This window comes from Clinocottus analis, unplaced genomic scaffold (genome assembly GCF_023055335.1).
Source record: "Clinocottus analis isolate CAN_PGR_092001 unplaced genomic scaffold, fCliAna1.0.p SCAF_25, whole genome shotgun sequence".
Lineage (NCBI taxonomy): Eukaryota > Metazoa > Chordata > Actinopteri > Perciformes > Cottidae > Clinocottus > Clinocottus analis.
The window spans coordinates 3,197,422-3,254,029 of record NW_027175987.1 but is presented as its reverse complement, the minus strand read 5'-3'; the positions used below and the strand labels follow the sequence as shown (position 1 = coordinate 3,254,029).

At 40.4% G+C, this 56,608-nt stretch overlaps 2 protein-coding genes across 4 annotated transcripts; one reads left to right on the top strand and one right to left on the bottom strand.

Moving 5' to 3' along the window:
• Positions 1-7,675: 7,675 nt before the first annotated feature.
• Positions 7,676-20,761, bottom strand: LOC137794442 (guanine nucleotide-binding protein subunit alpha-14-like). 2 transcript variants are annotated; one of them, XM_068591195.1, is made up of 8 exons: positions 20,434-20,761; positions 19,930-20,102; positions 17,616-17,800; positions 16,836-16,990; positions 14,916-15,044; positions 13,810-13,939; positions 12,881-13,034; positions 7,676-9,802 (listed from the first exon to the last, which is right to left on the bottom strand). In XM_068591195.1, exons 2-8 carry the CDS (start codon positions 20,078-20,080, stop codon positions 9,597-9,599), a joined length of 1,110 nt encoding a protein of 369 aa, XP_068447296.1. In that variant the 5' UTR covers positions 20,081-20,102; positions 20,434-20,761; the 3' UTR covers positions 7,676-9,596. The 2 variants fall into 2 exon arrangements, with proteins under 2 accessions (XP_068447296.1, XP_068447295.1); XM_068591194.1 differs by having other exon boundaries at positions 19,930-20,091.
• Positions 20,762-27,806: 7,045 nt separating this feature from the next.
• LOC137794408 (guanine nucleotide-binding protein G(q) subunit alpha-like) lies at positions 27,807-52,378 on the top strand. 2 transcript variants are annotated; one of them, XM_068591127.1, is made up of 7 exons: positions 27,807-29,104; positions 41,936-42,120; positions 42,774-42,928; positions 43,502-43,630; positions 46,828-46,957; positions 50,532-50,685; positions 51,133-52,378. In XM_068591127.1, the coding sequence occupies exons 1-7, from the start codon at positions 28,969-28,971 to the stop codon at positions 51,321-51,323; spliced, it is 1,080 nt and encodes a 359-aa protein (XP_068447228.1). In that variant the 5' UTR covers positions 27,807-28,968; the 3' UTR covers positions 51,324-52,378. The 2 variants fall into 2 exon arrangements, with proteins under 2 accessions (XP_068447228.1, XP_068447227.1); XM_068591126.1 differs by lacking the exon at positions 43,502-43,630 and adding an exon at positions 44,158-44,286 and having other exon boundaries at positions 27,810-29,104.
• Positions 52,379-56,608: the final 4,230 nt, after the last annotated feature.

The following is a 56,608-nucleotide window of genomic DNA, read 5'->3' as shown; positions in this document are numbered from 1 at the left end:
TCACTCCTTCCTCATGCTTTGACTGACTTAACGGCACTCTCACAACGTGGCAATCTGGTCCAAAAAAACTCGCACTGCTGTATACTTCACACCGTGAAGCTGCCGAGTACAAACAAAGCTTTGTAATTGCCATTTTGCACATATTCCAGCCTCCTGTCAACCCTTTCCCGGTAAAGATACTTTCATCACAAGCACAATGGTTTGTCTGATTCTCCTGCCCTGAGAAATGTGTTTGTTGTTCTCAGATCCGCCTCTCTAGGTCTCTTCCTCAATCATGAAAGCAGAGAGACTGAGAAAGCGGAGTAGGCCGAGAAGGTAGAAGGCAGAAAGGGATAAAGACAAACAGAAAGATGGGTGAATTAAAAAATCAAAGGGAGATAAACAGATGCAGATGGACTAAAAGGAGAACAAGTGGATAAGGGCAGGCGGGAGAGCCAGAAAAAAAAACCCCAAAGGGCCAGAAAAATAAATGATTGATGTGAAATTCTGCTCTTGTGCCGCCTGAGCCCAATTTCATTGCCATTATGCTACATAATCACTATAATGATGCATCATTTAGTGCGTTGTAGTCCTGCTCTGACTGGTGAAGTCGCACCAGTCTGGAGCTCCGTTCTTCCATACTTCCCCACTTCCTCCTGCTGCTGTGGACCCAGACAAAGGCCAAGAACAAAGGCCGCGTGTGGGCGCAGCTTATTATCCGGAAGGCTAACGTGCAGCTAAGATTAGGAGCCCGCCCTCTGGGCCGGAAAGACCAGGTGACACATCGATGATGGCGTAATTTATGTACCGTGTTCATAAGGAGGTCTTCATACAATACATGGGACTTGTGCTTTCTGGTTCAATACAGCAACTTCTTTTAAAGTCATGAGGACAAACTGATCTCCTGACTGAATATGCACGTTCACGTTTATTGTTTATGGGATTGGTTGTTATCACGTTGCTGTTAATGGTATTATTTTACCTCTAGAGTCTTACTAGCGTAGCATTCCTCACTGATATTAACGATGACAAGAGAAACACTATTTCAGTAGTATTTATAATGTTTGTAAAGTTCAATTCAAAGAGATGAGGGGAGAAAAAAGGAGCCAAATTCAAGCAATAACACTTGTTCAACACTCTGGGAAGCTGTTTCTCATTAAACGTTTAAACCTTCACACATTATCCACGTGGTGGACATCTTGGTGTCTTGAATCATCTCCTTTAATTTCTGCTGCATGGCTGTGTCTTGGCACAGTGCAATAATGTGATGCCAGGGAAAATTGTTACCCGAGGATCCGAAGTTTGTGGCACTCTCTTTCTGTCTCCCAGGTGGTAGAATAGGCTCATAGAAACATCATCCACATGCGACCATCTGTCTCTGTATTTCTCATTACTCACCTCTTGGAAGGAAACACAGAACTCTCGCTAACTCCCCGCAGCTTCCAGGGTAAATGAGCAGTCGCACACTGGAGGCGGCAAAGTGGACGAGTAATCGACTTTCTGACTTGTTGGTAAGCTGTGCAGTGCAGACGTAACAGGAATCAGGAATCGTGTGACCACTAGACCAAACCCCAGCAAAAAAAACCATGGTTTTTAAAAAGCTTAATCAACTGCTGGATAAAACCATCAGCTAAAATCCCCATGGCAGTGGCTTAAAGGATTACATAAGCCCTCAAAATGACCATTTGTAGATCAATAACTCACTCTGTGTCATCTTGGATTTGTAAAAATAACTTTTTTCCTGCCGCGCTTCCACGATGAAAGAATCCAAAAACATTGAAAGCCTTTGATAAATTTGATTAAATGGAGGCTGCATTTAGTAAACTATTTTAAAACACCCGATCACAATCTCTCACACAACTCAAGCAGTGTAAACCTCATCTGGTCGTATCATATGATCACAACTGTCCAAAACTGCTTTTTGAGTTGAACCTCACCATTTAGAAAATTGCCACAAAGTCCCATGCTTGCTCAATGCAGGCTACGTCCCCAATGTCCATTTATTGTATTAGATTTGTAGAAAAAGAAGATTGTACAACAAGGCGAGGACTATGTCGTTTTTTTGTTTTTTTATAGCAATACAAAAATAATTGATTGCAGCCAGAGTAAAATGTTATCGTCTGCCCAACACTTCTCCTCCCGCTTAAAGTCTATTATTTGTTCTATTTATGTAAATGCAGGTAAAACATGCGTCTAAGGAGCCAGACGTAGCTGTACATTAAATGCACATTAAAGTGCTTCACTGGAGAAGTGTCAGGCTTTCTCCTCAGCGTGTAATTGTGCAAGACGGACAGCCGAAGCCACTGCTGGAGAGTTCTCTCAGAGAGCTGGTGATCTGCCTTTTCTACATGCACCGCTGAGTGCCATAATTACTTCTCTCACATTTCAGGAGCCTGTGCAGCACTCTCACGTGGAGAGGTTTCAACAGTGCTCAACCAGTCAATTGCACATGCACGTCACGCAGGGGAATTACAGAGGAACATGTAGACCCGTTTAAAAAAAAAAAAAAGAAATGTTCTGGTACAAATATAAGTTCCTGTTTGGGCCTAAAAGGACACGTTAGTTTTCTTATTCAGATAAAGTAGATTGTTGTTGGTATTACTGCCCCTAATACATTGGACGGCAAAAGTTGAAATAGTTTTTCAACAGGTTTAAATCAAATTACGTTGGCCAAACATTATTTAAACGTTTTTGTACAGTTTTATATAGAAACATACCGTTATGGAAACAAAACCGAGCCCTAGGGTCCCCTAAAATGGGGACCCTTGTATATCAGGTCACAAGGTACAAATCAAGAAAAAAAAACATTGTATAGATCCACCAAAAAACGTTAGATATCAAATGAAACATAAAAATCAGGGCTACGATAATATGTGAGCTCCATACAACCTGTAAACACAACTTAAACACAAATTAGAATTGAGGGTTCGGGCTTATGAAGCCAAACTGAAGTCGTGGTTTTCACACTACATTATTGGCACACGACAATGTTAAATGGGCTGTGCTTGTAAAGCACCAGACGTAGTAACAGTTATTAAAGGCTGAGTACATGAAAGCTAAACATGAGGATTCTTGAAGACATTAGAGCTACAAAGCTTTTGTTTTTTTTTACTGGAGAACATTTAGTGATCAAACACCGGCTTCTTGTTCTCAGAAGTTTCTGTGAACTTTTATTGAAAACCGCTTGTGAATCCTCTCCTCTTTGCACCGCCCTCCTCCAACATCACTCCGGACAAACTAGGTTACACCTTGCAGAGTAATACAACCGCAATTTTTCAAAAATATTTTCCAGACCATAACTGCAGCTGGAAACCAGACCAGACAATGTATTCCCCTCGGGGAAGAGGAGCGGGCCACCAAAACAAAACCTCTCCATTTAATCGAGCCAAGCTGCTGACCTGATGTGGAGCTCATATCTCCACGCCGTCTCCCCCAGCTACAAATATATGTGTTTGTACTTTTCCATTTGGTTTGGTGTCAGCGGTCAGGGACGATAACGGGGTAAACAGTATATAGCTTGCTGAGTGTCTGGCCAACTGGGAAAAAAATAACTTTTTAGGAACTTTGCTAGTAAACTTTGCTACTATGTATTTGAGTAACAGGAGTGGAGGTGAAGGAGACTTAAAATACATCTGTGTGTGTGTGTGTGTGCGTGTGTGTGTGTGTGTGTGTGTGTGTGTGTGTGTGTGCGTGTGCGTGTGCGCGCGTACCCTGCTGTAACATTGAACCCCAAGGGAGATAAGAGCAGATGATCGGCAGTCTCTCTCTTCCTTAAGCTTTGTGCTCCATTAGATGAAATGATTAGAGTGGCACCACGCAGAGTAAAAGAAAAGAGAAAAAAAAACACAATAACTTCTTGTGATTACTTCCTTGTCTTTTATATAAATTGGACATATTTGAGTGTGTTGTTGGTAACAGCTGATGGTTGAGTGATAGCAATCAAATCACTTTTTGTCACTTGAAGATGTTAAATGGAGTGAAATAGCGAGCAGCACCGTGGTGACGACTTCCTTCCTTTCCTCGCAAACCTTTTTCTGTATAAACTTGCTTCTCTCACTGTATTCTTGTTTGTAGGCACATTTTACATGATCAGATGACCTGTTGTGCAATAAAACACTCTTTATTGCAATTAGTAATGAGAAAAATAGTGTTTTTATTTTATTCGTAATTCACAGAGAATTACATGATAAATGCACCAGCCTCAGAGATCCAACCTTGTGGGATTTCAGCTTCAATTAAAATGTGAGTTATTACCCTTTAGTCCCTCCAAATTATAAATGAAATGAAGGTGGTTTCCCGACAGCTTTCGGAGGTACAAGTTTGTATAATGCAGCATATTATGCATGTTAAGTAACTCCAGCACATAAAACTCTGTGAGCCTGCTCCTCCGCCCCGAGCCGCTGTTAGACTCTGGGATGTCGTACACGGTGCTCTCTGACAGCGATGTGATGTGTTCATGCTGCGTCGGCGCCGTGGGACCCGAGCAGCCTCCAGTGCTTAATGACCTGTCTGTGTGGAGGGGGATTTAGAGACACATACAAAAGTAAAGCCACAACAGGGGAGCCGCAACTGTGATTCATCTTTATTTTAATTGGGAACGTTTTGTGTTACTCCCTCCTCCACTTTAATAAAGCAAAAGCCCGACAGCAGTTTCTAAAAAACTCATCAATACACAAGGTGCAGTACGAGCCAGGTGTTGCTGAGCAGAGAACACTTCAGAAGAGATATTGTCCTCTTTTTTCCTCTCCTTTTTTCTCTTTTTGTCTCTTTCACCATCACCAACATCTTTGCCATCATGTTTTTTCTCATCACCAATATCGTTTATGATGATATCCCCAACAATAACCACAAGCAATAATCCCATAAAGCGGCTGGTTATACAACGTGAATGGAAGTAAAGAGCCACATTACTTTAGATTTTATTACTAAATAAAAAAAACTCATTTTGATTGTGCTTTTGTTGAATGCTGTTCAGAACGAACAGACTCTCAGAGACTTCTTGTCAAAGCAGGTCAAGGATCTTCCTCTTACCCCCCTCTGAGTCGAGCAATGTTCTTGAAACAGCACACGGCGAGGCCACAAAGGGCCAGCTGCTGTTGCAAATTCTGGAGCTGTTTTGGGAAACCGAGTGGTGATTTCAAGCCGGCAAATTGATTCATTCGTTCTGCTGATGAGCACCTTTCCTTCAAAATTTCTGCTCATCTGCTGTAATGGCTTCGGAAAAGACCTTTAGAAAGACACATCTCTGCCGCTGTGAAAAGGTGCAGGGTGGGTACAGTGATGCAATCCAATTCAACATCACAAACTACAGCTTCAACAATCACCACGCAGTCAAATAATCAGCACCTCTCTAAACATTCACAGGCTCACTTTGCTGCAAGCCTTTGTACCGGGTCTCATTGTGTTCTCCAGGTGTTTAGATTAGTGGGTAAAAATAGCTGCCATAATCTTGACAGGTAATTGTTGTGATTGCGGCCACGCTAGAATCTGTGTGTACATCTGTATATATGTGCAGCGTATGTTTGATAAGTGCACAGCAGGCGTGTATCTGCTTTGAGGGACATTGTAGGAAATGGAACAGCTTTGACAGGCTCTTATCAGCAACAGACAGTCCACAGCAACAAACCAGGCAGGAAAATAGGTTTTAAAAAAGCCCACCGGCGAACTCTGCCTCTGCACAGGAGATCACACAAGCTGCTGGACTTCTCACCAGTCAGCACCCAGGGGAGCTGAGCAAATGTAAGCCGGGAATAAGGCGGGATGGGCTAAGATGGGAACAGTAAGAGCGGTGGTCGCTGACGGAGTTCGTAGGTCCTTGTTTGAGATTTACATAAACAGATCCCTAATTATCAGCAATGGCCACCAAAAGCCTGGCCTCCCACCTGTTGTCAAAGCCCCTCATCGTTGCCAGCGCAGCCAATATTTAGGAGACTGGCGCAGAGTCCCAGAGGAATCAATCATTTCAAATGTCAGCCAGGCAAAATTGGGCCTGGCCCCAAACTGGAGCTTATGTGCAGAATATTCAAGTCCCCAGTGATGACTCTTCCAGGTGAAAACCAAACTTTTTCTTGCCCTGAATTTGAATGAGCTGTTGGAACCAACGTAACCTCGTACAACAGTTCGGAAGGAAAATGATTCCTCATTTTTGTGCTTTTTCTTACGAATGTCCAGCAACCTCCTCCCTACGTGTCATTGTGTTGGTTTGCGATTACTTGGATTATGATGGAACGTACGCTGCATTGTGTGAATGAATTCAACGCACAATGGACTAACCTCCCGTTTAAACACCAAAGGGCTGTATGGGGGTCGTAAAACACACATAGGTCATGCACTCGGCTGTTATCGCTTGCGGCCCGCAGGTTAAGAGTGACGAGTCAGCAGTCAGTCAGATAATTACTTGCTTTGTATTGGCACAGTTACAAGGGAGTCTTTGCATGGTTACACTGCAATAATCCCAGTTTCTGCACGAACATAAATCATCTTGCACATACATGTCCTCATGATTTGGTCTTCTGCCACCACATGTTTATGTGTTGCATCAGAGACTCCAAGTGGTGTAGAATGTTATTGCATTTGATGTCTTATATTTGTCCCTCCTCTCTTGTTGTAGTTAGTTTCTTTTATTGTTTTTGACTCTACTTAGAGGACATGCTGTAGTTACTTCTGACTTTCACTGTTTGGTAGCCTTTGAAGGTGTAAGTCTGGAAGTATTTCTGTATGTATGTAAATATCTACTCCAATATAACCTCTGTGTATTTTCAGGGTTAGTGGAACATTTTAATTGTATATTAATAGATGCTTATCGTCCATCAACATCATTGTTAAAATTAGCTCTTTTTTTTCGTGCATGATGGCTGTATCCTGAATAGTTGTATATTCACGTCTGTATATGGACAGTTATGTTATATTTCCACAGTTTCACAAAGAAAATACAGATTCCTGAGTCAGCAGCTTTATTTCATGGATGTACTGTTTTCTATCCACTAACCAAATATATTGGAGTAGAGGTAACCATTAAATATACCAAGGCACCTTCACTGCACACAAAGCTGTTAGACTGAGCCAGAAGGACTGCCACTGTCTGGGAGGATTACGTACACACACACACAGACACACACACACACACACGTCTCTACTTTTTTGCACACACACACACTTGAGAATGTCAAATCGTCTGGATGAGAATGATAGTCACCAGGGCCACGGTATCACACTCTCACACTCCTGTGGTGCAGTGCTGACAGCTAGTGTGTGTGTGTGTGTGTGTGTTCATTGTCAGGGGATTTGCGCTTGAAGAAAACTGACTGAATTTAGTTTACTAAAGAAATTTGTCCCTTGCTAATGGGGAAGTACTTTACTCCTGCCAGCAGGGTAGAGGATTAAGACAGTTTATGTAAACTATCATCTGACTGTGTAACTACCCTCAACTGTTAAATCTACAGTGTCAGACTCCAAACATGGTGAAAGCTTTTCCTTTCATAGGATGTGACACCTGTGTTTGAAATGAATACGGTGTGAAAAAAAAAAGTCCAACGTGTGTTAATCCCGGGTGTTTTATTTGCAAGCTGCGAGTCACAGCGAGCGTGTGATTGCTGCCTGCGAGACCGCATTAGTCTTGGTGACAGAGAACACACATCACACACAGGCAAGGAGACACACTCTGTCCATGTCTGCCAGAGGAGACAAACCAAGGGAGTGTGTTTCAAAAGTTTGTTTTTAATATTAACTAGAAAACAAAAGAATTGCCAGCTTCCTCCACCTGAGTCTACACCAAAAAAGATTCACTGTCACCCTATGAGAGGAGGTTTCCCAACGCCAAAAAGTAGTTCTCTAGACAATCACAGTGTGTGCTGTTGGTAAACAGCATTAAAAAAAAATACAGCAGTCAAAACTCAATCAAAGGTAGTCATCATAAATGTACAGTCAAATTGTGTAGCAGTGTTGAGATCAAAACAACATTATATACAATTAACAAAAGAGCAGCCGAAACCACAAATCAGACACATTGGGAGCTAGCGTTAGCCTCCCATCAAGGTTAGCTATTTTTATGAATTCCATTGTCCATTCAACACCTAATGATGCACACGGGGGGGCTGAAAAGGGGGAGATGTATTTCCGCCTCTAATCAAAATGATAAAATTCTCGACACACTGATACAAATAGGATGCTCAGTGAGTTCAGACTGCCACCTCATGTTAATATTATTTACCCTTTACCCGGCAGATCGCCTGTTGGATTATTTTTTTTCTTCCTTTTCTTCCACCCTTGTTGATTTGAACTCATCTTGTGAATCGAGTTGTTTTCTCAAACGGGTCTCAGTTCATTCACTCGTGACCTTTTAAAACTTGCCAGCCTCCATCTGTGATTTGTGCTGAGGTTTATCGATTTTACTGTTGTGCATTATTGCCTTGAGGGGGTGCATAGTCTGCTGTTGGCTTAATTGCTTTATGGAAACTAAATGTTGAAATGTACAAAACATTTCAGGTACTATGACCATTTATATATTTGACATTCAAAAAAATAACTAATATTCTGGGCACTTGACGACAGTGGGAACGAGACACTTTGGAGTTTTAACCTATTAGCAAAGAGTTGTGTTTAAGCTATTTACTCTTCTAACAGTTAATAAATGCAAATTAATTCATTTGAACATTTCATTTGAAAAAAAGATTGTTTTTCCACATTTTCTACAACTATGTCAACTTGTCTTTTGTCCACATCTCATTCGGTGTGCAACACCGTTAAACAAAAGCAGAATAACCTACTGGAGGAGAACATAGAGGATGTTATCTCATCAGGTATGGGCGCCAAAGACGATAGTCACGCTATCTCCCCAAACACAATAATTGAAGAAGACGGCGCCTGAACAGATGGCAATACTGCCGGCGTGAGATAACCGTAGTCAATAAGGATTTTGGCTCTCAGACGAAGACTCCGTGGTGACGTTGATCGCAGAGAGAAAATCCCCCAGTTCAGGATGTCTGATAATAAATGGCGCAGTAGATTGTAACTCACGCATTGCCATTTGTATTACATAATAGAAACTGTGTTTGCCTTTACAGTTTGTGTTTGAACCCCAGTGTAGCCGGTGGACACAAATACAATGTGAGTGCCAGGTTGACGTATCCAAGCACGTCCATCTCCACTTGTAGAAGTCATTACTCCATTAATGGCAGCACAGTACTTCATAGCATCTCTGCTTCGTCTTACGATTCAATTCAGTCACTGTCACGACCAGACACTCAAAATGGGGGGAGGGGGGGTACTGGTTCGTTGCGCCCTGATCAGAAGTCACTCAAGTCTAGCTGTGTCTCCAAATCTCTCTTCATGTTTTCTACTTGAGAGGAAGACGAGGAGAGATTGGGGTTGTGAAGGTGAGAGATGAATACAAACTTGGCTTTTTTTTTTGCACCACCTTCCTTCTTCATTAAGACTTGATGAAGGAGAAGAGGAGCAGGAAGAGGAGGAGGAGGGGTGGATAGAAGCATGGAGGATGGACGATGCTCAGATTTTTTGCCTTTAGAAAAGAAAATTGTAGAAAAAGAAGGGACATTTTGGCCTTCGCTTCACCAGTGGAAGTAAAAAAGTGCAGGCAGAGTCAAGAACCCCCGTTTTCCTCAGATGACTCCGTAGTCCCTGAGAGACTTGAGCAGAACCGTGTCCTTGATGTCGCTGAACACCCTGCGGATGTTGTTGGTGTCTGTGGCGCAGGTGAAGTGCGGGTACAGAGTCTTCCACTCGTCCTTGTTGTCGCGGTTGACGGCCTGCTGCTCGTACAGCTTGCAGATGTAGTTCTTGGCGTCCTCGGGGTCACGTCTCCTTCCTGTAAACGGATATGAGAAGGACAGTAAAAGATGAATTTACTTTTGGTATCAGTGAAATCGCCAAAAGATGAACTATTATAGACTGAAAAAGACATACCAAATTATTCTTTGTTCTATTTTTTTCTATTTTTCTTATGTGATAATAAATCAATCATTTCAGGAGGGGTGTGGTTGGACTGTTGAGAGTCAAAAGAAACTATTTGAAGATGTCCTTAGTGTTTGAGGAGACTGTAACAGACTCTTTCTTTCTTCATGATTTTCTGACAAACTTTGATTACTCAATAGTAAAACCAGCTGTTCATAGCAGCCTGATTAAATTCATTAAACTGATTGATGACTAGCTTCGGTACATTCAGTAACTACATTTAAAAAAAAAAAGTTTTCTGAATAATGAAAGTACAATCAGAGTAACTATAGGATATTTGCACATCTCGTACTTCATTAATCCTGCGTGATTATCACATGAAACGGTATAATTACAACATTTTCTTGTAATGCAACAGTATTATTAAACACAATTAAGTGAGACTATACTAAGGAAACATAATCCTCATTTATTCTCTCAATTCTGAACAATCTTGAGACAAAAGAAAAAAGCTAATCAAAAAGTTTATATTATGTATGTATATATATTATATTTTCCCGGTCTGAGTCATTTTGTTGGATGAAGAGCAGTTCCAGCTCACAAGTGCAAATTGAATGACAAGATGATTAAAGGCAGTTTCCATCACCACGGTAATGAAAATGAATTACTGTGGCTGGCGGTCATTTTAGTGAGTTTTCCTGTTTATTATTTCTGTAACTATAGTCATTACTTGATAACTACCTCTGTTTTCTCATCAGGGTGATGATGTACTAGCAGAAGCTGAAGCACGGGAAAAAAAAGCCTGTGTGATAAAAACATTGGAGCGTCACATCACCGTTACAGCGAGGCAACAAGAGGAACAGAGGGATCCCATTTATTAGGGGACAAACTAACACAAATTTTACATTATTGGTCAAGTCCATTATTCTTTCAATTAATCTCTTTAATGTAAAATGTGTAATGTAAAGAATAGTGCAAATAAAAAGTTCCCATGGCTCATAGTGATGTCGTCCAAGTGTCTTTTTTGTTTAACTTATGACAACAACATTATTTTTGATAGTAAACAGGACATTTTGGAGATTTTGAACCAACAGTGGGATAAAACAAGTTATAATTATCTTTGGCTGTAGGAAATGCTTGCAAGTGATCAATTGATCAATCAAAGACATAGATGATAGACAATCAAATGAAAAAGAATCATTGTTTGCACCCCTAAATCAAACAAAGAGCTGGAAGCAGGGACTGTGATAGTTCTTGCTCGATAAATGCCTTCTGCCTCACCAGACTAATTATTTATTGACTGATCAATTCAGCGCCCGAGCTTCTCACTAACTCACTAGCTACTTCAGCAACAGCAGCCTTGCCATGTCGTTACAGCAGCGGCTGGAAAGGCCCGCAGTCTCCACACAACGCGGCAAACGGCAGCCAACGGTGGGAACAGTTGTTGTTTACGTTAAAGTGACATCAAGTAGCTTGACCCGGTATGAGTCACTATTTTAACACTGAGGATGAAACACAGTGGTCGTACTGCGTACACACACACAGACACACACAGACACACACACACACACACACACACACACACACACACACACACACACACACACACTGAGTGTCGATCAAACACAATCACTTGAAGTCCCTAATTCCCACCTTGCACACACATTTAGACCCAGGGTTTTGCGGGCGTGGGGAGGGGGGTGAGGGGCTTGTGTGAAGCTCAGTATCAGTCTGGGTTGCCATGGGTAACAGGGAGAGAGGGAGGGTGGAGGGGAGGTGGGCGACTGTTGGGGCACACCAGCAGAGCTACAGGCTGCAACCACATCATTAAGCACACCAAGTACCTGGAAGTGACTAATTTGTCGTGTTTGTGTGCGCACATGTGTGTGCGTGTGTGTGTGTGTGTGTGTGTGCGCGTGCAAAGAGAAAGAAAGAAAGAACGCTTGCTAAAAAAGATGTAATGATAGCAGGCTGTGCTGACACCAGGACGGTGATGGAGGGTTCAGAGACGGTGACACGCTGCGGCTGAAATCGCTCGGCAAATTACTTTTTCTTTTTTTCTTTTTTTAAAGACACATTATTCCAAGTAGATGCAGCAGGATGTGAGGAGGTAGCTGGAGGCCCGAAGCAAATTGGTCAGAGGAGGAAAACAACATTGCAACCCTCTTATATATAGGTCTTAAAATTAATGTTCTACTATTGTTCTACATCCCGGTCTGAATTTACTTTTTATAAAACGCGTCACTATCTATCTCCATCTGGACTATTATGCCACCCTACATACTTCTTCAGGATTTCAATTTTAGATTTCGACTTAAATTCAATTCTTCACTTTGCTGCGATGGGGAAGTGAAAATTCAACCAGACGTGGATGGAGAATATTATGTTTAATACGTGGTTAAAGTCAGAGGGGAGCCTGCATGAAACCCAACGCTGCCTTTTGTATGAAGACGTTACAATTAGTGACACTAGAAAACTATGATTTGGTACCACAAGAGAGAATATCCAGTAACCACAATAAGTAAAATAACACCACATTGGGTGCCTTACCGCTCAGATTTGATTTTTTTCTTCAACTCAAGTTATTCGGTACGTTAAAACAAATCGCTTCTCCTTGAAATCAATCACAAAAATCAGCTCACGACTTCTGAAACTCTGTCTGAACATAGCCTTCATGGCAATTTACAATTTGATCTGCTTTTTGGGCTTGAAGAAAAGTTAAGGGATCACCAAATTACATTTCATCTCGAGGGTGAGCTGAATGTCTGGACCAAATGTCATGGCAATTCATCAAATAGTTGTTGAGACATTCCACACAACCGAAAGTCAGTCTCATGGTGGCACAAGAGGAAGAATCATTAGGATTCATCCTTGAGGGGAACCACGAACGTCTTTACAAAATGTCAGTATGTAATATTTCAGTCTGGAAAGTGGTGGCCATTAGTACCATATTACCTTAAAAAACAAACACACACGGGTATCCTCAGCTTACCTGTGAAGCTTGGAAAGTATTTCTGCAGGTCAGATGTCTGGACTTTGTCTGCCAAGATGTCAGTCTTGTTGAGGAAGAGGATAATGGAGGTGTTGAAGAACCAAGGAGAATGGATGGTGGTGTAGAACAAAGCCAGACTCTCATGCATACGGTTCTGAAAGCCGATATGGAAGGGGGTGGGAGGGTTAATGAATTTGTTGGCAGACTAAAAAGTGGCAGCAACAGATAAACGGCTTAGTGACAAGATGGGAGGGAGGGAGGAAGGAAGGAAGGGACAGAAGGGACCAAGGGCTGGAAAGGCTAAGGAGAGAGGGAGAGAGGTTTTCTAGCGCAAGAGTGAAACCTGCTGGTGGATGGATGAAATGACTGCAGAGACAAAATGTTTGGATGAGACACAGAGAATATGGATGGATGTACTACTTTACTGCAATCCAGAGGGAAATACATGACGTTATATCGAATTCATACAACAGCTCTAGTCACTAGTTGACTTTAACATTCTCCAATCAGTTGGTGAAATATGATACGACAACCAAACTGCTTAGAAAGCGGCTAGAAGTGTCTTTATCTCGACCAAGTACATTGTTAAATGTCTGTACGTGTTAATGCTGTAGAAATAATAATCCAATAATATAGGTCTGCGACTAACAATTATTTGAATTATCAATAAGTGTGTTGAAATTAAAGGATATTTAATTATCAAAAGATTGCTGATTAATTTGTTGTTTTCTATCACTCAACTACAACTATCAATTGTTGCAGCTCCACAATAACATACTGTATACATAAAAGCATTTGGGTCTCCTCTGCATAATGATGAATGAAAGACTTTGACTTATAAAGGATCTTAGTGCTGATAGATGAGGTTGTTTCTGTTATTTTGTCCACCTTCTGCTGTGGCAGATAGAGAGATGTCTCAGTGCTCTTACAATGGTCTCTCTCTCCTCCAGGACCTGGTCGTACTCGCTCAGGGAGGCCAGGAAGATGAGCGAGGTGACGTTTTCAAAACAGTGGATCCACTTCCGACGCTCCGACTTCTGACCGCCCACGTCCACAATCCTGTCAGGGAGCAAAGGACAAGTTGTCAGGAAGAGTACAGTTTGAACCCTACGACAACAAATCTAACCTGGCAATCATCAGTGCTACTGCTGTTAAAAATAACACATATGCAGAGTATTTAGACTGACACAGTTTCTTTGTTTTGGTTCTGGACTTTACATGTGAAACAAAGCTATGATTACGAAGTTAAAGTGGCAATAGACAATTTAATAGACAGTTTAATTGCTTCCCTATCAGCCTCATTTTCTCGATGCAATTCTGTTTTCTATTTTAAGGCACAAAGGAACCATTGCACATCCAAAATAGGAAGAGGATAGCACTTTTACCTCGGTAGCTATCGATAGCTTTGGCCAGTAACCAAAGAGTATCAATGTGAGCAGACATGGCCTGTGTTGGTTACTCGGTTGTGAACAATAATACCACAACGGTGGGGCGGAGGGAAGTTTGAATTGCTGTGATTTCTAAACTGTTCACCGGATTAGGACGGAAACGCACTCCAATCAACCTCAGTGTTGTTGCTTCATGTGCCGACGAAACCCTGAAATGTCCTGGAATTGTTGTTTCACATTTTGATATGTTTGCTAACTCATACTCGCCCACCAAGTCAAAGCCTTTCTTCAGTTTGGTTGTTTTGGCTTCCGCGCTATACCTCACGATTTAAGAGCAGGTGTCATTTCATTTGGGAACACGATGTTCCTCCAAAGTTAACTTTGAGCTTTGTCTGCTCGGCTGTACTCAAATCCCTGTCTGGCTTTATAAAGAAACATGTTATAAATAAACCCAGAGAGTGACACCTCACTTCCCGGTAGGGGCTTTGTACAGCCTCAGTCAGAAATGTGATCCGGTTGCGTCCGAACAGGCGCGAGCAGACAAAGCTCCTTCTTCTTCTTTCTTTTTTTTTTCCTCCAGCGTGCAATGAATAGTGTCGGTATTAGATTTGTCTGTGTGACCGGATTGTAATCTGAAGACTGGCCACCTTAGTGTGATGGTCTTGATGGCGAAGGAGTAGTCGTGGATGCCCGTGGTGGGGAATCGAACTCGCAGCACGTCCTGTTCTGAGGGGATGTAGTCTGGGGCGGAGATGCGGTCCAGGTTATTCATGTAGCTGGAGGGGAGAAGAAGAAAAAGAAGGTTTTACAACTCATGAGTCAGTTTGACACAGCAGGAGCCGCTAGTAAAACACATTGTCTCTGTTTACACCGAATCAGGCCTCGACCGTGTTAAACAAACAGAAGTGACACAAGATGTACGATGTATATATGTATTTTAAAAAAAAATTAAACTGCGATTAAAAATTGAAGATGGGGGGGGGAGTGAGTCCATATCACCCTGTGTACAGACGAAGGCTTTATTGTCGGTGTTGATACAAGCTGTCATTAGCTACTGCCTGTCTCTTATCACACACACACCGTGATGATCGAGCCACTGGGTAAACACAGAACAGGGCAGCAATAGAAAAGAGAAAACAGGGGCAGGCCGAGCCTTTGTTCTGGGACACATCAGATACTTTGAGCGTGAGACTCATATCTACTGTGTGTTAAATCTTTTCACGTTGATTCAAAAGACTCCATGCTGGGACTTATTCAGTGTTTCCTAATCAGTTTGCTTCCTCAAATACTCTTTGATCAACTGGTGGTTTTGAACACGGCTGAAAAATAAAATGTCTGGCTGCGGTGCAGTGTGTAAAGAACTAGCCCCCTCTAGTGGTCAAACTGCCAAACAACCATGCACGTTCTCGGTGCTTCGATGACAAACAAGGAACGTTGGGCTGAAACTAAACGAGGGACTCCTTTTGAGATAATAATACGATTGTTTGCTTGAAATCACAAAACATGAAAGAAAACTACGACTGAGAATATTAAAGAACATGAAAATATGGAAACTAACTAACTAAATACACGCCGCTTCTCCTGTCCTCCTTAAACTCAACAGTTAGAAAAGCATAAACTCAACTTTTCTCGACAGACAGTTTTTCTTTAGCCGTGTGTCTACTTGTGAGTTTTGGTACAAAGGTCAGATGTGGCATAAACAAACAATATAACAATATGTCGCCGCACGTTCTTTTCTTATACATCAGTTAAGACCGAAACTGTGACGTTGTCACCGCAGTTGTGTTAATAGTATTTAACCGTTTAGTCTGTTCTGATTGTTTTATTTTCACCCCTATGACATCAGAGTGAAAGCACGTGTACATGTTGCTGTCTGTGACTCATTTCTGAACTAATCTAGTCACGCAGAAAGTTTTAGTCACTATTGACAACAACTACTTCAGTCATTGTTTTGGAAAATAGATATATCACTTATTTCACACTAACTATATATATATTTATATGTATATTTAAATATATCCATCCATCCATTATCTTAACCGCTTATCCTCATTAGGGTCGCGGGGACCCTAATTTAAATATATATATATATATATATATATATATATATATATATGTATATATATATATATATATATATATATGTATATATATATATATATATATATATATATATGTATATATATATATATATATATATATATATATATATATATATATATATATATATATATATATACATATGTGTTTTATCCTTTTGGTCAGCCAAAACTTAAAATGTCTGTTTATAAAAAATAACTGACAGGAAGGTCTAGTCATAATGATATAATAATATATTGAAATCAACAGAAGTCTTTAATCCTAGATGCGTCTCTAGTAAAGTATACAGTAAAAACATGTACCACAGTAGATCAGTTCCATTTGGCCATTACGTTGTGTTTTGAACTTCCTTCACAGCAATGTGATCTTGTCTATCATAGACTCTTGCATTGTGACATCACATGTGGCAACTTGCTGTGACAGTGTTCGATCATGTGATACGCTCTGATGAACCTTGAGCTACTCACTACTCTGTGGAGTCCAGGAGCTGGTACTGGCAGCGTCGGCTGTAACACACCCGGATGCCCGAATCTGCCCAGAGGCGGCGGACTGCGTCCACGTAGCCTCGCTCCAGCTGGCTGATCTGCGCTGTGTTGATGTCTTGCAGCCACTTGGCGTAGATCTGAAGGACAGCGAAAGAGATCGGCACATACAAGTTTGTGTGGTGATGTTTCTTTGTAACGTTTCACAAAACTCCTCAGTGTTCATGGTGATACCGCCCGCTTCTTTTTATAGATGACAACACGTTGAGTGTGTGTTTCTGTGCCGCTGTGTTTTGATGTGGGCACAATCCCACGACTCCAGTGAGGGCACTTGCCCTGATGGCCACACACCTGTGCTGGTGTGTGTGTGTGTGTTCATGTGTGTTGAGGTAAGAGCTGAGTAGCGGTATCTTTAAAGGTATCAACTGGTACAAGGAGGTATTAAAACTCCTCCAGTCTAAAAATACATGCAATCAATCGTTCTTGTCCTCAGATCCACAGAAAAATACTTTGTATATGGTTTTGCTCACAGTCAATCGCCGCAACTCTTCTTCAATTAAATGTGACATGTGATTGGTCCACTACAGCAGCAACTACAACTCCATACAGCCTGTCGGCCTGACTGCATACAAATTGGAACTCAGAGATGTCTGGGCCTTGTCTAGCAGCTAGCAGCTAGACTCTAACGGCGCAAACAACAGCAACAGTGGAAACAGAGCTTCAGCCAGCGGGGGAACCAGAGGGTGGGCGGCCCCCGTCTCGTACCTCGTTCTCGGGGTTGAAGTAGGGGATTTTGAGAGCAGTCATGGCTCCTGTCATGGCCTTCATGGCTGTGAGAATGTTCTGGAAGATGCATTTGGAAAAGGTCCTCCTCTCCTCCTCTGAGAAGCCTCGTCCGTGGATGATCCTCATCTGTCGGATGAAGGTGGTTTTCCCGCTCTCACCAGTACCTGATGGAATAATAATGACACAAAATGATTATTACAATTCTGTCATCGGGGCAGCTCAAAGGTCAGCGCTATTGGCTCCCTGTGTGTTTATTCATGCTCTGCCTGTGTCTTTATGGCTTCCTCCATGTTTTCCAATTTAAGTAAATAAATGTGCGACTTTAGGAAAGAACGGTAGCAGTAAAAATCTAAGTTGTCACAAGCTGAATTTGAACAAGACAATACTGTGTGTTACTACAGTCGTCATTTCTCAGCTACCTCTGCAGTGAAGGGATGAAAAGATAACAGGCGGTAAACCACAACACGCTGTTGAACCGGACGTCACCCTAACAGATGCACATTTTCTACTCGTTTTTAATTGTCAGCCTCAGGGTTAAATAGTGTCTTCGATCAAAAATAAACTTTATTTATTAGATTATTGTATTGACATCTTTTCAGCGTTCTTTTTTTGTACCCACATTTCTGTATCTTACAACACGGAGAGGCCGACAGGCTGCAGAGCAACAGTGATTTATTGCTGTTTTGAGTGTTCTCTGAGGACATGTATCAATCAACCATCTGCAAGAGGAAACTGAGACTCTTCTTATTCCACGACACACTCTTTTGAAGAATAGCATTTAAACCTCCAACTGAACTGTTTTGAAAAAACATCATTTTATTGACCGACCTGTTCCCGTACACAAATGTTTGCTTACTGTCATCCTACACCGTGATGCGGGAAATAAGACTGGGCCATGATTCAATGTTATTGTTCACTGTCTCTGCGCATCATGGCAGGGTTTCCCCTTGGGCATTTACTGGAGGTGGTTAACCCCCTCCGTCCTCACCCACCTTCACAATGAAACATAAAACAAAAGACTGCAGGAAACCAGCTGTACAATCGTCAAATGAAGATGTTGTGCTTTAATGAGTCGATTAGTCAATTGGAGGAAACCAATGAACACTTAAATTATTGATTCATCCTCAGTCATTCATCAGGAAAACAAAAAAGCTAAATATTCATGATAATTTGCTCTCTTTTCTGTGTTTTATTGCATTGTGAATTGACTAACTGGACTTTGGGGTATTTTGGTTGAACAAAATTATTAAAATAATGAGCGGATTAATTAATTATAAGTCTAGGCAAAAGATTGCAGCTCTGCTTAACTGTAAAACATAATTATATTTAATGTAATAAAAATTACCTAAACTTTTAACATGTGATTGGGATACTTTTGTTCCATAATAATAAATCAATAATTAGATTATTAGCATATATATTTGGCCATTATTGCCCAAAAATACGTCTCTATGGATATACTTATTTTATTATATCTGCCAATGCAAGTAAGTGAAAAAAAAACCTCTTTCGGTATCTCCTGTGTTAATGACTTTAAAAAAAAAACAAAGAAAGAAATGCAGCAATACAACTTTTTCAGTTTCGATACCGAGTGGACTAAAGTTTTTAAATTCCAGTATTCAATGTACAAAGTATACAAACATAGAATCTCATTGAATACAACGGCTCCATTGTCACCGATACGTGATCCAGCTATTTGAGTCATTATTGGCCCGACATCTGATATTGGTATGTATATCGGTGCGTCCCTATGTGTACCTGTACCCGTGTACCTATCTGACTCTATTGGAACATTAAGCAAGGAGCTAAGTTGTCACTAAAACTGTAATGTGTCCTTGGAACCTTTGTGGCATGTCCACCCCTCTCTTTCTGTCTTGTTCTTTCTTTCTCTTTCTTTCTTTCTTTCTTTCTTTCTCTCTCTCTCTCTCTCAACCCCATTTCTACACTCTCCATCCAAAAGTCAACCAACCAGCTGTAAAGGCTTGTACATTTCAGTGGTTTCACGTACAACCGATCCCAATCTGGACCACTTTACATACTCTCACAGTGACACATGCATCACATAGTTTTCTCACTTGGACAGAGGCTACCAAACAGGCCCAGCAGTTTTAATTTGCATGGCGGGCGTTCCTTCATTGTGGCCTCTGTGTCAGTTCATATTGTATTTGGCTAATTAATCCATTTGTCTCCACATATATTTGTTGTTAATGTTTGTTGTTTTGCTTTCATAGTTCTCATATACTGCAACTACTAACATACAAGATGAACAAAGGTGCTGTGTGCGATCACTGACCCAGCAGGAGGATTTTAATTTCCCTTCTCTCCTTCTTCTTCTGCTGCTTGAGGATCCTCTTGATCTCTTTGTCCACAGCCATGTTGGTCTTCTCCTCCTCGGACAGACAGCACACACACCTGCGGTGGCACCAGTACCAGCAGCCCGCCATGGTCAAACCCACTGAAATGAAACTGTCAATGAATAATCAGCTTTATGTAATGAGCCGATAAGGACCGATCATAAACCCGTCGCCCAGTTGCCCGGTGTCCGTTTGATGTCTTTGAATTTTTACTTTCTTGGTGATTCGTTAGACCTGTAAGGATTTTTATTCTAACACACACTCACCCCGGAAATCTCACTTTGACACTGCTGAAAGTGATCAAGTCAGCGTTATATAAAGCCATGTTTGACAAATCCACCTGGTTGAGTGTGTTTTTAATCAGCTTCTGCCGCTGCTGTAAATCAAGTTGGTTCAAGAGAGAGTTTTCAAAGTTACAAACAGAAAACAATGAAGCTTCTAACCTCCAAATCAGTCCGTCACACTCCCTGAAGTCGAGCGGGTTGACACTGATTGTTCCTCGCGGTCCATTTCCCACCGTGTCCCCCAAGTCCACGTCCACCTGCGGCTAACGGCTACTGTCGCTGAGGCGCGCGAGCGGCGTCATTGGCCCGCTGCCACAGCCGATAAAACAACTCTTTCTTTTCTTTTTTTATGGTGCTTTTTCAGCCCACACGAAACAACCTGCCGCTCGGGAAAGTCCACCGCGCCTACAGAGGAATGTGCAGTCTCTCTGGTCCGCTGGAAAACACTCTGTAACAGGAATGCGCTGTGGGAGACGACGCGGCAAAAGAGCGGCAAACAGCCGCGGCAGCGCCGGAAGTCACGCGATCGCGCCTATAAAATAAGAGCACGGGGTGGCTAGTTAGTGTACGTAGTTCTTAGACAACAATGCACAAAAGAAACATATATATATATATACATATACATATACATATATACATATATATACATATATATATACATATATATATATATACATATATACATATATATATATATATACATATATATATACATATACATATATATATATATATATATACATATATATATATATATATGTTTCTAAGAACTATGTTGTCTAAGAACTATGTGCATATATATATGTAAATGTTCCTTTTGTGCATTGTTGTCTAAGAACTAAGAATTATGTGCATATATATATATATATATATATATATATATATATATATATATATATATATATATATATATATATATATATATATATATATGAAATTATATAGTTGAAAGCCTCATGTAAAATAGGGATTTGTCCTAAGAAATTACATTTACCCAAGCATATAATACAATGTCATAATTTTTGTCTGTGGATTTCTATCGCATGCAAGTCATTACTCTTTTTGCAAAATGCATCCTTTAACATCAAAGGAAACAATGTACTCTTTACTCCAGTACAACAGCAACAAATGTGCGACAACAAGCTTTAAAAGTTGAATCCATTGTCCGTAGTGCAGCAGTATAGTTATTCCCTGACAGTGTGATTCATTGTTGATACTGACCACTCCTGTGGTATATTGTTCCAAAACAAATACCGATAAGTTAGTCCTGAGTCTGTCATGACGTGAATGGATGTGACAAAATACACAATGCTGTTAGAACAGCCGAAACCGCTAAATGTGTTGACAGCAAATGTAATTTGCTTATGTCTACAACAACTGAGTTCCCGGTTCATGCAGTCTTTTTGAAATTTTTGGCACTGACATAAAAAGTCAAGTTCATGATAACACGCTCAATCACATACATTTCTTTGGTTTGTGGCACATTCTGGCACAACATTTCTGACATCAAAATCTATTAATGTGTCATCAAATAATCCTTGAAACCTTCCGCATGTAGTCGGAATCTGTGTTTCAGGTTATTAACGAAGAGTTTATCTTAAAAAAAAATAATTAAAAGTCAAAAGTTATTTTCATTTTTGTTATGGTTGGTTTAGTTTTTTTGCTTGTTGTCTATAATTCTGTTGCTGTATGTCTTTTATCAAGTATATATATTTCAAATAAAGTGATGGTCTCTGTAGAACTGTCCAACTTTGGTGTTTTGCGCCAAAGTGTTTTGCCGGGTCAAACAGCCTTAATTTGAAAAGCCTGTACCGGAAGTTGTGCTTGTTTAACTGCGTTTAGTTTGACAGCAGAATGGATGAGTGCGCTGCGCTGCGGATAAAGTTTCGCCTGCTGCAGACGCTCCCCTGCTTCATGTTTCAGCCGAGGGAGCTTGAGTGAAATCACGGAAAGTTTCACCGAGAGTTATTATTTATTACATAAGCTGAAAGTTTTAACTTAACATTGCGGATTTGAGCTCATAACATTTCGATATTATGCATTATTATGTTTGGGGCTCAGTGTACAAGTTGATATTAATTACAAATAATCAACAATAAAATATACAAAATACTAACTTCTAAAGCATTTAGTCTTTACGTCCTATAAATACATATATAATAATATATTAGGACACTCACAGCATATAAGTATACAAAGCAAGTCACTATAGACTGTGTGCTTGTGGGAATCACATGGTGTGTCAGAGCAGGTTATTAATCACCCTGCAGGTGTTTTTGGGTGCACAGTTGAAGAGTACAACAGGTATTTTGTCGCTCCTCCTTGGCTGCTATTTGGGTGTCAATCTTTTGTCTCAGCCAGCAGAACCGGTTGGTCCAGGCTCTCATGGTCTCAGATATTGAGAACACCTGAGCTCTGCATTGCCATGGGAACAAGGTGAGGTGTAAGACCAAAAGGGAGGCGTGTGTGGACTGAAGTTTGTGTGTGTTTGTGTGTGTGTGTGTGTGTGTGTGTGTGTGTGTGTGTGTGTGTGTGTGTGTTATATCATCTACGTGTATTATAGTGTATGAAATACATGTGATGAACTTCCTTCTTAAGACTTGTTATTCCTGTAATTCATGAGCGTTTGATAGATTAATTAGTTTAACGACAAGAACTTGCATGACTGTATAAAGCACTAAGCACAGAATATATAACATATTCTGAGTGTTTATGAGGATACATGTTTGTAATTGATTCTTTGAAAGTCAGTTTGCATGGATAATATATAATTTATTCATGTGAATTATAGTAAATCAAGTGTATTTGTTTTTTCATGAAAGAACATATGTTATTTTTTAATTATTACAGTGTAATAGCTCGTAGTCATAGTAATGTGTTAACATCTGTGAACACAAGCTTCAACAAATGTTTGTGTGTGTTTGTGTGTGTGTGTGTGTGTGTGTGTGAGAGAGAGAGAGAGAGAAAGAGAGAGAGAGAGAGAGAGAGAGAGAGAGAGAGAGAGAGAGAGAGAGAGACAGAGAGAGACAGAGAGAGAGAGAGAGAGAGAGAGAGAGAGAGAGAGAGAGAGAGAGAGAGAGAGAGAGAGAGAGAGAGAAAGAAAGAGAAAGAGAGAAAGAGAGAGAGAGAGAGAGAGAGAGAGAGAGAGAGAATCCGGGGTGTGGACTGACTAACAGGAAAAGTTGCCCCGTCCTTCCAATTACAGGAAGTTATGTTTCTCTCATGATGGCAGCGTTGATTACTCTGACTCTCTAAGAGTGACACAACACTTTATATGATGAGTCGCCATACAGGTGTCTTATCAGCACCGTCACAGTTAGCAGGAAGAAGGAGCGCGAGGAAGAGGAGACTTTGTCCTCTGCCGCTGGCTGCTGTGGGAAACGGGCAACGATCAATTATTAATCTGACACCGTGTCGCGCTGCAGATGATGGAGCACCGGCGTCTGTTTGACTTCGCTTTTGCATTCAAAGTGTTGCTCAGCAAGAGGCGTTGTTGAGGGGAATGCATGAATGCAAGAACATCTTTTTGACTTCTAAACAATTTAGATTGAATTAAAGGGCACTTTTTGTTCGTTCCACCATAGAGTCAATGCTCTTTCATTGTTCCCTATAAAAGGTTCACAACCTTTGTGGGCTTGGGACCTCTTTAAAGTACAACAGCATTATGTTATGCTTATACATCTGGACAGTTATGTAAAAAAAAAAGAGCATATTTAGCAAAACATTCCCACTTATTATCTTGCGACCCCTCAGATATGTCTTGCGACCCCTTGGTGGGCTCCCAGCCCCCATGGTTGCGAACCAATGCTCCACGGCAGTATTTCTTTGAATCATTTGTCTCAGAGCTGAGTCCATTTTATTTGGCATTAGATTAGGAATACTTTGACATGATGTAAGGAGATAGCTTAATTCAAGAAAAACAAACTTGAACCGATGAATTAAAAGGAGAAGAAGAAGAGAACGAGACCCAATAAAAAGGATGTGCCGAAAAAGATAACACTGCTTTACGAAATATAGAAGTGTTTGTGAGATAAATGTCAGGTGGTTCACAGTGAGTGGATATGATCTCTTCTGAAGGTTTGAGCTGCAGCCCTGTGAGATAAGCGAAGGTCAGGCTGTAATCTCATGAGTCATGACTGAGGATCTTCCTGATCGTACCAAGAACGACTTTGTTGATCTGATGCCGTTCGTTCTTTTAGTTTATTATCTTTGGCAAATTGAGCTTGGGGAGTTTAGACCATGAATTGTAATTCACATTATAAACTTCATCTATTTTTTTGCATCATTATTTAAATGTATACGGGTAGTTCATGGTATTGCTAGTGTGTTCTCCACCTCATGCAAGAAATTGTCTGTGAATGAAGATTTGAATGTGATTTGAGCCTTGATGCATTCATTTGGATGTTCCTTCTCCTCAAGTAAGGTCCAGATGTTCAGGCGAGACACTTCTTGGTGGGACAAATGAAAGGAAGAAGTCAAAACACACACAGCATTTATTTTCATGGGAGGACTTTTTGTTACATTTTTGCCAGATTTCTTTGTGGTTTATTCAACCTCAGTCTTGCGACGACATCACATGTCCACAAGATGTCACGTTGCTCAACACTTCTGTCTGCCAGCTCATTCACACTCACAGGTGTCAGCTAGGCCGAGGAGGAAATACTTATGCCAGAGAACGCTGAAATGTGGACAGGATGAATAATAAATCATTAACTGGCCAAGAAGAGGACATTTTTGTTCAATGGATTCATGAACGTAAAGTTCAGTCACAAGACATTTTCACACCTCCATTCACTTTTTAAAAAACATTTAGTTCACAACTCTACTGCAGTGGCGGAAAGTCACTCACAATGTTGACTCATGTACTGTATTGAGGCACAACTTTGAGGTTCTCCTGTTTTACTTGATTATTTCCATTTTCTGCTACTTTTTACTTTTTCATCAACGTTTGAGAGGGAAACTTGTTTTTTTTTTTTTACTCCACTGCTTTGACATGAACAGTATACTCATAACTGTGAAGATTGTATACACAACACTGCAGCGCTACAGATTAAATACCCCGACAGCATAAAAGGTATAAATACAAAATCATTTTACATGAAAAAGACAGAAATGTAAATTAGTTTCAAAATATGCAAATAAAAAAGGGAGCTCGAAACAGAAAGTATTACATCCAAAGATCACATAGGCCTCTGCTCGAAAGGGTGTATCTCTGCAACCACTACAGCTATTTTAATAATTTTGATGTTATAATAAAAGGTACACATGTGAGATTTTGTTCAGATGTGTAAATATCAGTCTATATCTTACTGGTTAAGAGTAAATAAAGATTACACACAGCAGACATGATAAGGTTTCAGGTCCCATAGAAAAAAATAAGTTTCAGAATGATTATTTCTTTGAGAGGATGCAGCTGTCAAACCTCTCCCACATCATAGCACAATATGTTAACATTCTCTTGGTTTTGAATTGGTTAAAACATATTTGCTTAAAACCAAAGTACAATAGAAGCTAAAAGAGGAAACAGGTACTAGATGGCGAGTACTAGAAAAACCAGATATTACTATGTGCAAGCTGGCTTTAAAAACAAGCTGCCCTTCTTACGAATTACAGGGAAAAACTATTTTTACAGAGGGGACTTAGTATCATTTTACCTTTAAGTTGAAATGGAGCTTCACTCTCACCGGCTACAACATAACAAATGTTGTTTATTCAATAATAATACAAACAACAATTACAATCAACAATGTTTACATTTGTGGTGTCAACTCCAGGATTTAGTAAATAGGATGACCACATGTGAGAATCTTATTTGTTTTCCGTGACAATAATATTTACCCAAGTTTTGGTAGTGAGTGAGGGAAATGCAAAAGTAATTCAGAAACTAAATTCCCCCTGTAACCCTTGGGGAGTCCCACAGGGTGGAGTGTAGTATGAAGGTGGCAACTATTTTGGTTGGCGTTCACAAGGCACACACATTTTTTTCACTGCATCTGGGGTTTTGTCTCAGTTAAGATAAATCCAGAAAAGCACAACTGAGCAAGAAACCTTAAGGATCAACCTGCTGGGAGGCCAAAAATTTGGGATTAGGGCATCTGGGGAGGCCAATCGAATTCCAGGGATGGCACTGTTACATCGACCTATATGCTGTATGATAATTAACATAACACTCTGTGGCACCAGTCTGCAAAAGGAGTTGTTTTACTTTTAAACTTATTATACTTTGACTCCATTACATTTCAGAGGTAAATAGTATATGTTTTAATGCATTACTGTACATTTATTTGACATATTTTGTACCTTACAGATTACAATTTTACAGACAAGCTTATAAAATGCAATATATTGTATAAGATATTTTTAAAGTTATCTAATCACTAATAACGACCCATCAATACTTCCTCCCTCAGCCACCGTGTCGTCCTCTGTCTCGGGACCTCACAGCAGTTCAGGAATAACTTTCCCCCTCCCCCATAAAAAACGTTTCATGCTTGTATATCTTTATTACAAAGTAAATATGTGGCTTTCTGTTTATTCATAGGTTTTTCGGGGAATCCATGAGACACTTGGCGTATCAGGAAAAGGCTTTTCAAATATTGACACTATCTGTGACCTTACCTGTCTGGTTTGCTGACAAAGTGTTCTTTTTGGCAGAAAGGCAGAGTTAATAATGAGATAGAATTAAGCCTTTTGAATTTCAATTTGAACATGCATCAAGCTGTGTGTTGTAGACAAGGGTGGAAGAAATACAATTTCTTTTGTAGCTGTTGAAGAGGCTGGTTTATCCCATATATATAAAGTTAGGTATAGTGCAGTATTGCAAATAAGCCAAAAATGTTGGAAACCAGTGGTCTACTTTTGAGCAATATATAAAGTTGTCAGAATTTGCCTGCGACGTATAATGAAGATTATATAGCATAAAATAGGTATATCCAAGTAAACAAATACTTTAAAATAGCAGACTACTACACAATTTAACTTATGAATCTTTGCATATTCATTGGACAAATTTGCACTAAACTACCACCTGCACAGCTCTTTGATTTTAATTCAGATATATTGTACATATTTTAATACAGTAGTTTGTTGGAATTTTTCTCATTCCATTTGATAGTTCTTTTTTTCACTATTTGGTTTTATTTTGAATACAATTCCTTGTTACAATATAAATGTTATGCGCCAAAAACAGATGAATTTTTATGTGAAATCTTATTAGTGAACCGGATTTTTATTTTGATTGAGCAAACACTTGCAGACAGACGTTTGCAGAAGGGAACTTGTGAAACTCTGAAAAGGCCACAGTAAAGATCAACATCTGTCACGGTCAGTATGAGCACACGAGTTGGTGGAGGCGCTGGTCTTTGACAGGAGATGGGCGTTGCCCGTCCAGCCAAATGTCTGTTGCTTTCGCTGACACGCCTCCGAAGGAAGACTTCCTCTCAAGCAAACTTAGGAAGTTAACCATCCAGCAAAGACCCGCCTCAAACGCCCACAAGCTCCGTTCTCATTTGACGTGCCGCTGTCAATCAATTATATCCCGAGCGACGTCAGCAGCAGCGCCACACCGGGGTTGAGGAGTGGGTGACGAAGAGCAATCACCACCACCAGGAAAAAATACCAGGAGCGATAAAATGCACGGACTACATGGGTCCATTTGACAGTCAAATAGACGGTTGGGTGTTTTGAAGGTTCGTTCCTGGCGACGCCTTTTCGGGGAAACACTATTTTATTACAATAAAGGTGCTCTGTCTACACGAGCGTTCTGGTTTTTAACCAGTTGGGTGCTTTTTCTAGGGATGGCTATCTGAGCTAACCTAGCTAGCTAACAATTAGCCTGCCCGTTTAGCCCCGCTGGTCAGTTGGCGTCTCCAACGGATCTCAGCGCGGTTCTGAAGCGGTACCATTCGATCGCATCGCTCCCAACGGTTATCGTCCCGTCGACTGGCTCGTGGCAGCAAGTGAGCCTAACCGTTTGTTCAGTAGATGGACAGTTTTGACGTTTTGCGCTCGTCGTCACTGCGCGGGCGTACAGTGTTGGTTTCGGGGCGGCTAGCCTTGTACTCGGCCAGGCAACCAGCGGAGGAATTGTACAAATGTGGCAGCCAGTACTGTCCCACTGTCTCTGGGACCGAAGTTGGTAGTTTGGAATAAAACCAAAACGGATTTCTTTTTTTCTTTTTTTTTTACTTGCAGTCTTAGTTAACGCGCTCCGCGGAGAAGCGATTTAACGTTTTGGGACGCTGACAATCCATCAAGTTGTCACGTTAGCTTGGTGACAACGTTAGCAGCGTTTAGCCCTACGAGCTAGTGGACGTTGCCCAAACTAATTTCGGCTCTTTTGTTCTGTCTAGAAAGTGCATCAAATAAAAATGGTTAATTGCACATTCGGTTGTCATCTCGTATGTTTGCGGACGTGTTGCGTTGCAAAAATGTGTGTGATCGTCAGTCAGTGTCTGTAGCTCGAGGATTTACAAAAGACTTTGACGTAGCTGTCAAATATTTGACACTTGACAGCAGTTTTGCGATCAGCAAGACGGCCAGATCCTACACCGAGGCATTCACGCTCCATTATCAGCGTCTGGATATATAACTTGTTGAAATCGGACTGTTGCTCATTTATTTGATACTGGTGTGTGAGAAAGAGAGGTGTAGCCCGTCGCGCCTTGTCAGACGGGCTTTTCAGCTCATGCGGTGATGACTTTAGACTCCATGATGGCTTGTTGCCTGAGTGAAGAGGCGAAGGAGTCCAAACGAATCAATTCAGAGATCGAGAAACAACTCCGGCGAGACAAGAGGGACGCGAGACGGGAGCTGAAGCTGCTTCTACTGGGTAAGCTTGCGTGCACGGGTTTCACAGACCGCTTCACATTAGCTAGCTCAGCCAGGCATTTACACTTCATTGCTACTTATGAGAGAGACGCACGCACCAGATAGGACCAAAAGTATTGATTTTGATTGTATTGTACAGGATTTAATGCATGCAAAACTCTGCAACCACAATTGCTCAAGCCACATGCCCGTGGTCGCCACAACATTTTTATGTGATGTGATATGCAAATACAAATTCAGATTGTCTCACCCTTTACCATTGTAACGGTAGCTCGTAGAGGAGGGGCTAAGAACAGCTATTGACACAGGAAGCGTGATGATATGAAGTGTGTATACAGTATGTATGTGTTTTATAAATGTATAAATGACATTTCCACCGACATGCTCTCTGTACTGTGTTCATAGCTACCATATTGGGTCTGCTTATACCTCCACAGTTTAATTAAAAGCCTTTTGACATTGTCAGGTTCATGACAACCTTATAAGCAAGACACGTTAGAGGACTCCTTGCAAGCATCCAGAGGCAGGAGACTCTCTTAAATTCATGTATTCTGACCCCCATGAGATGGTTGTTCTGGCTTCTTTTTCACTTTGTTGTGACTTTGCTGCAACACACAAATGGACACACTATCATGTCAGAAAATGGGTTGTAACATTTAAAGTCTCTTTCTGTAAATTAACTCTATTTAATGTCACATAAATATACATGGGCATCCTCCCAAGTATACATGTTTGTTTAGGTAAGTTTAGCTTTTTACAACAAGCTGTCAACAGTTCCCTCTTCTTCCTGTAGTTGCCTTTCCCATTTCCCATAGTTTTACCTGCCTGTTAAACATGGCTTGAGTACAGATTAAGAGTTTGTTTTAATTAAGTCTACTACAAGGGGGACCGAATTCTCTTGGTGTCTGGTTCAGAAAAGGCCTTCGCTGAGGTGTCCCACTCGGGGAAATACTTGTTCTCCAAAGAGTAAGCTCTGCCATCCACAGACTAATTTTTATCTTCAAAAAGGAGTAGCAGAGCTGTTGTGCGTTTTTTAATGTAATGTTATATTGACAGAGAAAGCTGAGTTTAGCTTTTGCTACAAATGGCATCACTATAACTTGCTGAAGTATTTATTATAATGCTTTGAGTACACTTCAGTAACTTGTTTTCACAAGTGACTGAATTCACACTTTCTGGCTTTTTAAGATGCAACAATGTCCATTGAAAGGGATAGCAGTGTTTACATGTGGCTGCTGTGGGACCAATAAAGGATAATCTTATTTTAAGAAAAAACAATTCATGTTTATGAGTCTTATCAATGTCAGAACCTCAAGGGAGCTGTATATGTGAAATGCATAACAATTACAAGTTGTTGTATCTATGCTAACATAAGATGTTCTTATTTTATTAGCAAGTAGAGTAATGAATGCCTAATAGGCTTAGAATATGTCCATAATATCTTTTCAGAAATATCCATTTAGAAGCACACTTTCCACAGACACATTGTTAAATAGATGGCCGGATGTTGAATAGGTATACATCCACCCTATTCTTTAAGATGTAGCTGTAATCTTTACTTTTCTGAAAAAGAAATGTGATAAAGAGCAAGCTTCAACTGGGGCAGCTGGCAGTGGCACGTCCTGTGGCAAGCTCAGCCATGACTTTGTGGAGGTGTCACGACAATTGCGGGTTTCAAGACTTTATTTTTTGTAATTTTGCAATGTGCAACAATATATTGAGGTCCTTGACAATATAACTCTTGGTAGTTATAATTGGTTTAGTTATCAAAGGCCAAATTGTAATATTGTGGCAAATCGTTTTCATTAAACCAAGCTAATATAGGCTTATGTAATGGCATGGCATTATTTAACACTTTCAGGACAAGTATTATAGATTATGAGTTTTTTTGTATTGCCATTTAGCAAATATGTTGTTGTAATTTTAAGCGCGTTTTTTTTGGTCATATTTTATAATTTTTTGTGTCTTGACTACATTTTTTGTAGAATTATATTCTGTGTTTTACCTGTGAGTCAAATTCAAGTTGTGCACAAGTTATTTAATAGTTGTTAACCATTACCACGCAGCTTCAGGTGCATTAACGCCACTGTCGGGACTGGAGTTTGGGAAAACCAGACGATCATATTTGTATTCTTGGTATCTCAGACACGTATGTGCTGCTTCGGGTAAACAAAGGCGTTTTTAAACTGTGAGTGTAAAGAGTATGGTGCTTTTGATTAGAGGATTGTTAAATACTGCTAGAGCCTGAGTGAGAGAGCTAAAACTGATTTTCGGGTTTAAATCTGGCTGTTGAATAAGTCAGAGTGGAGTACAAATGTTTGAAATATAAAAGTGTTGTTGACGGAGTGACATATTTGTCCTTTTCCTGCTCATAGATGAGATGCTGGGACGGTAACTCACTCAAAGATTGATGTGAAAGTCACCCCCTTTTCCATCCTCCCAACACAAATCTTTTTTTTCCGTTGACAATGCTAAAGTACAATTTGCAGGAGTCATTTTTGTTTCAGCTTGTGGTCGGAGTCTGTCAAATTATTGAAAAGGATCTAAGCACTATTTAGCCGCGACATTGTGAGTTATAGTGCACTCTGGTTGTCTCACTTCATTTGGAACCTATTATGAACCTCTTTGATCCTTTTTATAGACCTTCACGCAAAGTGTAGCTTTTTATTATGTTTTTGGCTGCATATAGCGTCTTGAGTCTTTTCTCTTCAATGGCTTGTGACTGCTTAAATTCACTGTTTGACAAATTGGGGGAAAAAAATAACAAACTTTACAAAGAAAGTTTTGGTGATTTGCTCAGTAACATTGCAGCTGTTTATTTAACTTGGTATAGCTTGATGTGGTGTGGCATACTTTTTTGTGACCTTTTAAGGAGCATTGCTGTTGTTTTTTTTCAAGTTTTTTTTAGGTTTTTTTTTTTTCTTTTTTCCTAAGCATAGACAACTATTCTAGCTTTTTATCAGCACTGAGCTGGCTTTCCTCAACAGTGTGGTTAGCTGGTGCCTGCTAGAAATGCAGGCAGAGGAGGAGCCAGGGTCAGAGGAGTGCTCTGCTGCCTGCTGGAGCTAATGAAAGTCACAAGTAATTATGTGTGTGCAGCCGGAGCCCAGGGAGCTGAAGTAAAGACACCAGTTTGTGAGCTGTGGGAATGACCGTGTCAAACTGCTGATGTTCATTTTCACATAGATATCTTCACTACTTATTTTATGACAAGAAACCTAACTCATAACATAAAAGTATCTTGTTTTAACGAAGAAAAAAAGCACATTTGGTCATCGTGGTGGTGTGCAAATTAACTCGAGACAGTTGCTTCTTCAATGTGGATTCACTGTTGACTGAAGTCATATGAATATAAAACCTGTAAAACGTGTACTAATGCACTACACAAATGCTAAGTTGTTTTTTTTCTATGTTAGTGTGTTCATGTTCTTTGACCCTGTTACAAAGTGTTCAACTTGGGAGTATTTGACTTAAAATTGCACCATAATTTTCACAGCCTTTCAATAAAATACCTTTTTGAATTCCCTTTTATGTCGATGAAGTTGTCACTTGCATTCAGTCCAAATAATCAAAAGAATTGTTTTCAAAATCATTTACACCAAGACAGCTGCACCCCGTCAAACCCCATTGTGTACGTATTGACAGTACAACATAAAAAAAGTTTAATATTAATGGATCAATCCTGCTGCGGCTGAAAATGACATTATTCAGTGAGACTAAACCAAAACCGTGAAGTTGCTGCCATTTAAATACAAAACAATGAGCTAAAAGATGCTACGGAGCTTAGGAGAGCTGGTCAGGTGATAATTATCTGTGAGCTCATCACTTTGAATGACCCATGTCACATATGTAATCCATTGCTCACAATGCTAAAATTTGATGATAGCTTCTTCAGTTATTCAAAATTCAAGCTGAAGGTTCAGCATACCCATTCATAGGTTTTGGGGTGTTTTTGATTATTCAGGTACATAGCAAAACAGTTTTCATGTAATAAGCAAATATCTTAATTTAAAACCATTAAATACTTTATATTTTCAAGGATGGACTTGGCTAAAATAGTTTGAACTTTTCATCTTGTCAGTCCTTTTTGTTATTTCAAACACGATTACCTGGAATTTTTTCGTGCCTTTCTTTGTTTTAAATTCAGCGCCACAGGGGTGCCTGTGAGCGGTTATGAGCCATATTTAAATCCACAACATCGGGAGAACATTCTGTACTCCTGAATGAGCTCAGGCCCCTGGCCGCTCATGATATTTACCTGAATTCATAATTGTGTGTGTGAACATGCACACACACTGAGCACACACTTCATCTGTCAATGTGCACACCGCTCAAACAGGCCGGTAGTATCTGGGTTAATGAGTGTTTGTTTTTTGGCAACACCCAAGGATGTCTCATGCATGGAGCCTACCTACGCCTATTATGGTTTCTCTTAGTAAGTCTTTCAGTAAGCCAAGCAGATAAGCCCTGTGTTAGCCATATTTATTTGGATCCCTGTTAGCTGCTGCCAAGGTAACGGCAGGCATTGCAGAGTTTTGTACAACTAACAAAATTGCAGACGGTACAGATGAACAACCCACACACCGAGAGGATAGAATGACCCAAAAGGGACTTGTTAGACAGTGTATATGAACAGTGGCATTGTGGGCCATTGTTGGACAGCCCTGTGGTACCCAGCTATCCTTGCAAGCACACTAGCACTGCTAAAGGCAGTGTTGGCAGATTCTTCCTGTATCCTCACTCCCACAACTGTATGTCTAACGTCGCTGACTGACTCTCAGCCAAGGTTGATAATGCTAATCGTCACCCACGTAAGCTTATTTCCAAGAATTCTCAAATTGCTGAACTCGTGCAGCCTGACCTGGTGTGTGACTATGCCAACTGACTGTCAGTTAGTTTAGGCAAATGCATATTGGTTTATGTTGAATTTTTTTTATCCACCATGAAAGTCACATGTATTTTCAGTTGTTCCATTTAGCAGTAAATTGTGTCTAAACAGATCAAACCCTTTCAACCTGGCTGTACATCACAGCTATCAGTGGGATACTGAATACATTTTCATAATGCTGATCTGGCAGTAATTTATTTACTGCCAGGACATCTATTTATTTCTTGACCCAATATGACTTATGTGACACAATTGTCCTGTCAAAGGAAGCATTGCCTGTCATTGGAGGTCTAACATTGTATGTATTCTGTTGCGTGTTAGGTGATTATAGTTGTCATCCAGTTCATTACTGATGGAAGAAAATCAGTTGATGTTAGTTGTGATGATTAAGTAACTTGCATTTGCTTTTAGGCTTTCTTACTTCTTTTTTTGTCTGTTGGTCAGACAAAATTAACATAAAAACTAAACTAGGAAAACAATCTACATTTACACTTGCTACAAACCCACTGTGATGTCTGTTTAATTTGCTTGTGTTCTTCAATCAACAGTCAAACTCAAACATGTGAAATTTACTGTTGCATGACGGAAATTGATTAATTGATTTACTGAAACAATTAATAGATTATCTAAATAGTTGCTGGGTAATCCAGCATACTGCCGTGTTTAGTTATCTGGCTATGGTAGTAGATTTTTACATGTCTTCTTAGTGGCTCTTTATATGCAAAGCAATGCTTGATGAAAATTGCATCTACTTGGGAAGACAAGTGAATGTGTGTGACAAAACAAACTTCGTAGTTTGTCCAGTTTTTATCTCATTTCCAAGATGTTTTACTGACAATCAAAGCAACTGCTCCAATATCAGCTATGATCAAGTCACACAATGTGATGACTGTCTCTGCTTTGCCTTCACTTTCATACTTAGGAATGTTTTGTAATGTTTTGCACAGTTCATCTGGAACTTTTTGGTTCCCATAAGAAACAAAGTACACTCTGTGGTCAGTTTATTAAGGAACACTCGATAAACTAATGCGGTCTTGAGGTTTAAGCTGTTTTAAAACTTAACAGTCCTTTTTGGGCGCCTTAATGTGTTTTGCTGTTGCATTGCTTTTGACCACCCCATTTATATCAATGGATGTACCATGTTGTGAAAAATGCTGCAGATGAACATGGGAAGACATATCTGCTGTATTAGTATTGATAATATTTATAACTATCTTTTAATTTATCACCTTAAACTAAGTGTCTTATTTCGTAAGCTTAAAATGAGCTCTTCTTATCTACATGGGGGCAGATCCTCTTCACCAAGTCGGCACCGACAACGGATAAACTCCTCACTGGCTCTAGAAAAAAGTTTGTTGTGGTTTTGCGTTACCTGTAGGACACCGTAGTTCCCAGATGCGCCTACTGAAACTGCAGTATGCAAAATAGTCTGAATTCCGTTGCTCCCAATGTACTGTTATTATGGTAATGTTGGCCTCTGAGCAAGGCGAATGGCGTTACCACGGTTTTTAACTCGGCGGCTCACGTTACTGCAGCCTTGGAAGGAGAGCAGTGAGTGGAGGGGTATTCATTTGGTAACAATCTGCACCAAATCCTACACACTGCCCCTGGAGTAAAAAAAGGTGACAGGGTCTTATCATATAATTCTAAAATTTCATTTTCATTCTTAAAAGTTGTAACTTTATTTGTTTTGCCTCATTGCTTTTTTTTCTCTGACGAAGCACTTGCATTGTAAGTATACCTGTACTGTAGCAGCCATCCCAGCCGTGTTTTTAGAGCTATTTGTATGCAGCCCTGAGCTCCTGTGCCTGGGAGATGAAAAATGGAGTTTCACAGTGTGGTACGAGGGCAAGACAAGTAGGTGTTCGTAGTTCTGCGGTGTTTGTCTGGCAGCTCTGTAGGTTGAGCAAACTGATGTTGACACACCCAGAGTTTCGGCAGTTATGTGGCAGTCAGGTCTGTGAGAGACTGTCTGAGGTCTCTGGTTGGGAGTCTAAGACAAATATTTCTAAAGTTTTTAAAAAAAAAAATTTTTAATTTTTTTATCATGACTTATCTATATAAGTTTTAGCACTTGTTTTATTAGTTGTGTATGTGTGAAAATCTAACCGGTCTAAAAAGCTTCAAAGTTCTTTTTGTATGTTTACACAGCAACACATTAGCGGTCTTAGTCTTGAACAAAGAAGAAGGAAGTGAGGTTGAAGACCGATCACAATTAGCTGAGGGACTGCAAATTGCAGCAAAAAAACAACAACTGTACAATGGAAATTACTGCTGTAAAACTAGTATTTCAATCAAGTGGGAACCAAAAAAGCGAAAAAGATTAAATTGACATGTCTGTGCTTTAGAAGGAAAAGTATGCTAGGAATGATCTAAAAACTGGAATACAGATCCTGTGCTTGCTGCCCTCCTCTCGCTGTCTCTTTCCCAGTCTGCCTCAGCATAGAACTGGTTGTCTCTTATAGTCCACTTGCTCCACACAGACATTTCAAACATTCAAATGCAACTGTGGGGGGGGGGGGGGTGCTTTTACATTTTGACGTCAATTTGGAAAGAACATGACGGGAAGGATTCATAACTGTTTTCATTAGTTAAACAAATGTATACATGTGTTTTTGTTAGAATGAGCCCTTTTAATCAACCATTATATGCACCAATATCTATGAATCTGTCAGGTTTGACTGATGATATTGGGCCTTTTTTTAACTATAAGAACGGCTATAGCAGTAAACATGTAATACAGTTTGTTGTTCTTCAGTCTTGTTCCTCATGTCCACCTATTACTAATTTCCTTTTCTTTCATGTTCCATGTGGCCTTGTATCTGTAGCTATACATATAACCAGTGGGAGGAGGATTGGTGGGGGTGGTGGCGTTCAATCTCGTGACAGGAACAGTGACATGGGAAATGAATATGAAACAATTTTGAACAGACACACACCCACACAAACTCTTCTCAAGCAAGCAGGGTTTACTGTATGTTTACCAGCTGCACACTAAAGCATATGGCAATCAAAGTATTGTGACACACTCAGTCCATGCACAGATAGTAAAATTGGCCAAATGGTGTTTTAGAACTGGAATTAGTGTTTCGATAAAACAGTTTTCAGGATTTGAGTAACACAGGGATCTTAAAGTTTAATTAACGGTGGTATTCTTCAAAAATATTTTTGTTATATTTGTTGTAATTCTTATGACATCCCATCGGCAATCAATGAATAATATACACTCTCACGCAATGCTTACACGGAAAGAGCCCTAACAGGATGGAGTTGCCGACTTTGTGATTTCAACGCTAGATTTAGCAATTTTGGAACCTGTGCTCGGTGCGACTTTCATTGGAAAAGCTTTTGCAATACTGGGCTGGGTTTTTAGATTTTTTGGATTATAGAATTTTTTTTTATATCTACCATCTTTTGTTTTTTTAAGATGACTATGTCGAGCTTTGTGTTTATTTTGGTGTTTCCACCTGATCTAATTGGATTGATTCAACAAGACGTGTTAAAGAGAGAAAGTATGAATAGATTATCAGAAACTTCTCTGAACCTTTTTGTGGTTCAGCAAGTTATTGATCGACCACGTAATGTTTAATGTCACATGGTTGTGTGTTTCAGTTTCTTTAGGCTCACTGACTCTCTCTTGCTCTTTCTCCCCTTTGAAAATCTGTGACATAAATGTTGACTTAAACTTGTGACAGCGTGTCATATAAAGTGAAGTTAATCTGCAAAATAACTATCCGTAATAGAAATTTAAGGAGACTAAAAAGTACATTATGTTCCCAAGTAAAGAACAAGTACCTTTTACAATTATGCAGTACTGAAGTAAATGCATTTTTGTTACTTGCCTAATATTGATACGGTTAGGGCCGCTTAATGTCAGAATAAAAGTCAGGAAACTTGTTTTTTTGGTCAAATCTATAATAAAACCCCAAAGGTTCTGGTCCAACAGAACTGGGAAGAGACCGGTACCAAGACTCAGGAAGTAATCCCGGTACTCAGCGCCGACAGTCAAAATGTTCCTGGAGAAGTTCTTGGAGAAGTCCCTGAGGGTCAAAGGGTGAAAAGAGACACTAGACAGTCATTCAGTTCCTGTACAGTCAGACAGGCCTTTAGCAAACCTTTCCCAACACGTGAGCTGAAGTGGACATCGCTTCCTGTTTGGAGCGATGTCCACTTTTAGTTTTAAGGAATCATTTACTTAGAGTACCCTTCTCCACCACTCTGTCACACCTCCTTCCTTTCCCTCTTGTCTTCTCGACTCTCTTTTATTCTTTCCTTTTCAACGTGGATGCCAAACTCTGCTTCAAGTTATTTCTCTTCATGTAAACCACAGCTGAAACGTCTGCCATGGCCTCCGGCTCGCCTCACCCAATGAAACGAATCTGTTTTTAAATAGTTTCTTCCTGTTCTTTCTGAGTTAATGGTTATTTAACAGAATAAATAATACCCCAGTCTTGTGTTGCACGGTATACCGGTACTTGAAATGTAGTGCGATACCCGCCCTGCCTTTAGGATAAATAAATAAGGTCCTGTACCCCATTTTATTAGTAGAGGTACTTCAAAAGCCATAATTATGACTTGTGACAGCGTGGAGGTTTGTGTGTTCAACGCTCTGCAGTCTGTTCAGGCATAGCAGCCCTCGATCCCTTTTTTCCCCTAACAAATGGGATTAAACATAATAACATCATACCCATGGTTTGCATTTATATTGTTGAAGTTTCAGTGTTTCCCATAGCCCTTGATAATATCCTCAAATGCTTTGTTTTGTCCACAACTCAATGGTATTCAGTTGACTGTCATAGAGGAGTAAAGAAACCATACAATATTCACTTTTTGAAAAGCTTGAATCTGAATTTTTACCCGTCGTTATCGATCGAGATTGTTTTTGTGCGAGTTGACTAGTTTGTAAGATATCGGCCCTGAGAGATGTCGGCGGTGTCTCGAATATAATTTTAAGTATAAGTAATTTCTCTTTCCAGATTTCATGACCCGGTTACTCATAATAATCTGCAGAGCTTGTTGTGAGCAGTTTCATGTTGGAACTATTTTATTCTCAACCATAATTTGTGTCCCTGTCCGTGTGCGCCCGCGCGCTGGGAGTAGAGTACTGGTTGAGGACATTGTGGGATTAAAAAGAAATACACGCTAAAGTTGCATGTTTGACGAGGCTCTGTGGAGACGTATTCCAGTCGATCAGCTGGTGTTTTCTGCCATGTATTTATGAGTCCAGGACAGGAGTTGCCGTGGCAACTACCATTACCCCTCAGGAGTAGCTCCAGTGAACATACAGTAGCTTGCCCGTGATAAATGCTGCTTCTGGGTTTTCCATCTCGGCAGGGATCTATTGAACAGACAGGTCAATTTTTTTCTTTTCTTTTTTATGTCGTCCAGTATTACAAATCCCAAATTATCCTAATGGGACTTTACATTATGTTCGGTGTATGGCACCCTATGTCCTTTTAAACCTGGTTTGACGTCTCTTGACTTGACAAAATACACACACAGACACACACACACACGTAATCACACAGTCACACAAACACAAAGATACACACACACACACACACACACACACACACACACACACGCAGTCACACACATACAGTCACACGCATGCTCAATCAAAAAACAAAGCTGGTGCAGTTCTCCCACATAAACTCCCATTATTTTTCTTCAAGTTTATGAAGGCAGAGAAAATGTAGCCTCAGTATTTTTCTTTTTTTAAGCCCTCACATCCCAGTAACACCCTCCCTTCTCCACAGCTCTTTAGTCAATGGGAAAGTGAACTCTCCAGTGCTGTGTCCTGACAATTGCTATTTATGTCTCTGTCTCAAAGACATACTCTGTCTGAAGGGGAAACTCCAATGTTGCCTGACCTGCTTTCCACAGTGAGAGATCCTGTCTGGTTAGAGGACAGGCGGCGCTCTGGGCACTCCTTCACTGTACACTCAACTGTGCTCTTCTGTCAGCGACAGTCAAACTTGACTTTTGTCATCCTTGGAAGACATTTCGGCTACTTTTATCTTGGGCATACCAGCTGTACTTTTTGCACAAAGCACATTCCTTAATCTAATCGGCCACTACAGTTCTGTCTGCACAATGTGACCATTAACATTATGAGCGGTGTGCAGCTTTCACTGTTATGTCACTGTTGGACACATTGGCGGCTGTAGACTATCACACATCCTCTTCAGTACACACAGTGTCGCATATGTGTTTTGGCGCTTCGATGATTATAATGGCTGTTCCACCATTTTGGTCCAGACCTGAAAAATTGAATTGTGAAATTTTGTTCAGATATACTGTTCATACAGTGGACCGTGCGCCATACTGTTGGTAATTTGATGAGCATCACATGGTATCTTTTAACTTGTATACATTTACAAGTTAACAACATTTACAACTTGTATACATACTTTTACATGATACTTGTGAATTTATCGTATTGCAGAAAAAGTAATATTTAGATGACTGCAATATAGCAGCCCTAGTTGGGATCAGCAGAACAAAGACATTAGTGAACAATAGAAATCAGAGAATGCGTTTAGCTGAAGCTGCAGCAACTCAGACTTAAATGTTGAGAGAAGTAAGATGGAGATCAGTGGTGGAGAACTCAAGCAGGATTGTAGAGGAAGAAAATAGGCGCTGGATTGGGGGTGGAATAGAGGAGGTACGCTCTGAAAAGAGAGCTGCATAGTGAAACTAAAAGGTGAATTCGGCTTAGACCGCGACCTGCTTTAACTTCTGAATGTCCCCCTTTGGTTGAAACTCTAATGCTTTTATCCCGACTGTTGGTGTCCCCGAAGTCTGGAGTGGTAGCTCGCTCACTAAATATATCCATATAAAGATCCAGATCCAGCTATGGAAGCTCTCTTGGAGAAGTTGTTTTGTGAGGGATCTGTGGGGTTTGTGTAATTCCTTCCCTGTATATTTTTTTTCCTGTGTAACGAGATATTTCTGCATATGTGCATGGTCACAGCGATACAAAATTGGAGTGAACTCGGTTTACCCGGCTCTTTGTTGAGCTGAGGTGAGCCGTGTAGCCCTTGTGTGGTAACTATGGGCTGCTCCACTTATTCATGCTTATACATTGTTATATTGCACATCTGAGAAACATTTGTACCCACAAATATTTTAAACTTTGTTTACGTCCCTTAAACCAGAATTTCGATCACGAGAAGTGCATACAACCCTTACTTAGGAAGTAACATTTGTTAATTTTTAAAAGATACAAAAGATGTTCCAGTTTTAATGAGATGAAAAGGTAATTAACAATAGAGCCAGGAGGTGACTCCGTGTGAAAGACTGACTGTTGAGCAAAGCAGCCTGTACTGGTAAAACACAGACCGCGTTGGCATTGAGGTCTGGCTCACTGCCCGGGGGCATGATGGTGTGGATTCTTGAGTATCAGTAGCAGGTTGGAGATGGACAGACAAGGTCAGCCTGTTGCAAAGGCCGGCCAATTTTCACAGAAATATGGGTTGTATAAAAAGGCTCACATTTGACAAAGATTGAATCTTACTGTTAGTTTGCGCTGAAAAATAAATGTGCTGACTACATTTATGTCAATGAGCTACTTCACGTTGCTGTGTATTTTTTATTTATTTGTTAGAGGGTGGATGGATTAGAGCTCATCTTGGGTTATTGTCGCATTGGCCATGGTTTTCAAACACATTTTTGATTCCTTGTTCTACTGAGGATTTCTCTTGTTTCCTCATGAGCAGGTTTCACACTCTTTTTAATTTTCCTAAAAGTCTGCACACAAGAATTATCGCCATGTCGCATGTTAGTTTTTTCTTTTCTTTCCAGTCATTAATGAGCACTGTAGAATACTACAACTTCCTGTTTTGCTTCAGGGTCATGTCAAGGGTGGAAGGAGACAACGGTGTCAATTTATGATCCTCTTTCAGTTGCCGGCTAACCATCTCCTTTTTGTCTTCCTTTCAGGTACTGGAGAGAGTGGCAAAAGCACCTTCATCAAGCAGATGAGAATTATCCATGGATCAGGCTACACGGACGAGGATAAGAAGGGCTTCACCAAACTGGTCTACCAGAACATCTTCACCTCAATGCAGGCCATGATCCGGGCAACTGAGACCCTTAAGATCCCGTACAAGTATGAACAGAACAAGGTGTGTACTTTGTGTACCAGGCTACACTTCTCCAGAGCTAGCTCAAAGTTCAGTTCACACGTCAGAATGAACTTGTTTACTTTCATACTTCACAATTTTGAATTTACTTCCTAGTCCTAAAGGATTTAGCTAATTTACGTTAATTTCTTCCGCTTTTTCTCATATACTAGTCTAATGCTGAGTGTCAGGTGTGATAAGTCTCGAAACCTGCGCACACATAAAAAACCTGCGCACACATGGAATAATTAATTGTTCAGTCCAACACATTTCCAGTTCATCTCATGCAATTTAACTGCATGAGATGAACTGGAGATGTGTATTAATATCTGGAGATGTGTATTAATATTAATTATAAATAAACGTATCATTAGGCCACATGCTGTGTATTCTAGAAAGGTAGTTTAAAAGTGTGAATATAAATATAGAATGTATATTTCTAGGAATATAGCACTGTCGAAGAAGTGAATGTGGCCAATATAGAAAGACATTAGACTTTCTCAGAATCTTTCAGTCAATAATTTGGCTAAGGAGGCACCTGGCATTTGAGTTTGAGGCAGTCCTTTGTGAATTTCACTTATGAATTTAATCTTGTATAAAATACTCAGTTAATACATTTCCATGTTGTTAAAAGTGTGCTTTTCTTGTTCTCTCAGAACAATGCCCAGGTGGTGCGTGAGGTGGACGTGGAGAAGATTTCATCATTCGAACAGCCGTACACCAGTGCGATAAAGATGCTGTGGGCTGACCCTGGCATCCAGGAGGCCTATGATCGCAGGAGAGAGTACCAGCTCTCCGACTCAACCAAATAGTACGTCTAAGATCTTGAAATCTACTAGAATGTCTTAATGTATAGATGCAGCATCAGTCAATGTGCAATTGTGAAGATATCTAATGCAATGTATTGTAGTTGGTTAATAACAGTTTCCAATGTATAGTCACGTGAAATGAAATTACAGATGCGTCAAAAAGTTGCCAGATGTTCATAATCCTTTTTCAGCAGGACCCTCACTGTGGTATCATGCACTCGACCCGAGGAAGTGAAGAGTTGAGGCACATGGGGAGAGTCATGGAAAAGGAAATGTTGGCAGATTTATAAACGACTCCTAATAATATCCGAGCTAATTCCAACCTACATTAATCCATTTCAGACTAATATGGCTCTTTTAAAAAGTTGAGGATGGGGGGTAAAATTAAAGATTCTACATGTGTATGCCTAGTTTTACTATTGGCTAATGCAATACATATTTGTTTCAATGTTCTGCAATTGTATGTGTTTTTGATAAGTAATTGTTTGTGTCTGCTCTTTGCACATCTCGTACTGTGGAGACTGTTGGGTTGCCCACATGTGCATCTTTATCATATGTTCCCTCCCCTTCCACAGTTACCTTAATGACTTAGAGCGACTAGCATCAGCGGGGTACATGCCCACTCAGCAGGATGTGCTGCGGGTTCGAGTGCCTACTACCGGTATCATTGAGTACCCATTTGACCTGGAGAATATTATCTTCAGGTACTGGTGTCAAGTGCTGCCGATGATGTCACTGGTTGGCTAGCTCCTCGACAGTTGGTCGGCCAGTTAAAAACCGTCGATGCCGCTATCTCGTGCCTACCTTGTAGCTCAGCACTTTAACACATCCCTGATGGTACACTCTCAAAGACTGGCCTCAAGACCTTTCAAGTCTCGCTAGAAAGACAGTCATTTTTATTTCAAAGTTTGCTTCTTGTGGGCTAAATCATCTTTTTGGAATAGAGTTCGAAGTTCCTGTTTCCTTAAACCTTTACATTGAGCACTTTAAGTGGATGCAAATGATACAATTGAGGAATATTTGGTCTTCGGGAGCTGCCATCAAGGATGAAGCTACATTTCTAAGGGATAACTTGGAGGTAGAGGTCCCTTCATAACTCTTGGGAACGGCTTTCTGCAGTTACATCTGGACTGATCCACTTGCTTTGGGAGGGGGTGTGCTATATCTGCTGTTTTGCTTCACTTTCTCTTTCCCCCCTCTTTCTGTCTTTTGTTGTCCTTCCTGTCTCTAGCTATCTAAGTGATCTGGATCGTATTGCTGAACCGTCCTATCTACCAACTCAACAGGACGTGCTTAGGGTTCGAATCCCAACCACTGGGATCATAGAATACCCTTTCGACTTGCAAAGCATCATTTTCAGGTAGAAGACGAACAACACTACTTTGACTATCCCCACTTCTGTGCCCCACAAGTGCTCTGTTTTCATTTTGGAATCAAATCAAAAGGCCACCTTAAGTCAACATGATGCGTCACCCACAACAATCTTTTATGTCTTCACCTAATCTGAACATATGTCCCCAGCTCATGGTATTAATTGTAGTCATAGAATGTATTAGTGTTGACCCAGAGTAGTCTACTATTGGACCGTTGGAGTTAAGAAGTCTGAATCGACTACCAGTCTCAGAGTCAAATCATCAGACTAGCGGAAAGATTGTGATCATGAAACGAAGGATTGTTCCATTCTGGCTGTATCCCCTATACATACTGAATGTCTGTCTCATTTGGATTGTAAGTAGGTCAAAACAAGCAATTTGATTACTTCCGAAATTGTGATGGACATTTTTTTTACCTTTTTTTTTTTTTTTTTTTTTTTTTTTTTTAATGCAAATCTTTAGTAATTCTACGCGTAACATATGAACTGTTGTTGCTAATTTGTGCCTTATTAAAACCATGCCTAGATTGTGTAATTGTAAGAGAAAGTTGTGCAAATCATTATGTACAGATGCTTCATGACAATGCTAAAGCAGTATGCTATGAAGTTTGCATTTTTAGAAACTAAAAGGCTCACGAAGACAGCATTTTTATAGAGTAGTTTTTCTGTGTAGTCCAGACACATAGCCTCCAGGACTTGGCACAGAGACAGTCTTAGGACCCGCCACCAATACGGAGAGCAGCTTCCCTTCCTCCATCTATTGCAAGAAAAAAAAAAAAGATGAGAAGATAGAGTTGGACACAGTGAACAAGAGCGATTACAGAAGAGTGTGAATCGATAGGAAGCCATCATGTCAGCCCCCTCCTACGCTTGGCAAGGCTAGAAATAACTCTGCTTGCAATGAGGTTGTGCTGAAGAGGTTCCCAGCCTGCCTGCCTGCTGCAGCTAGCCGATAGGCTCTGCTCTGCTCGGCTGTGCTGCTGCTGGTGAATCACTACATGCTCTCAATGTCTCATGCTCTCATCAGTCTTGTGTTAAGTGACCGAAAATACAAATGTAGATGGGAATGAATGTTTTCAGGTTTTATTGGAAGAAGAGTACAATTATTGAGGCGTCTTAGTTTCGGGATTCATGAGGTATGAGTTATCGTATTCATGTAATTTTAACATGGGAGATACTCTATGCCGGTGAGAAGTTTCTCAGGCTCAAGCGTGTGTATAGTAACGAGCACATGTGGCGTTTTCCTGCCTCTGCTTACGGTTGACAGGGCCGTAGCTGCAACAAGGAAGCCTTTCATATACACATCTCCATTAGACTTGCTTCCTTCTCCATTAATTGGCTTTTGAAGTCACAGAAAATGTAATTTCACTTGGCCTATTCAGCATACGAGAGCTTAGCGTACTAAGTAGGTCACTCATCCTTGCTCGAGGGGAAAAAAAAGAGGTTGTCTGATGTGAAGGGGTTTTAATTTAGGCTCGCTCTTCTGGAGGACATTTATCAATGCGCTCCCTCCTTCTGGCAGACTTACTGACTGAGTTCACCTTTTGCGATGTGTGATCCACGTTCCTCTGTCTTTTCAATGATGTTTGGTGAAATGCACAGGAATGGAGAGTTAAACTGGCTGAACTGATGATTACAATCACAGTTAAATTCATTATCTGAGTTTTCAATTTCAATAGCAGTTTAGTTGGTCTATTTCAACAGATCAAACAATCTGACTTTTACCCTTTCTGCTCCTCATTCCATTCTTATCTACAGTATTAACATGTCAGTCTTTAAATTTAATTACATTTTCTTAAACTCATCAAAACAAAGTTGAACATATCGTTAAAACCCGATCTCCAACCTCAGAATTGAACCCATTTATCGAGCGCATGATTCGATTTCTTACGTTCTCCTTGATTTTCACTTTTAATATTCCATCTTTTTCCCCACTTGTTCTCCGCCGAGCTCCATCTGTTGCCTCTTTATATCCTTCACATGGAGTACTTTTTTGTAGGCACTTCTAAACAAGAACATATTTCTGCTGCAAGGACTCTCCTGCATCTACTTTGAAGAGAAAGGAGAGAGGGGTTGCATTGTTTGTACACACATGCACACTTCCTTGTAGTTATTCTGGCTCAACGTAGAGAAGCTTTGCTCTGTCCTCTCCATGATTCACGCTGCAGATTCTCTGTTCACGTTTTTTCTTTTTATATTATCAGTGCAAAAGGTGTGTTTGGCTTGAACTACGTGAGTCTCATTAGATACAGGTTAAGTTAAAGTAGTAGCAATAGTGTGGCCACACTGCCCTTCATGTATTGGTTGGCCAATACTGGATACAATGCTTGGTGGAAATTTAAATATTTAGGAGATGCCTCTTTGCACTGATACATCTTCTCCTTGAAAAACATAATCCTATCTAGACGTGACCCCGCTTCTTTGGCTGGTGACTTTTGGATTTCACAAAAGTAAAATCTTTGAGATATAGATCTAATTTTTGTTTCTTCTCTTTTATGTGACTCTTTTTCCACCACCTGTTCCATTCAGGATGGTGGATGTGGGGGGTCAGAGGTCAGAGAGGAGAAAGTGGATCCACTGCTTTGAGAACGTCACATCCATCATGTTTCTGGTGGCGCTCAGCGAGTACGACCAAGTCCTGGTGGAGTCGGACAACGAGGTGAGACGGCAACACAGAAGTAGTTGTGAACTTTGCATGGTTGCATCATTTTATTAGGCTGCATTCATAATGAGGCTTCAAGTCTCGTCATATTTTAACATGACATTCTCAGGTTTTCTCTCTCTTAGATTCAGCATCTTAAACATCCTCCAGCTTTAATGCGATATTCAAACTTAACTTAAATTCCGAATACTCACATTTTTTAGACAATGAAATGTTGTTCACCAGATGTACTACTTAACATTTTTTCTCAATTGACTGTAATGTGAAAGGAGTCTCATGGTGAAGATCCTTCACTTGATGATCACCAGACTCGGTGCACATCAGCTTCATGAAGTCTTTTAGCAGGTTTCAGCCTATTGTTTTGGTTTTATAGACCCTAGCTTTAATGTTTTTGTTCTTTCACACGACTCTCATCAACCTGCTTTTCATCCACAGCAACAGGCAGCTGTTTTCAGTAAAGGAAAAATGCTCATAGACCAGGGGAGTGAATATTGGGCTTACGGTGGCCAGATTCCCGGCAACAATTGAATGCTTATTTTGCTCTGTCTGCTGGATGAGTAAACATGCTGACATGTTCACTATTTCAACTATCTATGATCATAAAACGTCAATGTTGTGTTCAGAGCGTAGTCCCAAACACTGCGGATATATAGTCCGTAAATGTCGTTGTCTCTCTCCTCTTTGACTGTTCAGGTAGAATTATCTCTAATAAATCTAATGCGATCTCCCCCTGCATGCCCTCTGCTCCTGTCCCGACAACAAACCTTTTCTCTAACCACAGGCCTGTTTCACAAAGGGAGCTCAATGTACTTGGGGTATCTTTTAAGTTATCTGCCTGAATATCGGATTAATACGTAGACCATGGTGATCCAGTGAACCTCCGTCGTGGAACTGGAACCTAGAGTTAACCCTGAAGTTACCTTGATAACCCCAAATCCTGTCTTATGAAACAGACCTGATCGGTCATATGACAAACGTGTTTCATAATCCAGGCCCAGTTGCCTCCTCGACTCAAAACATGTGCGACAGCTTTGTGGTCAACCGTGTCAATGTTTGTCCACTATGGTAGGAGTTTGTTAATGCACACATACTGTACTTTAACTTGACTTTGCCTGCTCAGGTGGGGAACCTTTAATATACACACAAGGACATTTTTGCAGGTTGCTGTTTATTTACTTTTCCTGCTCGTAGTATTTCATGTGGTCGGCCCCGCTGGACAATTTAGATTTTGTCACTGAGCTTTGTTTCTAAATGGTTGACGGCTGAGACGAGGCCGGGCAGCATTCGGGCATTGCAGTCTGCAGAGATTATCCTATCGTGTTGACAGGCTCGTGACCGAGACTTTGACCCTTCGGACCAGTCACAGCCTGACGAGATTGTTTTCAAACATCTTTGATTTCATCGGGTCAAGTCTGGCCTGGATCATACACTGCCTGACCAAAAAAAAGTCGCCACCTGGATTTAACTACTACTGCCTACTGTACAGGCCTGTGGGGGCAGTGCTGCTGTGATCTGGGGTTGCTGCAGTTGGTCAGGGTAAGTTCAGCAACGACCAGGTTATTCCATCAATGGATTTTTTTCTGCCCTAATGGCACGGGCATATTCCAAGATGACAATGCCAGGATTCATTGGGCTCAAATTGTGAAAGGGTGGTTCAGGGAGCATGAGACATTATTTTCACACATGGAGTCCAGACCTTAACCCCATTGAGAATCTGCCCCAAATCCTTCTGCAGCCATTTCATGTCTCACCGCCTGTCTTGGGGAGATAAAGACATGGATGAGCAGCAACTTTCTCCAGTTAAACAGTAGCAAAACTGAAGCCCTTCTTGTTGGCACTCCACACCAATGTCAGTCAAGATGCAGAGAAGCTCGTCCACGCTTTCATCTCCTCTAGACTGGACTACTGCAATTCACTTTTCACTGGGATCACTGGCAAGAACATTCAAAAACTACAACTCATTCAAAACGGTGCTGCCAGGATCCTGATGAGAGTCCGCAAATATGAGCACATCACACCAATCCTTCAATCACTCCACTGGCTCCCTGTCTCAACCCGGATTGACTACAAAGTCCTACTCCTCACACATAATTGCATCAATGGGCATGCACCTCACTACCTACAAGAACTCATCACTCCCCAAACCTCCACCCACACCCTCAGATCTTCCAGTAACTCGCTCCTTCTGGTTCCCCACACCAAGCTCCGCACCATGGGCGACCGGGCCTTTTGCGCAGCAGCGCCCCGCCTGTGGAACGGTCTCCCTGACCATCTGAGGGCAACACAGACCCTGGACTCCTTTAAGACTGGCCTAAAAACCTTTTTTATTCAAGAAGGCGTTTTTACTTTGAGTTGACTTTTATGACCTTAATTTTATGACTTTGATTTTTAACTATGTGGCACTGTGAGATTTTTTTATTATTATTATTATCTTTGGGATGTGCTAGAGAAGGCTTTGCGCAGCGGTCATACTCTACTATCATCAATACAAGATCTTGGTGAGAAATTAATGCAACACTGGATGGAAATATATCTTGTGACATTGCAGAAGCTTATGGAAACAATGCCACAGTGAGTGCATGTTGAATCAAAGCTAAAGGCGGTTCAACAAAATATTAGTGTGTCCTTTTTTGGATGGCCACTTTTTTTTTGGCCAGGCAGTGTATTACGTCTTGCCAAGACTAAACCTGGGGAGTGATGTTAGCAAGGAGTTTAGCTCAGAAAGAGGAAGAAGAATCATGTTTGACAGCATCTCTAAGCTCTTACTAGTTTGTGGGGTCCCAACTCCACTTTCTCCGCTTTCTGTGTTTGCTAGACAGTTTTCTTTAGAAGAATACATCTTATGTTTGGAACATGCCTCGATGAATGAACCAGGGAAAGTCTTGATCCATATTTTTGGTGTGGTGTTTTGACAATCTTGTTCCTCAACTGTATCTCGTCCACTACTACAATATCCTGTATTCTCTGTATATGCTGCATTCCAATTAATATTATCCAGCGACAGTCAATAACTATTAATAAGATAATAATTTGTCTGACAAACACAAAACTAATACCAGAGTATTTGCTTCTCTAACTGGCCATTGATTACAGCTAAGCTATGCTACCAATAATAATCATGAGAAATGAAAGTAAGATGTTATTGCAGGTCTTATCACTGAAAAGAATGTTGGTTTCATTTTGCAGCATTTTTGCTATCGCTGGTAGTATTTATTTCCTGCCTACTGGATTGTTTCTTACAGTTTCTTTGAATTAAGTCTCGTTGTGACAGAAGTCAAGTGACCCGTTCACCAAAAACTGAAGGTTTATTGCACACTGGTACTAGCTTCAAAGTTTCATCAAATATAGTTATAAGTAAACGAAAAATGAAGTAGTGAAAGCTACTAAAAAAAACTAGGACGCACCAGTAAAGTAACTGGAACACACTAACCCGTAGCATCTGTGTACAGGCCAGAAATGATCAAACCTCTGCTGCGTTCAGTGTAGAGTGAGAATTGAGCTCAACTTGAGAAGTATTGTACTCTAAATGCATCCTAACTCTGTGTTCATATTTCTCTTTCTGTCTTGGTAGAATCGAATGGAGGAGAGTAAAGCCCTGTTCAGGACCATCATCACATATCCATGGTTCCAAAATTCCTCCGTCATCCTCTTTCTCAACAAGAAAGACCTGCTGGAGGAGAAGATCATGTATTCTCACCTGGTTGACTACTTCCCAGAGTTTGATGGTAATTTGATTTTTGTTTAATGACCACATTCATTGTATATTGTCTGCCCATCCCTGCATGGTTGTGTAGTGTAGGACCATAGGACACCATGTACAGGAGTGAATTATTTTCAATAACTGTAACTGTGTGTTTAAACGGCCGTTTATCATTATAAACATCAAACTGGCTGCTTCTAATCTTAACAGTGGAAGTGGCTGTATCCCAAAAGTGTCAGTATTGTTTGCACACACAGCCAGGAACCTTTCACTTATATGTGTTATTGTACAGTGACACCATGTGGTTATGAGGCTGTACTACAACGTAAACTGACATATTCGACTGAACAAGCTAAATCCTAATAATTCTTTTGTGTTCAATGTTTGGATGCTCATATTTTAAATCATACTAATAAATGATGCTCATCTGCTCATGTGATTCTAAACCAATAATACTCTGCTCTTCTTCCAGGCCCCCAGAGGGACGCCCAAGCAGGTCGGGAGTTCATCTTGAAGATGTTTGTGGACTTGAACCCAGACAGTGACAAGATCATCTACTCCCATTTCACATGCGCCACCGACACGGAGAACATCCGCTTCGTCTTTGCCGCCGTCAAAGACACCATCCTGCAGCTCAACCTCAAAGAGTACAACCTGGTGTGAAAAGAGAAATGGAAATAGAGAGAGGAAGAGAAAGAGAGCAAGACCTGCACCCGACCCCCCCACACACACACACAATGCAGAGTCCACTTCTAAACACACATGCACACACACACACATCTGCATGAAATACACTGCTGCTCAAAGAGTTGAGCGTTCATTCTTTACTAGACCAACACCCCCCATGTTGTGTCCCTACTGTCCACTGAGCTCCTTGGTTGTTTTAAAATAATGATTATCTTCTTCGTGGTTCTGATAATCTGCTCCTCTTGTACAAACACAAATATAACACTCCCTCCTTTTATCCCCCCTCTATTTTTGGTCTGGTTCGGTCTGCTCCTCTTGGTCCTCATTCGGGTTTGGGCCATGCTCACATGTCTTCTTTCTTTACACTACATTATCACCAGTGATTGTGTGTTCGAGCTGGGTAGAGGGCCTTCTCTGGGTAGATTAGGCTTTAAAAGACCAAGGGCTCTCTCCCCTTCTTCTTATTTAACCCATGCATGCTATACACTACAGCAGGAGGGCATGAGGCCAGGCTGCAGAACCAGGACTCTGCTTTTCTGCAAAGGGCAACTAATTATGATGATGATGACGATGATAAGAATATATTATCAGGCAGTGCTGGGGTGCAGTGAGGTACTTGGTTCCCCTGGGTATTGAATTGTGTATTTGATTTTTTTCTTCTTTTTTTTTTTTTGTTTCATTCACTCTGCCCCAAATCAGAGCACAGAAGCTCTGTTGAATGTAAATAATGTTTTCATGCTGCTCACATGGAGTGAGGGCTCGACAGAGAAGACTACATGCTCTCTGTAGACTTTAAATATTTTCAGCTATGTTAACTTCTTGGTTGTATTATTACTGCTTTTGATCTCCAGTTACAATCTAATGAAGATGACTACTCCAAGGAATGCAATGCTCCTTTTGCAAGTGTTAACATACACGGTGAAACTAAGAATTAAGAGACAACACTATCGGTGTTTGCATACTGTTTATCAACACACATTGTATCACATTGCCAAATTAAAACCACCTACTTTTTGTTTCTGTAAATATAATTATGTAGACAGTATCTTGTTCATCCCTTAAGTGTGCAGATACTAACAAATGTATTTGGAAACCATTTTTGCCAAAATTAAGTGCTTCAATAATTAAGTGAATCCTTCAGACGTTGATGGCATAACAACTCTCTTCGTATGGCATTTTCTTCATGCCGACTGTTGTCCGAGTCACACGCGTATTAATTAGTACTGTGATTTATTTTCTGTTTCCTTTTGATGGTGAGAATAATCTTCCTGTGCACAACGTGCGAATGATAATGCCAGAGCAGTACAGTGCAATAGTCGGTTGTAGATGAGGTTTTTGCCCTGCAAGTTGGTCTTTGATCATCCATGTGGCTTCTCTCTGTAATCCACTTTATTTTGCCATATTATTGGGCCAACATTTGATGAACTGTAATGGATAGCAAGAGAGTAAATAGTTCTGTTTTGTATGTCTTATTTATCAAACAGATCTGAGTATTGTTGATACAGTAAATGAGACTTCCTCCCTAGTTTCAGCTCAAAGTTTTTCCAACTGAGGAGACGGGAGGAGATTTTATACTGCTGTGAAATATCAAAACAATTTTATGGACAAGTGTTCTATCTTTCTAATGATATTTCATGTATTTAGTTATCGCAATTCTGTTTTGAATTGTTTGACAATGGGGGGGCGGGGAGGGGACATTTTCCATGTTGGGTTTGTGCTTTATGCAAATAGGAAAATGAAAACAGACAAAAAAACATAGTGGTTGAATATTTACCGTTCAAGGATGCTTGCTTTTTTAATTTTATTTTGAAGGATATGTGTTGGATATTGGTACCAACCCCATATCGTGTCTCCGGCCTGGTAGTTGTTTGAATATTCCATTAAGCTGAACGTTGATGGGTGGCTATTTTTGTCTTCACAATGTAATTCAGGTAAGTTTTCATCACAAGGGCTACTAGCAGCTTTGGTAGAAATGACATGACTCTATGAACGGCATAGAGCAAAAGGTGCAATTAATTCACAAGGGGGGAGGAGGAGGAGAGGGCAATGAATGAACAAGTGAGTTGACATCCTGTTGCGGGTGATGGCGCAGGTTTAGTGAGGGAGGAATGCAGCAGTCCACAGATGCCTACATGATGTTTCCTGAGGGGAAGTCTGGTGGCTGTCCAGCTCTTTGTTCACCATCTTTTTGCCTTTAGAGAAGGGGAATGGCTAACGACAGAAGATGCGGGGTTTTCCAAGGTGCAATAGCACGTTTTTAGTGTCCTGGCTATCGCTAAACTAACCATCCTCTTTACTGTCATGACTTATATGCTGATCTTCTTGGCTTTATAATATTTTCCACTATGTGGTTATGCATATTTGGCTTATCTTCTCATTGGTAGTGTTTTAGTGTTTGACTTTGGCTGCGTTGGAGTGAGAAGAAAGGGAGATCTCGGGACATTGTGACCTTTTTGTGCGCATTGAGAGAGCTGAGAGGGTCAGATTAAACATCAAAGAAATTATTGCAGAATCTACCGTACTCCCTCTTGCATCTTAAAAGAGTTTGCCAAAAAGGTTTACAAATAAAGGAAAGCAGTACGATCTGAGTTTTAGGGGGATTCACCCACCCTTTGTAATACTTAGCCTTGGTTTTATTCACATGTAACCAGTGTACGTAATCTTCACATCTTTCGTGTAAATGTGTACATTGTGTTGATAAAGCCATTATCTTTAGACTGTGCATCCTGAGACACTTAATGAAGAAGGGACGTGTATATTTATGCTAAGTGCCATAATTTTCCATGAGCTGAGACGACGTTGGAGATGTTGCAACGCTCCGACTTTGAGGAGTCCAGTTAGTCCTGCGGAGATCTAGTTTTTCCAGCGTGCGTTGGTCGTGGGTTAATCTTTGGTGCTTCAGTAAACATTTAAAGGCCTTTTCTTGACCAGTTTGTCCGGTGTTCAGGGCGACGCTTTTCACACTCACCCGCTAACAGAAGTCACAATTCAGCACACCTTTCAGTTTGCAATGAAGAGCTTATGTATTTTGTTTTGCGGATCAATAAACTAGCTGTCAAACTGTAACTGAGCTTGGAAAGACGTTTTGTGTTCTGCTTTACTGCTGGGATAACATGGTGGTGTCTGTGTGTGTGTGTGTGTCTTTTTATTTTTTTTAAACCTTAGCTTGGCTTTTCAGGAAGCACACTTCATTCCCCAGAACTGTGGGTTCCCACTTTATGGGCAAGTGTGTGGGTCTTTTTCTTTTGACTGTATTGTCTTGTAAATGAGAAGTTGTGCAGGAAATAGACTGCTGTGAGGATGATTAACAAAAGTGAGGTGGCCACGACAGGCTGGCATGTTGTCCAATTTAAAATAAATAAATAAAAAAACCTTTCATCCAATGTCACATGCTGACTATTTGTGCACTTCATGCCTCGTCTAGTTGGCCCCCTCACAGCCGCAGGACCAACGCAGAAAAAGTCACATGGTTACACCACCAGTAATGAGAGCCAACAGCAGAGCTGGATAATTTCCTTTTTCCATTGATTTGTACTGCATTTGCTTTGTTTTGGATAGATTGCATTGTGTAAGAGGGTTTGTACGACGATCCAGTTCAAAACACTGTGCCAAACAAATTCAGTCGGCTACAGAAACACGATGAAAAATTAATAATTTGTCGTAACCTGACCCAGAGCTCTGAGGTAAAACTTTTATGTCGATCCACTTTTCTTCTTTTTTTTACCCCCCCCAAATTAAGGTTGTGTTAAGCCTCAGTATTACTGTATTTATTGAAACACTTGCCAAGTGAAGGTACTGAAATGTCCATGATAATATTTTGGTGGTTATAATTGAGAGCAAGTTAGTGAGTGAATCTGCTGTGTGTTTACATGTCTGCCATTCACCCCCTGCCCCCTCCTCTTCCCCTCCCACACACACACACACACACACACACACACACACACACCCTACCCCACCCCTTACTTGATTGGACTGTGTGTTCTCTCCCTGGGTCGAAGGCACTGAAACTGCACCACTGCAATGGGCCTGCATTCATGCAACTTACATGTCCGTTCAAGCGCGCTCGTTGGTACTCTTTGAGGTGTGTGTGTGTGTGTGTGTGTGTGTACACTTTTAATGGCTATTGCTTAAGCTTGAGATCCATTCTGATTAGAGGGATGGACATACAGTGATATTAAAAGCTCTCTTTGCATCTTTTATTTTGTTTCTTTTGTAAGGTTGACACACCTTAACACGTGTATTTAGGACCACTTAAGATGACAGACTTTTTTTTAAAGAGTAAAAAATAAACTTTGTGTAGTGGTGTACAAATTGAAAGTAATGTATTTTTGTTTGATTTTTTTTTCTTTTTTTTTTAAGTATACCAAATGTAAATGATGTACAATGAGTGTGCCAATCCCCTTTCTTTGTAAAGCCAGACTCTTAACAAGTGCCAATGTTGTGAAAAGTCAGAGGGCCTGTGAATTTCATGGTCCAGTTTTTAAAAGAAATACACTTAAGTATGTGATTAATTAACTAAAAAAAAGGACAATTTTATTCTATATTTAAGATTATTGATGAACTGCTGTTTTTAAAGGTAAATGTCATTTTAATTGCATGTGTTTGTCAGGTTAGGGAGGGAGTGGGTGGGTGAGATACTGTATTCATGCAACACCCTCATGAAAAGGGTCCTAATGGTTATTGATTTACAGTATTTTAGCCATATTTCTCTTTTGTATGTTTCATTTCAACCACTGTTGCCTGAACCTCATTCAAACATGAAAATGATTTTCATAGCCTTCTCCTTTAAATGTTTTAAATTGGAATAAAATATGTTCCTATACTCTCCCATTGCTTCCTTGTACAGTTCCTTTGGAGTGAGATTTTTTTTTAAAATTTTTTTTGTACATATTGTGATTGAAGGACCATACGCATATTTACATCAGCTACTAAAAACTGTGTATATTTTACATAACTGCCACAATTTGTCATCTGAATGTGTTTCCTTATCTTCAGGTAAGCTGCTATTATCCATTTTCAGTACATTGTTTAAATTAAGACTTATCATCCTACACAAACCACTTTGATCAAAAAACAACACAAATATGCAAAGTTCATAGTCTGATCTCCTCGTTAGTTTTATAACTTTGTGGCATTAAAGTCAGTCGCTACTTTTCAATGTAGTATTTACATCTACAAGGGGGAACACATCTGAAGAGCTAGCATTCTTTGATTAGCTGCTGTAATATAAACTGTTATATAATTTGTATTAAATGGACTGA

Bases quoted from the DNA above. Each gene is read 5' to 3' on its own strand.
- LOC137794408 (XM_068591127.1), top strand. From the start codon at position 28,969: ATGACTTTAGACTCCATGATGGCTTGTTGCCTGAGTGAAGAGGCGAAG. The intron at 42,929-43,501 runs GTACGTCTAAGA...CCCCTTCCACAG, and splicing joins CTCTCCGACTCAACCAAATA to TTACCTTAATGACTTAGAGC. The intron at 50,686-51,132 runs GTAATTTGATTT...CTCTTCTTCCAG, and splicing joins CTACTTCCCAGAGTTTGATG to GCCCCCAGAGGGACGCCCAA.
- LOC137794442 (XM_068591195.1), bottom strand. From the start codon at position 20,080: ATGGCGGGCTGCTGGTACTGGTGCCACCGCAGGTGTGTGTGCTGTCTG. The intron at 16,991-17,615 runs GTACGAGACGGG...GCTGTCCTTCAG, and splicing joins ACTTCAACCCCGAGAACGAG to ATCTACGCCAAGTGGCTGCA. The intron at 9,803-12,880 runs GTAAGCTGAGGA...ATCCGTTTACAG, and splicing joins ATACTTTCCAAGCTTCACAG to GAAGGAGACGTGACCCCGAG.